This window comes from Colobus angolensis, unplaced genomic scaffold, assembly GCF_000951035.1.
Source record: "Colobus angolensis palliatus isolate OR3802 unplaced genomic scaffold, Cang.pa_1.0 Scaffold14, whole genome shotgun sequence".
NCBI lineage: Eukaryota > Metazoa > Chordata > Mammalia > Primates > Cercopithecidae > Colobus > Colobus angolensis.
Window position 1 is genome coordinate 3,136,201 of NW_012114488.1, and position 72,089 is coordinate 3,208,289.

General features: G+C 38.2%; 1 pseudogene; it reads left to right on the forward strand.

Moving 5' to 3' along the window:
- The first annotated feature begins 9,165 nt into the window (after positions 1–9,165).
- LOC105506797 lies at positions 9,166–48,865 on the forward strand (annotated as a pseudogene).
- Positions 48,866–72,089: the final 23,224 nt, after the last annotated feature.

Genomic DNA, 72,089 nt, shown 5'->3' on the forward strand with positions numbered 1-72,089 from the left:
CAGGCATGCAAACAAAACCAGTGCACAATACGAGAAGCACACACTGAGCAGGGCACTGTCGATGTGAAGAATACACAGGATAGAGGGGCTCCTTCCTCCCGTGTTAGGGGTGAGGACATTGGAGAAAATTCTACCTTTGTAAAATCCTGTTTTGTTATTTTGTCTTTGGCATCTCATTCTAGCTGCCTTCTAATGTGAGAGCACTTCGTTAAAGTCAAATTACTACAAAGATATGCTAGATATAATTAATTGAAAGTTACCATATTCTATGAACAGTGTTTAGATCTCTGGGGGTTTTTGAGATAATTGCTGCAGTTTTCCCCAAAGTTCTTATACCAACAAATACTATGACTGGCTAATTCCTCAAGCCTTCTGGATTTTATTAGGTGTTCTAATCATCAGTGAGCAGGGCAGCTCTACACAAAGCTGCTCAGTAGGGAGGGCTGAGATCTGCTAAGAGCACTGCCCAGAGCATGCTGAAATGTGCCAGTTGTAGCCAGAAGGGAGGTTTTTCAATGCAGTGACTTTCATCACAGATGCAGCTTTCTCCTGACCATCAGAAAACTGGAAAGAAGTGTGACAGAAACAGACACTGCATATACGTCGTCAGTTTTAAACCCCATGGCGTCTATGTAAATGCGCTATTACCTTTCACAGCGCTACAGTGAGGGAAGCATGTTCTAAGCATAAAAATAATTTGAAAGTGACAGAGATTAAATAAATGGCAAGGGCATAACTAGAATTGAAAGCACGGAATTCTGACTGAAAGCCTCTTCCCAGGACCTTGGCACCGTATTGTCTCCAAAGCAACAGTGAAATCCACGTGTGAAGAGACCAAGACTGCAGTGAATCTGTGAAATCTGATGATAAATAAATTGTCCTTTGTCAGTTCCATCATCAGCCTTCTAAGTTTCTATGTACTCTTCTAAAAAAAAAAAAAAAAAAAAAAACTCTGCTGAATAGACTTTATTCCAGTGGCACACATTTGTCACAATAAAACCAAAGGACCATGCATGAATATATAAAAATCAATACCACCTTGAGTGTCTGAAGCCAATATACCTTTGTCATCTAATGAGGAGCAATGTGTTGCTATATGGTTTCAGGTGATTTAGATAAGGATCAGAAAGATTAAGCACCTTGTTCAAGATTATATAGCTACTGGTAGCTACTAAACAACAGAACCCAGAAAATACTAGATTTCAAAGTATTTTCTTTCCACTATATTACACTCCTCACTACAGCAAAAACTCTACAAATCCACACTCAAGGCAGTTATCAAAAATAATAGAACTGCTAATGGCAAATACATTTGCAAGTTGTTTTGAACAATCCTTTAATTGTTTTCTTTCTTAATAATGATTTTTAGTTTATCGTGAAGGGAATATTGGTTTGGTTTTGTTTTAATCCCTGACTTAGGCAGAAACCACAGATTCAAAGCTCACAAAGCACCTTTAAAGGTTAAAAGTCTGGGATTCAGAGAGATAGACGAAAGGGACATTCTGATCCATGAAGCAGCTTATTCAAATTCAAGGACATTTGGTAGGAGCAATTGTTTCCTATGTTTACTGATGAAGTAGCCTGTCAAGGAAAAGAATGTGAGCTTCCCTTGCACCTGGTTGTTCTCTGGCTTGCAGCCTGCTTGGAAGTCCTCTTCAAGTCGAAGCAGGAAAATAAATCTCGCACATAAATCAATTTGTGGACCCTGCTGAACAATTTTTGCCTTTGGGTTCTCATATAACATTAGGGAAACTGAAGCTGTTAAATAGCATCAATCCTTTTCAAATAATGTATAAACTAATTCAGAAGGATTTCCTTGAGCCAGTTCTATTCAGGGGGATCCAAGAAGCAAGGATGAGAGTGTTGGGTACATCTTTTCTCATGGACCAAGGCTGGGGGGCAGGCAGGACTTTTCCATCACAAATTCACCCCGCCACTCCGTGAATGCAGACCACGTAGAGAGTCAGTGTAAGGTCAGTGTAAATACCAGATTACTTTTTCTTCTGATCCATTTAAAAATGCCACAGAACTTTGTATTAGACCATGTGAAACCAAGAAGAATGCACAAAGTGTTCCCATGTTGACATTTAAAACTATCTCATTTATTCTAAGGTGATATTTGTGCAATCCTTACATAATTATAATGGTGTGATTACTTTAAATGAAGATCATGTGTAGCAATAAATGGAAAAATATGACTGTGTATATTATTATTTGCCTTTTTTATGCATTGGGAAAATTTGTGCTAAATTTGTCCATGTCCATTTCTCTTTATAAAGATAACATTAATCTGATCTATTACTGTATTAATGGGGGACATTTTGTTCAGGAGTAGAACTGCATTATACATCTTTTCTTTTGCTTGTGCAAATTCCAAGAAAAGTAATTTGCTGTTTTCTCATTCTCACTGTTACATTTATGGAAAAGTAATCATTCCAGCAGCTATGAATGTGTATGAATAAAAGTGTTTTTCCTTTCTAAAATATAGGAATGGCTACATTAGTGTTTGTTTCAAGGTCCTTCATTGCATCTTTTTATTTTCTTACTAAAACATTTGTTTTTAGATTACTATTTAATCGTTTGTTAACTACTTGAGCAAAAGGTCGTGAAAATAGTTTAAATTTTTACTTTTATATCCTAAAATAAAGGGGTGCTCAATTAGAGCTGTGCAAAGAGAAAGCTGGTTTTTACTTGTTCTTTTGTTCTTCTTCCATTTTTCCTGCCCAACAGGGCAGTCTCATTTAGTCTCGAACACTAAATGAAAGTCTTAGGCACTAAACGAAAGGAGACTAGACTAGATCAGCTTGAGTGAAACCTCACCCATAAGGAGTGTTTTCTGTGCAGCAGCTTGAGGAAGAATTCACAATCTCAAATACACATATTTATTGTTCGTCTTTCTTGGGATGGTGAGAGCAGCCTCCCTCTTGACTCCTTAGTAAGTGGTGGCATCTGTTTGTGAAATGGTGGTCAGGGTAAGGGGGCAGAGGAAAGTGAACTTAAATCACGAGGTAACTCCCAGTTGAATCCAGCAGGCAGCCAGCAAGGTTCTCCCAACATCTGCTATGTTTAGAGTTATGTAATGGGATGGAAGAAGCATAGGCATTGCTGACTTTATCTTTTAAACGTTTGGTTAGAATGCAAAGGAATTTTCCATAGACTTGTAACAAACCAATACATTTTGTTGGTTCAATAATTACCTGAAATAAAGTGTGTAGACAAAAAGTCCTGGAAACACAATCTATCATGGGTAACACATGGGGGCATTTAAAGAAACTTTTTTGATTTTTTAATTGTTTTAGAGTCAGGGTCTTTCTCCATCTCCCTGGCTGAATTGCAGTGCCATGATCATAGCTCACTGCATCCTCAAACTCCTGGGCTTAAGCAATTCTCCCACTTCAGCCTCCTCAGTAGCTCAGAGTACAGGTATCTGCCACCATGCCCAGCTAATTTTTTTAACTTTTTTTTTTTTTTTTTTTTTTGGAGTGACATGGTCTCTCTTTGTTACTCAGGCTGGTCTTGAACTCCTGGCCTCAGATGATCCTCCTGCCTCATTCTCCCAAAGTGTGGGAATTATAAGAAGGAGCCACCATGCCTGGCTAGAGAGCACTTTTTTCAACACAGAAGGGCTAACTATCTCCTGCCTAGCTCTGAAGATAACTCTTCTGGCCTGAGGCAAGGACTCCAGCAGCATGAGCAGCAAAGATGAACTCCTCAGAAAGTCAGAGGGCAAAATGTTATATAAACACCTGGGGTCATTGCTTGTCATAGACAGACTCCTAGATACATCATTTCTTTACTCATAAAGTTCTAGGGAACTTTTGCTTCCTTCCTTTCTGTTGGAAGTTGTAGCACATAAAGCCATAACACAGAGCATAGGAGAACTGACTTTGGGGCCAGATCATCTGATATTTTATCCTGTTGCTTAATATTTATATACTTTGGGACAAGATTGTTAATTCTATGCCTCAGGTTCTACATCTATAAAATAGAAATAATTACAACACCCATTTCATCAGATTATAGTGAGTATTGAGCTAATGCCTATACAATGCCTAAAGTGTTGCTTGGCATGTCGTTAGCATTTAGTGCACATTATCACCTTTCCATCTCACCATTTCAATCAATACCAAAACAAATGTTGATCTCTCCATTGACACAGTAGATAAAAACAAGGTTACACGAGGATTCTTAAAGACAAATTTTCACTGTTCTCTTAAATGACAAAAAAAAAAAGTAAAATTCAGGTTGAGTACTGTCAAGTTTGGTATGGTAAACCACAGTGCATTATTGAGCCTTGGGTCAGGAGAAAGAGTGAAAGCAGACAGGGCAAGACTGAGGTCATTCCTGGAAATAGAGAATCAATGACAGAAGTGTAGGATAAGGAAGAGCTAGATAAAGGCTTGGATTTTCCACTTCCTTATCCCTTATCACCACCTGCACTGCCAGAGCACAGCTTCCTTGGACCAGTGCTGGAGCGAGATGAGAAATGAGAACATTAGGTAGTCAGAGCCAAGGGAAAGTAAGGCAGAGAGGAAGTGGAAGCATAAATTATTACATATGTAAAGGAAAATGGAGGTAAGAGAGCACTGTCAAGAAATCTGAAGAGTGGTTGTGCTGATGAGCAAAGAGGGCAACCCTGTGGCTATCTGCTATTCAGGCTGGCCTTGCATACATGCACGTTGTGCCTAAAATTTTAAAAAGCTTTGGTAATTATTATTCCTGACATAAAATTTTGGAAATTAGTATTCTTAAAATGATATCTTGCAAAACACGTCACAATATAAAATGAGTTACATGATAAACTTCAGGACAATAGACACTGCAAAGTCAACGTCAGAACAGTGAAAAATATTCTTATGGAGTGATGGTAAACTAGGTTTTAAATAAGGAATTCTATCTATGCAAAACAGACCCAAGAGGTAGGATTTTCATGCTCTATTTGAGAGGATTGAAAATGGTAAATTTTGAATGAAAATTCTGAATTGGTGATTTTTAAAGATGAGATTGGAAAAGTAGATTGAAGTGACATTGAAGAGACCTTTGAATGCCAAGATGAAGGCTTCAAAAGACAATGTGTGTACAGTGGAAAGTTAACGAAATCTTCATAAATTATAAATTTCTCTCATTGTATTCTCAAAGAGAATATCACTTCTCATTGTAATAAAGTGACTACATCAGATGCAGGAAATGCTAGAAACGCATGTGTGTTCATCCATTTTCATGTTGCTGATAAAGACGTATCCGAGACTGGGTGATTTGTAATGAAAAAGAGGTTGAATGGACTCACAGTTCCACATGACTGGGGAGGCCTCATAATCATGGTGGAAGGCAAAAGGCACACCTCACATGGCAGCAGAGAAGAGAGAAAATGAGAGCCAAGCAAAAGGGGTTTCCTCTTATAAAACCATCAGGTCTCAGGAGACTGACTCGCTACCACGCGAACAGTATAGGGGAAACCACCCCAGTGATTCAGTTATCTCCCACTGGGTCCGTCCTGCAACATGTGGGAATTATGGGAGTTACAATTCGAAATGAGGTTTGGGTGAGGACACAGTCAAACCACATCAGCATGCAGCAAGGAAGCAACCAGAAAACTTATACTGGAATGCTAACGGCAAAATGAGGAAGAGCCAATACAGCATGTCAGAGAAATGTAGAAATGAAGAAGTCATTAACCTTGATCTGAGGAGCGGTGGAGTACCATCGTTACAATCTCAGGATTTGAAGTCAGAGCAATCAAGGTTCAATCCCTCGCCATGCTGCTCACGTGTCCCAAGTCTTGGTCAAGTTATTTAAACCTCTCTAATCAGAGTTTCTTCGTCTGTAAAAAGAGAATAACAATTCACTCTTTGCAGTTTTCTCTACAGGTGTGAGGATTAAACAATGTGATGCATATAAATAATTCACCATAGTTTTAGCATAGTAAATTGCTCAATAAATATTTGTTATCATCGCATCATTATAATTTGCATAAAATAATTACCTATCGTACATTGCCCCTTCTTCTCTGGAATGTAAAATCCCTAAGACCAGGGACTTTTGTCTGCTTTTTTTATTGATGTATCCCTGGCACCTATAAAAGATGCTCAATAAATGACGCATTGAATAAATTATTGTTATTATTTTCACAGTGGGAACTGGAAAAGTAACAAGGCTTTGGTCAAAATAGAGAAGTCAAAAGTGAAAGTATTTTGAAGGCCAGATGATGAAACGTATTTTTAGATGATTAATGTTGCGCTCCCATTAAGGTGTTACCTTCCGGCAAGCATCATCCATTGACTTAGACACGTTACACCTGTTCACTAGAACCAGTCAGCAAACCTACCATCCCCACTAAAATGAAGACCTAGAGTGTAGTGAAGAATATGCTTCCCAGCTCTCAGTGCTCAGAAAGGAAAGAGCTTCCTCGGTGTAGGGGAGCAGTATTTGATAATAATAGAAACACAGAGAACAGGAATTCCAAGGAGGTTTCTATTCATAGAAGCTAGAAATGAAACTGATCTTCCAAAGATTATGTGGCCTTGTGTATATAGTGTATATATAGATGACATATATAATATATATTATATTTATATAATATACAATATATTTCATATATAATATATTATATGTAATTATAATTTATATATAATTATATATAATATCTTTAATTATAAAATTTATATATAATTATATATTTATATATGTCATATGTAAATATATAAGAAATTCTTTTTTGGTTTCAATATCTTATTAAGAGTTTTGTTTAAAATTCTTTTTATGGTATCTTTGCGTTAAAATTAGTTGGGCATCACCTCGCCCATTCCTTTCTAAATTGTTTCATTTTATTATTTGAATTAATGTTGGTTGGCAATTGAGGGTGGACAAACAGAACATTTAAAAAGCCAACAGTAACTTCTAGTTATTGCAGAGAAACAGGGGACAGAGTTGAGATGAGAAAATATTTCCCAAAGTGATAGGGCTGAATATATGAGAAGCAAATCCGAACAGTATTTCAGCAATAAATATGTTAGTAGGAAAATAGTACTTGTGAGTTAAATAACCAGAAAATAATTATATAAATGTCAGCAAGTAAAATTTATTGTATAGTGAATAATATAACTAAATTGGAATAGCCATTTATGCAATCAACTATGGGAGAACAAACCTAAAATGGAAAGATTGACTGAGAGCAAATACTCATTTTGACGTTAAAGATGCTGCCACCACATTTCTGAATGAAATAACACCTTTTACATGGATAGTAATGTTACATAATACTAAATTATTTAGTATCTATGTTCATAGTCTTAGAGCACCATAAACCTTATCAGAAAAGGCAAGTTAAATTGGACATTTCAAAGATTTAATGTTTGAAAAACAAGCTATGGCAAAAAAAAAAAAAAAAGGATAAACAAGATCTAAGAGTTTGATAAATCACTGTCAGAGCTACAATTGGACCAAGATAGCAGGTGTAGAAATAGAGGCCCCGAGGAGACAGAGGAAGTTGAAGACGAATGGTATCAAATGTTACCTTTAATGGAAAACAACTTGGACAGAATGCTTAAGCACTCAGGTTCTTTATTGCAACTTCTCTTGTCTTATTTTCCTTCACCACTTTGAGAGTGATGCTCCGGATCTCGGGAGCTCAGCACTGGAGTGAGCCACACAAAGTCTCATTTCAAGACGCTTTGCTATTTTTTTGTAGGCTTCAACCTAAGAGAAGGCCATAAAATTGGAACAATTTATTGTGCTGGGGCAGAAAGCATTGTCATTGAGCTGATAGGCACTACCCTGGTCTCTGCAAAGCGCAGCTTCATCACAGACAGCTTTATTTTTTACCCTGCATAGGATTTGCTATTATGAAAGAGAGGCTGAAACATGTCGACTTTGCCCAAGGATGTCCAGTTTAAATCACACAGGGGAGATTGTAACTCCTGGTGGCTTTGAGTTGGGCTTTATATTTCTTTTATTTTGTTTCGGTTTATCTTCTACAGATTTTACACAATACTTTTCCCCAGAGCTTAACTTTCAGTTTCACCATGTGGAAACTTTGTTGCTGGAAAACTGATAGATCTTTATAAGAAAGGCATATGTCTTTCAGAAAATGAATTCCAGGGTGATCAACTTTGTGCCTGTGCAGATCTCCACTGGGAAGTAAATGGAATTCTTAATGTTTGATTTTAGGTATAAAATGACATATATATAATATAATTACCTCTAAATATTTTGACAGAAGTGGAATACATTACATTATAATGTTTTAAATGCCCCAAATGGAATGTTTGAATCTTGATCAAATGCAGTATCTTTGATGTTTTAAGCCCTACAGGGTATTACATAAATCTGAAAAATTCTTATTCATTTTGTTAATGAATGAATAAGGATTAGGGCTCTTACTTTATTAAAAGTATTCTGGGCATGTGAGAGATATAGAAATATCTGTCCAAATTTCTTCCTATAGAAGTTTTCCATTGAGATAAAGAAATAATACTTGCAATAAAAGCAAATACTATAAAGGTAGTCTATGAGGTGAAGCACTAGATTCGTTCCATAATGTAAAAGAGGAAGCACCTGAGAAATCAACTAATCCAACCTCCTTGTTTTAAGGAATGTAAAAGTTTGTCCCGAAGAAGTTATTTTCATAGAATCACAGAAACCAACTCAAACCAATGTGCCCTGACTCCAAGTTGAAGTGTGGACTCCAGTCTCACTGTTGCATTGCTGTAACAGCAGCAGGTGTGAAGCTGGTTGACTGTCACTGGACAGTGGTTACCGCTTTGTCTAAGTCCATGAGACAGATCACCCCCACATGAGTTATATGAAGTGGGTTTATTCCTGACAGGCAGCAGGGAACAGTTCCCCAGCTCAGGAAAACTGTCTGGGATAGATGGAGTCTCTTCTGTACATGCTCCACTTGTACCACAGCTGAGGCATCTCACAAAGCAGCCTGCCCTGGGTTTTGTACCCCAGAGCCACAGGACACCCTGGGCTAAAGCATGGGAAGACATCCTGTTCCCTGGCTGTTCCAAGCACCTCCTTTCTTACCACAGGATGCTGCATTCTCAGCACATTCCACAGTTATTCTTGGGAGCTACAAGTGAGAAACAGGGGAGAATTGGATCGGTCCAAGGCCACCTGGGGAACTGTCCTGCACAGGGAAGGATGAAAGCAGGTCCTTGATCCATGACAGCTGAGGTGCCAGGTAAGCACAGTTCTTGCGGTTGACCACAGACAAATGATATGTGCTTACTTCCCTCGGGGGGAAGGAAGGGAGCAGTCTGATAGGCCAGTATTGGCATGAGGAAGGAAGAGGATGCATCCAGTACCCTCCTATCGTGTGTCTTGGAAAGGAGAAAGAAAGGAAAAAGAGAATAAATATGTATTGCATGTCCACTGTATCCTAGGCCTACTGATTTATATGCAGCAATTAATATTTGCTGAAAGAAAGAATGAATTCATTTATTTCTCACAACAACCTCACAGGCATGATTATTCCTAGCTTCCAAAAAAAAAAAAATAAGGCTTATTCGCTCAGTCAGCAAATGTTCACTCATAGCCTATTGGGTTCTAGGTCTTGTGTTAGATACAGGGGTATAAAGATGCCCCTCATTCCTACCCTATTAGAAAAGTAGACATATTGAAAATTGAGCTCCAGAATTGATATATATACTCTGCCTTGGAGTTTTATTACCATGAACTCAGGGTAGTTATAAAATATTTTGAAGATCACGAAGCTTAAAAATGGAAGAATTAGCTTTCCAAACCAGAGCTTTTAAAATGTATTTTAGAATCCCTAGCCTTTCCATTATAACTCACAGCCTGCCATTTGAGAGGGCAGCAGAGAAAATGATGTCATCTAGGTAGAACGTATTTGAGTGAGGAAATAAGAGTAAGAAGAACAGGAGCCCACTCGCAAGCACAGGGGAAGAAGCTACAGGAGACAGATATTTAAATGGATTCAAACCCAAACATCTTGAGTCAATGAGAGATTTTGCACCCAGAGAGAAGTTTGCAAAATCAGAAGATGCTGGGAGAGAAATGTACTGTGTCTGGCAGACCAAAAGGAGTTAAAGAGAAATTAACCAAGTGCAGCAAAGATAATTTTTCTTGAATGCAGAATTCATACAAAAATACATTCTCTTCTCTGTTCTTTCCTGTGCCTCACATACACCCTCACATATGTGCTACAACCCAGTAGTTCAAAATCCTCCCCCTGCCTCTCCCTGCCTCCAATGCCTGCAATACGTGCAAACCTGCCCAGAAGTCTCTTTGAAATCCATGGGACAGAGTAGAGGACTGAGGACGTATCTAATTTCAAAAGTAATGGCCCTGTTCTGTGCTGGTATAGACTAGGGGCTTATACTGAAGTAGCCCAGAGACTGCTTTTGAAATCAGGATACTTGTGAGTCTGAGAGTTGGGCATGCATGTGGAGTGTGGAAAACAAGAAACACCTATTATGGAATCATTTTTCCCCCTTTGGCTTAAGTTGTGTTTTTTTCAAATTAGCATTATACTTTAAGTTCTGGGATACATGTGCAGAACGTGCAGGTTTGTTATGTAGGTATACACATGCTCTTGTGGTTTGCTGCACCCATCAACCCATCATCTACATTAGATAGTTCTCCTAATGCTATCCCTCCCCTAGCCCTTCACCCCACAACAGGCCCCAGTGTGTGATGTTCCCCTCCCTGTGTCTATGTGTTCTCATTGTTCAACACCCACTTATGAGTAAGAACATGTTGTGTTTGGTTTTCTGTTCCTGTGTTAGTTTGCTGAGAATGATGGTTTCCAGATTCATCCATGTCCCTGCAAAGGACATGAACTCATCCTTTTTATGGTTGCATAGTATTCCATGGTATATATGTGCCACATTTTCTTCATGCAGTCTATCATTGATGGGTATTTGGGTTGGTTCTGAGTCTTTGCTATTGTGAATAGTGCTTCCATAAACATATGTGTGCATGTGTCTTTATATTGGAATGATTTATAATCCTTTGGTATATAGCCAGTAATGGGTTCTACTATAATTCCGTTACTGGTGTTTACCATTTTTAAAAGCGAGGCAGCCTTTTGAAAAACTGAGGAATGTGAACTTGTGTTGGATACGTAAATGTAAGAAGTGTTTATATCTAAAACAACTGTAATGAAAAAGTAGAATTGTCCTCAGAGCAGTTGATATGGTTTGTCCCTGTCCCCATTCAAATCTCGACTTGCATTATATCTCCCAGAATTTCCACATGTTGTGCGAAGGACCCAGAGGGAGGTAACTGAATCATGAGGGCCGGACTTTCCCATGCTATTCTTGTGATAGTGAATAAGTCTCTTGAGATCTGATGGGTTTATCTGGGATTTCTGCTTTTGCTTCTTCCTCATTTTCTCTTGCTGCCACGATGTAAGAAGTGCCTTTCACCTCCTGCCATGATTCCGAGGCCTCCCCAGTCATGTGGAACTGTAAGTCCAATTAAACCTCTTTTTCTTTCCAGTCTCAGGTATGTCTTTATGAGCAGCGTAAAATGGACTGGTACAGCAGTTTTGTAACTCTCTTATAGATGAGTACTAACAACACTGGCCTATGATTTTTGAACATACACGTAACTATCGTGAAATCGGCACAGTGGAAATGAGTAAAGGGCTTGTGGCTATTGTGTTCACTTTTCCAAACTCCTAGAGCAGAACAAAATACCGAATACTGCCCCCACCCTGCAAATAAATGACAACTCAGGGCTGGAAGAGGGTCAGTGGTTTCAGCGGACCCAGTTCACTCCATATATTTTCTATACCCTGAGAAAATGTGACCAAAATATTACACTGTAAAAATCACAGAACCTTAAAATGTTATAGACTCAAGGCAGTGCTAGAGATCATGTGGTTCAGTGATTGTTAATCTTTTGGCAAATGGAAATAATCTAATGTAATTTGGTGACTCCCTGAAAAATATGCACATGTGTATGTTAATATGAATTTTCATACAATTTTTGGGAGTTCAGGATTTTCTTAAACTCCTTGTTGCCAGATTAAAAATTCCAGAGCTAGTGAAACCCTCAATTAAATCAAAGCTCCTCACTTTGCCCAGTTCAAGTGCCCTGCCCAGGGTCACATGGCTACCTGCTTGGAGCAGAACAGGGATCACATAAGCCAATCTGATTGACTGCCCACATCTGATTAGACTTACCACCCAAACTATAGCAGCCCTTTATCCAAGGGACTTAAAATCACCTCCTAAAGTTAACCATCAGGTTTCTTCTTGTTCTAACTTACAATTATGCTTATCTAGCTCCATTAGTAACTTTCTAGATAGGCTTGAACTAAAAGATACTTTTTAATTAGGTGGTATTATTTCCTTTTGATTAACTGCATTTTCTGTTCTGCTGTTCCTATTTGTGTGTGTGTGTGTGTGTTTAAAGTTTTCTTGTTATTTTGAAATGCCAAGGTAATACATCTCTTTAAGAGGTGGTAGAAAACATTTTAAGACCATTCATGATCATCCCAGGGATAGTCCTCAGCATATCATATATTCATGCTGCCACATTAAATTGCCTGAATGTAAATTGAGATTCTAGAGTAAATAGGCTTTAAAATATCGGAGGCGTTATCACTTCTATTGAAAGTCATAGGATGATAATCTAAAGTAGATGTTGTCAGGTTTTCTGATGAGGTAGGCATGCTAATCTTAAAACACAGATTTAAAGAATGACATTCCTAGGACCAGCAGGTGACTGGAGGTTACAGTGCTATGTACCATTGAAATAATGGAGATGATTTATATACTAATATGGACCCATTGTCTTTTCATTTTAGCAACAGCAATGGGCAGGAAAAAAGTAACGTAGGTCTGAGTTATGGACACGTGATGTTTTACTAACCTCATTTTTCTCTTCTCAGCCAGCAGTAGGGTTCATTGTGACTCCTTTGTTCTCCGTTTGTGCCTTGAAAATAGTCCTATCATTGATTTATTAGGCCACATATTGTTTGTTTATTTTTTTGTCTCCTCAAATAGACTCTCAGCTTATTAAGCCCTGAGACTCTGTCCTTTTATACTATGAAAGCAGAGTAATTAGCACAGTGCCCAACACCTACTAAATGCTCAATAAATAACTGTTGAATTAATAACTAAGGGAAGCAAATTATATTAATTTTCTGCATACTCCATTAACTGAGAACATAAACAATCACAGAAAAACTTTAATAAAAACTACAACAAAGAGAAATTTTTTGCCATCCCTTCATTAAAATTGTTTGTCATGGTGCATTCTGCTACACCAGAAAAAAAAAAAAAAAAAAGAAAAAATGGAACAAGGGGACAGGACCATTGCTCCTTCAGAGGTAGAAGAGATTGAGAAGGTCATAAACTTACAGATTTGCTGAAATTTATTAGGATATTTGAGAAGGGATTTCTAAAGTATTTGGTAGAAATTAGATTTTCCTTCTATCCCCCAATAAAACAAAGAGACTGAGTTTCTAAACACAAATGTTAAAAATACAGCTTAAGATAGAATTGTCCTGAGACTTCATCGTTATCTATAGAGGTTAGATTAACATTTCAGGACAGATCTTATTGACACATTAGATATTCAAGGGCAAAGCTGTGTTTCATAAGACATCTTTGTATCCCCATATTGTATGCCCAATACTAACTATATAATCTGGAACACAGGTGTTTTATATACATCATACACACACACACATATATATACATCTTAGATATAGATACACACCATATAGATATAGATAATTATATACATCATGTAGATATAGATGTATATATAAGTATATATATTGTTGCAGGAAGTCAGGGACCCCAAATGGAGGGACCGGATAAGGCTGCAGCAGAGGAACATAAATTGTGAAGATTTCATGGACATTTATCAGTTCCCAAATAATACTTTTATAATTTCTTATGCCTGTCTTACTTGAATCTATTAATCCTGTTATCATTGTGAGCTGAGGATATACGTCACCTCAGGACCACTGTGATAATTGTGTTAACTGTACAAATTAATGGTAAAACATGTGTGTTTGAACAGTATGAAATCAGTGCACCTTGAAAAAGAACAGAATAACAGCAATTTTTAGGGAACAAGGGAAGACAACCATAAGTTGTCTGACTGCGGGTGGGCAAAAAGAGCCATATTTTTCTTCTTGCAGACAGCCTGTAAATGGACATGTAAGTAGGGAAGATATCACTAAATTCTTTTCCTAGCAAGGAATATTAATATTAATACTCTGGGAAAGGAATGCATTCCTGCGGGGAGGTCTATAAACAACCGCTCTGGGAGTATCTATCTTATGTGGTTGAGATAAGGACTGAGATACACCCTGGTCTCCTGCAGAACCCTCAGGCTTATTAGGGTAGGGAAAAACTCTGCCCTGGTAAATTGGTGGTCAGACCAGTTCTCTGCTCTCAAACCCTGTTTTCTGTTGTTTAAGATATTTATTAATACAATACGTGCACCGCTGAACATAGACTCTTATCAGTCATTCTGCTTTTGCCCTTTGCCTTGTGATCTTTCTTGGACTCCTTGTCAGTAGTTCTCCTTTTTTGCTCTTTGAAGCATGTGATCTACTCCCTGTTCTTACACTCCCTCCCCTTTTGAACCCTTAATAAAAAACTAGCTAGTTTGAGGCTCAGGTGGGCATCACAGTCATACCAATATGTGATGTCACCCCCGGGAGCCCAGCTGTAAAATTCCTCTCTTTGTACTCTTTATTTCTCAGCCAGCCGATACTTATGGAACATAGAAATAACCTACACTGAAATATTGGAGGGTGGTCCCCCAATAATATATAATATATATATACATCAAGTTTTGTTATATTGGTGTTCATCTATGTCAAGTCATTTTTGAGAGATGCTTAGAAAACCCTATCATCAACTTTATTTCTTCTATCCAACTGCCTAAGAATCTGAGACACCCATCGCTATAAATTCATCTCTTTAAGTTGTTCTTCTAGTACTTGGAGTTTTTAAAAAGAAAGAGTTAAATAACATTCTGCAGAATTTCTTAAAACATGTAGCATGGTATTGTGTCTTGTGACTATCCAAGAGGGGAGATATATTCTACCAGCTTTTCCAAACGTATCTGACCCAAAAACTTTTTTCAAAAAACATATTTTTTGACTACTATTGCACAGAACACCCATTAGCAATGAATACAGTGAACTAATTCAAACAAATGTATTATAGTTTGCTTGCCATAAATAAAGTTTAAGGAGCCTTACTGTGCAGAGAAACTCTTGAGAAGGTACTTAAAGTGAAAGGAAAGAAAAGGAAGAGATCCTAAGAGTAAATGCCATTATTTTGCAATGAATGTGTTATTTCCCCAAAGCCCTCACTCCTCTTCCTTTCCTTGGGAGAGTGGGGCATGAAATATACTCATGTTCTCAGGCTGTGGTTGCTACAAATAACGATAACAACAGTAATCATTCATGGTTATTGAGTAGTGTCAAAAAACGATGTGAACGTTTTTATGTTTCTGCATGGTCATGACTTTCTGAGCAAAAATAATTGGCAACCTGACTGAAAGGATAAGTGAATGGTGAAAGCCCTGAAAGCTACAACCAGTGAAATATCTAGGGTCGATGTACAGGTTTTTCTCTTTCAGAGCCATGTGTTCATGTTTCAAAGAATTGTAAACACCTAAGGACCTTCTCGTATTTGTCTCAGAGAAGACTTGTTTACATCCCAGACCGAAAATTTTTCTGTTTTTCTTAGGAAGCAGAAGGGGTAGCTGTTTAGCTCCTTTATAAGCTCTGAGGTTCATAATTGCAAGGCTTCTTTCTCCCCTGTGTACAAATCCTGATTTGCATTCTCAGGAAATATCTACCCTCATCATTTTGCTCTATGGAGGACTGGGGATGGGAAACTGATGATAAGATCACCAGTAAGTAATCAGTCTGCTTCCAATTCAGAAACCTTTGTTAACTGTCAGGATAAAATAAATCAATACGGACATGAAGAACATGGCATGCCCTTAATATGTTCCAGGTACTGTGCTAAGAGCCCTGTGTACAATATCAAATTTAATCTTCACGTACCTTTACAGTGTGAGCATATGAGGTAAGTATTAAGATTGATTTATAGATGATGAGGCTGAGGGTCAGAACTGCTAAGTGACCAGTCAGCCCAGGTTCACACTGCCCATAATCAGTTGGGGTGCACTTCTTACCCAAGTCAGAAGGATTCATAGTCATTCCCTTAGGATGTAGCTTCTTACGAGGAGAGACTCTTTCTGTTTTGTTCATTGATGTATCCCTAATGCCAAGAAGAATGTTTTGTATTCAATAAGTGCTCAAAAAACATATGTTGACTGATTATTGTACTATTTTAATAGAATAGTACAATAATTCTAATAGGAATTAGAAATGTGGGTAACATTCTTGGGAACTAAATTCCAGTTAGCAAGTCACTAAAAGTGCCATTATATAGGTTACATTTCATTCAACCATGGATTCTTCTAAAATTTTTAACGAACACATCACGAAAATGTTTAGAACCTTAAAATAAGTCATAGATAGAAAGCACTTAGATTTGGTATATATGGCTTGTATTTAAACTGAATTCATTCTAAATAGAGTGAAAGAAACACATTTGTAGTTACACATTAAACAAATAACATTTTTTAGGCCCGGCATGCTGGCTCACACCTGTAATCCCAGCACTTTGGGAGGCCAAGGCAGGCAGATCACCTGAGGTCAGGAGTTCAAGACCAGCCTTGCCAACATGGCGAAACCCCATCTCTGCTAAAAATACAAACATTAGCTGGGTATAGGGGCACATGCCTGTAATCCTAGCTACTCAGGATGCTGGAGTAGGAGAATCACTTGAACCCGGGAGGCGGGGGTTGCAGTGAGCCGAGATCATGCCACTGCATGCTAGCCTGGGAGACAAAGTGAGACTCCATCTAAAAATAAAAAATAAAAATTTGTCTCGTAACAGAGTAAAGATTAATTATTTGCATTATGATTAGTATAACAGATTTCTAAGAAAGTAATAAAATGTAGTTCAGTTTGGCTAATTTTATTAGAATAAAATGTACATGAATAAAATCTGCATACAAATAGAAAGGAGGGAGGACTTGACCTTAGGTAGTAAATTTATTTACTTCATATTTCCATGAAATGTATTAATTACCACAATGAATTGTGTTAAAATATATAATCCAATTCCTAGTCTACTCAACCTGTAGAATATAGTTAGAACTATATATCTGGACATACAGAAACTGAAGCAAATTGATGTGTGTATATATATATATTTTATACATATTATAAAACATATTTCTATATGCAATTTTAAGATACAGCAACTAAAGAATATATCAACAATAAATTTGGATACTGGCTACATGGCTGTGATAATTAATGCCAAACTGGGGAACAACTTCAGCTAATGGAAAATATAAACACAGGTTTTAATTGGACTAAAGGGACTCCTAGTGCCATTAATAACAGATTTTGAAACACATAAAATAAATTTCCTCTGGCAACCACTTTCAATACAACAGTGGACCAAAAAGAATTTTTTACTTCAACCTTAATTCCTATATGAGAACTGCATGTGCCATTAAATCACTGACTTTACTTCTTGTTTATGTCATTAACTTAGGCTTAGGGACTACGTACATTTTAAATTCTCACTTTGGCATTGGCATCCAAGTGGATATATGATAAATTTAGAAAGAGCCATTATTGTTTCTTTCAAACCATAAAAATTACGAGCACAGTGGAACTTTCTCTAGAAAAACAGGTTAAAATTATTTTTGTATTTATTCTGAGTCTTTCTGAGCAAGACCCATTTTTTCATACCAGATTATAAAACTATTGATTTTTAACTAGGAATTAAGAAACTTCAGAAATTGGAAACAACATACCAATCTTTTTTCTCCTCCATGCCCTAATAGCATCTTATTCTTTTGCTAAATTGACATGTTAAAGTAATTTCATCTATGGACTTTCTAGGCTCTTTATTCCTAGACTTGGAGTTTCTTTCTTGCTATATCTGTCTAAGACTTTTCATTCTTTGCTTCTGCTCCTGAGTTTTTTAAAGTAAAGGTTTCCATTGAAAGACAGGTCAACTTCCTGGAGCCGAAACTGGGCCAACATTTGGATTTGAAGGTGGAGACTTTATCACTCAAAACTCTGAAAAGAGGGGTGATGGTCAAAGGTGGTTCACAGTTATGATATATGGCCGAGTCTGGAACCTGAGGTATCCTTGCATTATAGTTATGACTTTATTAAAATATAAACCATCTAACACTCTGAATGTGAAAGGATTTGGAATGGTTTCCAAGCATTGGTATTCTAAATGGGGTGCAAATTGAATCAGAGAAAGTTCACATTGGGTGATTATCCCTATAAATGCAAAATATAAGTCTCAAAGGTAAATGACACATCTAGAGCTGCTAAACCAAAATTTCTTGTTTGTAGTAATAAAATCTGTGCACAAGCTAGGAAGATAGTTTCAGGGCACAGACAAAGGCTCTTTCAAACAAGTGATATTTGCAGGAGGTGGTCTATTGATGAAACAAGAGGCAGAGAGAGACTTTACATTATGAACAAGTATAGAATTGGCTATCTTCATCCACTAGCGAAGAAGTAAAGCATAAAAGAATAAATAGTAGGTCATGATTACAGTTCCTGCCAGTCTGCAATACAACCTTAGACTCTTCTTTCATGCAAACTCCTGGTGAAGATTTGTTTAAAGAAAAGCTGATTTTAAAAACTGATGAATAATTTTAAAAGAAGCTAAAATGAGATCTAAACCAAGATACTACAGGAAGAGAAGGGGTTTGGAAAAGCAAAAATAAGAGGCAGGCAAAGAATACTCACCAGCAAATGGTTGTTACAGACCAGACAAAAGTTATTATAAAATGCCTTCCATGATTTAAAAAAATTTAGTCAATCTGACTCTGAAGCTAGAACACTAAACAAAAACAGAGAAAGTCAGGTGAGTGGTAACAAGACAACGGAAGAAGATTAAATGTGAGGTGGGCTGGCAGATCTCAGAAAATGGAAGGGGAAAAATCACAGAACTTAGGGAGAAATTAGAAGCAACACAAATGATCATTGATACTGCTAAACAGGATGGAACATGGGGGAAAGATGAAAACCAGGAAAGCGAAATGGAATTCGATAAAGAATTTAAAAGAATAAAAGAAAACGATAGATACAGAAGAAAGGCAGATGAGATCCAATGTACATATAATCAGTCTGACAAAAAGAAACAATGACAATAAAAAATAACATATAATACAATACATTTAAATGTATAATACAATAAAGCTCTTCAGAAATAAATCCTTCAATTTACAGTTTGGAAAAGCGCACATGCCATCAGAAAAAAATGAATGATTTCAGTTATCTGAATAAGTTACTTGATTTTTTTTAAAAAAAGACATAATCCCTTTTTGAATCTGAGAAAAAAAATCAAATTATCATTTGATTTAAAATAATTACTTTCAGCCTCAGATTTATCCACTACAGCATACATTGCCAGCAGACAGTAGAATAATAGCTTTTAAACATTTCTCAAGAAAATAAGCAATGACTTAAAAATCTTATACTCAGTGATAAAAGAATGAAAAATCAGACCTACATTATTGAACATACAAAAAAAAACTAGTTGTTATTAAATTCAGTGTTAAGATTTAAATAAATGTGGGAATTGCAGTTATGTGACAGTATTCATATCTTATAAACCTTTATAATCAAGAAATGATGTAGCCCAAAAAAGTGAGGTAGGGAAGGGAGAGGAAAAGTAGAAGTATAAAACTGCAAGTTTATCCATTTTTAACAGCTAAAATTAAAAACATATCATTTAAAGTTAGAAATTAAGTGACAGAGGTGAAAGTATATGTGACAATAAAAATGTATATAATTGGCAATATAAATGAACTAAAATTTGATTATTTAAATGGTATAAGTGGAAGGACAATAGATAGATTAATATATAATAGGAAGTCAAGTAAAAGAATTGTAAAGGTTTACAGTCCTAAGAAGTCAACCAAAACAGTATTTAAATTTTTAAAGAAGGTATTTGGACTAGAGGGAGTGGAAAAGAGTAAGACAGAGAAACATGCATTTTATTTATGTCTAGTACTGATCTTATATTACTTTTTCCTTTCTTTTTTTTTTTTTCCTGAGATGGAGTCTCGCTCTGTTGCCCAGGCTGGAGTGGAGTGGCATGATCTTAGCTCACTGGAACCTCTGCCACCCAGGTTCAAAGGATTCTGCTGCCTCAGCCTCCGAGTAGCTAGGATTACAGGTGCCCACCAGCATGCCCAACTAATTTTTTTTTTTTGTATTTTTAGTAGAGACAGGGTTTCACCACGTTGGTCAAGCTTGTCTTGAATTCCTGACGGGCAAGCAATCCACCTGCCTTAGCCTCCCAAAGTGCTGGGATTACAGGCATGAGCCACCATGCCCAGCTGTATTACTTTTAAATTTTGTGATTATACCATTTTGAAAACAAAAAAATAATTTTATAATGAAATTAAGCAATAGTAATAGAATAAATCAAGCAAATGCAAACAAAAAGAAAACAAAGCTTTTGATCGTAATATAGGACCAAGTTAAGTTCAAGTCAGAAAAAAACTGAAACAAAGTTACTTTATATAGCTAAAGAGTGGAATTTGCAATGACTATATAACAGTTTGGAACTTATATGCACTAAATAAATACACTGTCAACCATCAAAAAACAAAATCTTTGTAAGAAGAAATATTCAAAAATACATCAATATCAGAAAATTATAATTTATTTCTTTCAGTTCATGATAGATTAAGTAAACAAAAAATAAGTGATTTATAAAACCTAAACACATAATCAATAAAGTAGAACACATTGACACTCTTCTCCAAACCCCACAATGCACACATACATATCCCAAACACACTCAAAGTAGAGACTATATCTTCTCTCCTAGCTGCACAGAGCATTCCAAAAATATTTTACCATATTAGGTACAAAAATTTATAATTTCCATAAATTATAACTATTTAAAACAACATTGTCTGGTTACAATAAAATAAAAGTTGAAATTATCAACAAGGTACAAGGGGAATGTATAAAACCATGCTCAGAAAAACTTAGAATCTTTGAAGAAATTAAAATAACTAGAAAACCCACTCAATAAGTTAGTAACAGGTTTAAAAAAACCAAACTAGCAAATAAACGTAAAGGCAGGAATCAATAAAATAGAAAAGAGAAAAAGTGTGAACTAATGATGTATTCCAGTTATTCCACTTAAAAATAAGTATAACATTTGAATCCTCATATAAATTAATAAAAGGAGAAAAAGCATACACTCTAAAATAATAAATGCTACAGGAAAAATAATGGAGACATAGAAGATATTCTAAGAATCATAGAAAATGACGTTTTCAAGTCGATGCAAATAAGTTTGAAAACCTAAACGTGAAGGATAATTTTCTTTAAAAATATCATTTATAAAAGTGATTTCAAAAAGGATAAGTCTGAAAAGATGGGCTACCATAAAAGAAAAATTAAAAGTTACTAAAGAGTAGCATGAAAGATGAAAATTATCCCCCAAAAATTGTTTGTGAAAGGAAAGTAACAATGTTGTGAATGACACATGAAGTCATGCTTACTGTCATGCTTCCCTATACTTGGGCAATTGGTTACATGACCCTTGCCTATACGTAAACCTGCACATTCTTAAGTCCCACAACCAGTCCTGGGGAACCTGTGTGCATGAAAAGTCTGTTCTCTGTATATGCAAGTTTAGCATCCCATGAATACTGTATAAAAATCTCATAAATAAACCTTACTGTAAAATCCCTTGTTGTTCAAGGGTAAACTGTACTATGTAATGGTAGCACACAAAGAAAAGGAAACTACCTTAACATTAAAGTAGGCTGTATTAATAAATTACAAGAAAAACAGGCCAACAGAATATTGAATGAATTAACTCAATAAGACTAGGAATGAAAAGTTGTTTCAATGATAGGTAATATATGAAATACATCATATTCATAGAAAAAAGAAAATTCAATGATTACTCAGCTGCTAAAAAGGCATATGATGAAATGTATTGTTATTCTTGATTAAAACTCCTTTAAAAAGAATAAATGGGCACTTACCTTGCAATAGATAACGTTGAAACATACCTATTTCAATCTAAAAAAACAACATTGTTCTTAACTGAGAAATGAAAGACATCTTCCCACCAAGGCAAAAACAAAACAAAGGTATTTACTATGGTCACTATAGATTTATTCTGGCAGTACTATTCAGCACAACGAGACAAGAGAAAGAAATTGATGACATACTAACTCAAAAGAAAGAATTTACTGATCACTATTTTTGTTTGTAAAACCTAGGAATAAACTTAATATGAAAGCGCAAGGTCAATAAGAAGAAAGCAAAAATTCTATTAATAAATAAAAGTGAACAATTGACAAAATGAAAAGCTATATAATGTGCTCTGATAAGAAGTTTTAATATCATAAAGATTTCAACTTTTACTTGGAATTAGACTACCTGAAAAGGAAAGTAATGAGAAGAGTTGGAAAGAGTACTATAAGAAAAATATAAAACCATAAACATTAATTCGGTGTGATACTCATAAATAGTATGATAGACAAATCAACTGAAAAGCACTGAAATTGCTAGGTCAAATGGTATCTCTGCCTTTAGGTCTTTGAGGAATTGCCACATTGTTTTCCACAATGGTTGAACTAATTTACACTCCCATCAATAGTGTATAAGCATTCCTTTTTCTCCACAACCTTGCTGGCACCTGTTATGTTTTTTTTTACTTTTTACTAAGAGCCATTCTGACTGGTGTGAGATGGTAGCTCATTGTAGTTTTGATTTGCATTTCTCTAATGATCAGTGATGTGTAAAAATAAATTCAAATGCACATAGATATACTTTGATAAATACGACTTTTTAGACTAACATGGAAAAACTGAACTGATCAATAAACATTCTTTATATTAATGGTAGTCATATAGGAAAAAAATGGGTTTATACCTCACAGTTTAAAACAACTTCTTTTTAAAAATTGTTTTGACTTTTAAGTTCAGGGGTATATAGGTGAAATTGTATCAAGGGGGTTTGTTGTATGGATTATTTTGTCACTCAGGTATTAAACGTAGTACACATTAGTTATTTTTTCTGATCTCTTCTCTGCTCCCACCCTCTACCCTTTGTTAGGCCCCAGTGTCTGTTGTTCCCCCTCTATGTGTCCATGTGTTCTCATAATTTAGCTCCCATTTGTAAGTGAGAACGTGTGGTATTTGGTTTTCTATTTCTGCATTAATTGGCTAAGGATAAAGGCCTCCAGCTCTATCCATCTTCCTGCAAAGGACATGATCTTATTATTTTTTATGGCTGCATAGTATTCCACATTTTCTTCATCCAGTCTACCATTGATGGGCGTTTAGGTTAATTCCATGTGTTTGCTAATGTGAATAGTGATGGAATAAATGTATGTGTGTATGTATCTTCATGATAGAATGATTTATATTCCTTTGGGTATATACTCAGTACTGAAATTGCTAGGTCAAATGGTATTTCTGCCTTTAGGTCTTTGAGGAATTGCCACATTGTTTTCCACAATGGTCGAACTAATTTACACTCCCATCAGCAGTATGTAAGCATTCCTTTTTCTCCACAACCTTGCTAGTACCTGTTATTTTTTTTTTTACTTTTTACTAAGAGCCATTCTGACTGGTGTGAGATAGTATCTCATTATAGTTTTGATTTGCATTTCTCTAACGATCAGTGATGTTGAGTTTTTATATGCTTGTTGGTCACATGTATATCTTCTTTGGACAAGTGTCTGTTCATGTCCATTGCCCACTTTTTTACTTCCAACTATGTGATCAATTTTAGAGTAAGTGCCATGTGGTGATGAGAAGAATGTATAGTTGACTGTTTTTGAATGGAGACTTTTGTAAATATCTGTCAGGTCCATTTAATCCAGTGATAAGTTCAGATCTGGGATATCTTTGTGAATTTTCAGTTCGATGATCTATCTAATACTGTCGTGAGGGTGTTGAAGTCTCCCAGTATTATTGTGTGGGGGTAAATGTCTCTTTAAATGTCCCTAAGAGCTTGCTTTAGGAATCTGGGTGCTCCTGTGTTAGGTGCATATATATTTAGAATAGCTAGGTCTTCTTGTTGAATTGAACCCTTTACCCTTATGTAAGGTCCTTCTTTGTCTTCTTTGATCTTTGTTGCTTTAAAGTCTGTTTTGTCTGAAATTAGGATTGCAACCTTTTCTTTTTTCTGTTTTCCATTTGCTTGGTAGATTTTCCTCCAGCTCTTTATTTTGAGCCTATGGGTGTCACTGCATGTGAGATGGGTCTCTTGAAGACAGCATGCCAGTGGGTCATAGTTTTTTATCCAGCTTGCCACTCCATGTCTTTTGATTGGGGCATTTAGCCCATTTACATTCAAGGTTAGTATTGATATATGTGGATTTGATCCTGTCATCATGATGTTAGCTGTTTATATGCAGACTTGTTTGTGTGGGTGATGTGTAGTGTCACAGGTCTGTGTACTTCAGTGTGTTTCTGTTGTTTTTGGTAACACTCTTTCTTTCCATATTCAGTGTTTCCTTCAGGTGGGTAAGGCAGGTCTTGTGGGAATGAATTCCCTCAGTATTTGCTTGCCTAGAAAGGATCTTGTTCCTTCTTTGCTTATAAAACTTAATTTGGCCAGATAAGAATTCTTGGTTGGAACTTATTTTATTTAAGAATGTTCAATGTTGGCCCTCAACCTCTTCTGCCTTGTGGGTTTTCTGCTGAACAGTCTGCTATTAGTCTGATGGGCTTCCGTTTGTGATCAAGGTGACTTGACCTTTCTCTCTAGCTGCCTTCAACATACTGTTTTCTCATTTTGATCTTAGAGAATCTGATGACTATATGTCTTGGGCATACTCTTCTTTGAAGTATCTTACTGGGGTTCTCTCCATTTCCTGAATGTGAATGTTGGCTTGTCTATTTAGGTTGGGGAAGTTCTCATGGATGATATCCTGAAATACGTTTTCCAAGTAGCTCACACTTTCTCCATCTTGTTCAGAGACACCAATGAATCATAGATTTGATCTCTTTACATAATTCCACATTTCTTGTAGATTTCGTTTGTCCCTTTTCTTTTTTTTTTTTTCTCTATTCTCTTGTCTGAGTCTTTCAGAAAGCTGAAATTCTTTCCTGAGCTTGGTCTATTCTGATATTAACACTTGTGATTATATTATGAAATTTGTATAGTGTGTTTTTCAGCTCTATCAGGTTGTTAAGTTCTTTTCTATACTGGCTATTTTGTCTGTCTGTTCCCATATCATTTTGTTCTCATTCTTTGCTTTCTCGATTGGGTTTCATGTACTCCTGCATCTCAATTATCTTTTTTTCTATCCATATTCTTAATTCTATTTCTGTCCTTTCAGCCATCTCAGCCCAGTTCAGAACCTTTTTGGAAATCTAGTATGGTTGTTTGGAGGAAAGAAGGTACTCTGGCTTTTTCAGTTGTTAGAGTTCTTGCAGTGGTTCTTTCTCATCTTTGTGGGCTTATGTTACTTCAATCCTTGAAGTTCCCAACCTTTGGATGTTTCTTGTTTTCTTTTATTCTATTTGTTGACCTTGAGGGTTTGATTGTAGTATAAGGGTGGGTTTAGTTGACTGGCTTCACTTCTGGAAGATTTTAGGGGATCAACCCTCAGCTCCCAGCTTCTGGACTACATGCCCTCATTCTGGGGGACTTGTTTTGGACTCCAACTTTGTTCTCTAACTCCTCATGGTTAGGAATACAATGTGCTGGGTTGGGGCTGAGGTAATCCTGGACTGCTGGTTTCTACACTCTGATGCGTGATGACAGCAAAGTGTTTCATAGTGCGATAGCAGCGGAATCCACCCTTGCTTGCACATGCCAGCAGTGGTGGCAGTGACAAAGTGGCAAGGTGCACACTTGGCTTCTTTTTAAATTTTTAATTGTTTTAATTTTTATAAATTGAGATGGTACATGCACAGGTTTGTTATTTGGCTATATTGCCTAATGATGAGGTTTAAGCTTCTAGTGTACCCATCACCTGAATAGTGAATATTATACTCAATAATTTTTCAACACTGATCCCCCTTCCACCTTCTTCCCTTTGGAGTCCCCCTTGTGTATTATTTCCCTCTGGGTGTCTTGTGTACCCATTGTTTAGCTCTCATTTATGAAGAGTATGCGGTATTTAATTTTCTGTTTTTAAGTTATTTCACTTAGGATAAGGGCTTCCAGCTCCATCTGTGTTGCTACATAAGACATAATTTCATTCTTTTCTGTGGCTGCATAGTATTCCATGGTATATACACATCATATTTTTTAATGCAGTCATCCATCGATAGACACCTAGATTTGCTACTGTGAATAGTGCTGTGATAAATATACAAGTGCAGGTGTCTTTTTGGATTAAAGACGTAAATGTAAGATCTGAAACTGTAAAAATTCCCAGAAGAAAACCTAGGAAATTCTCTTCTGGACATTGGCTGATGCAAAAGATTTATGACTAAGACCTCAAAAGTTAATGCAGCACAAACAAACATAGAAAAAATGGGACTTAAAGAGATAATGTGGAGCAAAGAAATGATCAAGAGAGTAAGCAGACAACCTACAGAATGGGGAAAAATATTTACAAACTATGCATTTAACAAAGGACTAATATCCAGAATCTACAAAGAACTCAAACAAGGGGAAAAAAAAAAAACCTAACAACCTCATTACAAAGTGGGCAGAGGACATGAACAGACATTTTTTAAAAGAAGACATACAAGCATCCAACAAACATTAAAAAATGCTCCATATCACTAATCATCTGAGCAATGCAAATTAAAACCACAATGAGACACTATCTCACACCAGCCAGAATGGCAATTATGAAAAAGTCAGAAAAAAATAGATATTGGTTGGGGGTGCAGAGAAAAAGGAATACTTACACACTGCTGGTGGGAATATAAATTAATATAATATCTGGAAAACAATATTGAGATTTCTCAAAGAACTGAAAAGAAAACTACCATTAGACCAAGCAACTCCACTACTGGGTATCTAGCCAAAGGGAAAGAAATAATTATATCTAAAACAACTTCTCAATTAATTAAATATTAAATAGTTTTAAGAAAACAGAACTAGAGAAATATTAGAAAAACTCATTGGAAAATGTTTCATAATCTCAGGATTAAAGATATTTTAAATATGACACATAACTCAGGAGTATAAAAGAAAAGATTGATAAACTAATAAAAAATTAAAATTTTGCCTAGCAAATTCTATTATAGTCAAAAATAGAGGAAATGGAAAACTGAGAAAGATCTTTGCAACTCATATTACAAAGGACTCATTTATATTGAACTGTACCTAATAAGAGTAATGCAACGAAACTACTCTGAGATAAATTAAGCCTTATCAGATTGGCAAAGATTGAAAAGTTTGATAATACATGTTTATGTAAGGAAAGGTAAAAAAACAGCCCCTCTCACTTAGCCCCTTTGCAAGGCAATTTGACAGCATGTTTCAAAACTGAAAGTATACATAATCGCAGTCTGGCACTTTCTCTTCAAAAACTTTATCAAACTTATATGCTCAAAAAGGTATATTGACATGAGTGAAGTTGATTCTTTGCAACATTTTTTTCTAATAGCAAATGATTAGAAACAACTCAAATGCAGTTTAATGAGGAACTGGTTGAATAAGTTGCAGTACATACACAATGGAATTGTAGTGCACATTACCATAGAACAACAAAGAATAATAAAATATGAGCCGGGCGTGGTGGCTCAAGCCTGTAATCCCAGCACTTTGGGAGGCCGAGACGGGTGGATCACGAGGTCAGGAGATCGAGACCATCCTGGCTAACACCATGAAACCCCGTCTCTACTAAAAATACAAATATGAGCCGGGCGTGGTGGCGGGCACCTGTAGTCCCAGCTACTCGGGAGGCTGAGGCAGGAGAATGGCGTAAACCTGGGAGGCGGAGCTTGCAGTGAGCTGAGATCCGGCCACTGCACTCCAGCCTGGGCGATAGAGCGAGACTCCGTCTCAAAAAAAATAAATAAATAAAATAAAATATGAAAAAAGAAAAAGAGAAATGGTAAGTATGAGAAGAATACATAAGTGAAAATTTGGCGAAAATAGATAAAACAGCAGCACGAGTGGGGAGATTGGCAGGAACTCTGCTAGAATTGGATACTTTTTCCAATTCATGTTTTTTGTCAACAGAGGAAAGTGCCATTTAAATATTTAATGGATTCATGTATTTTCTTTCACTCCAACATTTGTTTGCTTGGCTTGCCTTCCTCCTCCAGTGACAAAACAAATGGCACAATAAGATTTAATACACGAAGAAAGAAAAACAGACTGTTTTCAGCCTTAGAGAGTTTGGTAGGTAGCGAGCTTACAGCATGGATTCCACCAAGATATAAATATGTGGCAAAGGATTGTTTCAGCTGTCTGTGGTATCACAGAAAAGTCCAATATTAGATATTATTTACAATGTGTTTTACTGTATTTTTCTAAGGAAAATATCATTTCTTGTTTGCTAACACCTTATTCTTTCTTGATCCAAAAGCAATAGATGCATGCCTTTGTAATTCAGTTTATCTGGTAAATATATGAACAAAACAAATTTCCCATTTGTTTACTACTTTCTAAAATAAACAATTGGTAGCACACTTTCAGCTACTAGAGAAGTTGCAAGAGTGGCTTGTAGAAAATAAAGTAGACCAAGCTGGCATCTCTTAAATAGTATTCTGTTCAATGGTAACAGAAACTAAGACAGTAGATAAAATGTCTAAGAGTTTATGGTCACCTACGGATGTTGATATAAAACTAGGTTAAATGCATGGGTTTATAAACCTAGTTTTACATCAACATTCCAATCTACAATCTACAAACTGTAGATTTAAAAAATGATATTGGTTGGGTGTGGTGGCTCACTCCTATAATCCTAGCACTTTGGGAGGCCAAGTTGGGTGGATCACGTGAGGTCGGGAGTTTGAGACCAGCCTGACTAACATGGAGAAACCCCGTCTCTACTAAAAATACAAAAATTATCCTGGTGTGGTGGTGCATGCCTGTAATCCCAGCTACTTGGGTGGCTGAGGCAGGAGAATCGCTTGAACCCAGGAAGTGAAGGTTGCAGTGAATCAAGATTGTGCCAATGTACTGTAGCCTAGGCAACAAGTGTGAAACTATGTGTCAAAAAAAAAAAAAAAAAAAAAGATACCAGTTTCTGTATTAGTTTTCTGAGGTGTTAGGACTTCAGTATATATTTTGAGATATACACAATTGAATCCATAACAGTTCAAAATTTGTGTATTGCATATATTTACCCCATCCTCATCTAAATATCATCAACTTGAAGTTCTAAATCTCATCATCTAAATTATCCAAATCAGTTATCAGTAAGACTCAGCGTATGGCTTTTTCTGGGGCAAATGGTTAAGTTTACCAATAAAATTTACAAGGATAATCTGGTTTATAAAAGATCTATGTCCAAAGATCAAATCTACACATTAGCAAAATCCGAGGGTAAATATTATTCTTAAAATCGTGAGTCCATAGGAACAATTTCAAGCCTAAAATCTAGAATTGAAAGCCTATCATCTTAGAGTTTTCTGAAGCCATTTTTACTTCTATTAAGCTAACTGTAAGGTTTTATTTGTATAATAATGAGAAATTTTAAATCTGTCTATCACACAGCCAAACCCAATTCAAACTGAACACTACCCATTGAATCCCATTAAAGATTACTTACACAGAAAACACTCCACCTTTTAAAACAATATCCATAAATACCATGTATGACACCAGTGTTTGGTAGAACATAATTTGAGAAATATTTTTTAATGTCTTAAGCCATTATTGCCCCATAACTGGTTTGTTTTCAGTCTTACATGGGTTAGAATCAAAGAATGTTAGTGCTACATAATAGATCACATGCTCCTTGTTACAAATACTTATGCTGAAATCCAGGGTACTCCATCAGTTATGTAGGATAATGGAGAGGGATGTACTTACAGTCTCTAAATTGCCTCCATATCGGTAAGAAAAGCTTCAGAGTCAAGAGACTAAAAATAGGATGCTAATGTCAGAAATGTGGCAGGGAATTCAAAGGGAGAGATTGAATATACAGCTGGACAATGAGCAGACCATATATTATAACAGAATTCTGACCTGCAACCTCTGCAGCAGTCAACCCAGAATGGTCAGAATTTAGTTGAGGATTGAGATCTTCCCTATTTTTATCCCTGTTCCCAACCCAGGCCTAATCAGATAAGACTGGATATACTCCTCACACCAAACACGTAAGATGCCCCCTCCTAGTTGTCATCTCCAGCACCTCCATATCAACACATTTCAATAAAAGGATATGTAAAAATTTCTTTTTTCCCCTTACAATAAAGCCTCCCCATTCCTCTTCCTGCCTTTGAATCTCTGTGCTATGCAGGTGATGGTGGCTGACTCCTACGCGACAGCAGGCTTGCAATAAATAGCATTCGCTTCTTCTCATTTGGGTTATCTTCATTTATTTCCAGAAAAGGTAGCAACATTTTACCTTAAAAGCAGGAGAAAATAGCTCAGATAAAAATCCAAGCCTGGAACTATTTACTCTTGAGTGCAGCAAAACACAGCTCCCCTATATAGGTGAGTAGTGTTTTTTCTAAGCAGTTGCAATATATTAATATAATGTGTGACATCACTAAACCAGAGGAATCTTATTTTTCTATGTGTTCCACAAAGAACACACTGAAAAGGCAATTAAAACTATTGAAGGCATAGAGGGTGCTAATTAATCTTTACTTGTTATTTATTTGCTGTCTGGAAGATGAAGGATGATTATAGTGGAGGTGTATTTGGCCAAATCTCATTCGTACTTAAATAAACCAAATGACCCAGAATAGTATCATAAATATCAGAATCCCCACTGCAGCCAAATATGCCATCTCCTAGAATTACATTTTTAAGTAAGCCCTAAAATTTTAGAAAGAATGCATGAACTGTATATTTAAACTACTCAGAGTCATGCATCATGTTTATGCACTGGAAACTCTGAGCTCAGTTCAGACACAACATACCTCAAGCTAGAAATACAAAGTAACGTGGAAAATGACACACTGATAGCACCTTAGTAGCAGCTAAAAACTAGCTCACATCAGCACATTTGTATTTTAATGTGTTCAAGTTTGTGCATGAATTTCCCTAGGCAAATTTCTTTAGGTGTATTGCTTCTTGTTTGACGTGTTAAAAAAAAAAAAAAACAACTGTTGATTCCATAATTGGTCACTATCAATCATTTCACCAGAATTACTATACAGTTAAGAGAATGAACTTAAGGTAAAACAATCAAGGCCTTAACAACAAAATAACTGGGCAGAAAATGGAGAGGAGTTTATCTCTGGTTTGTAATCTCAATGTGCATATCTTTCACATTATATATAATACTTCAAGGCACTTATTTGTATGTATGTTCTGTTTTCCTCTTATGGACCTTAATTTCCTTAAGAATAAGAGCAGTGTCTTTAATAGAGTCTTAGCCTGAGTGTCTCAGCACCTTGTTGCAGCCTGATATAGTTTGGTTCTTCCCTACCCAAATCTTATCTTGAATTGTAGCTCCCATAATTCCCTCATGTGGGAGGGACCTGGTGGGAGGTAATTTAATCATTGGGATGGGTCTTTCCACAATGCTGTTCTTGTGATTATGAATAAGTCTTACAAAAATATGATGGCTTTATAAAGGGGAGTTCCCCTGCACACATCCTCTTGCCTGCCACCATGTAAGACGTGCCTTCCTCCTCCTTTGCCTTCCACCATGATTGTGAGGTCTCCCAAGCCATGTGGAACTGTGAGTTCATTAAACCTCTTTTTCTTTATAAATTACCCAGCCTCAGGTATGTCTTTATCAGGAGCATGAGAACTAACACACAGCCTAAAACATAGTAGGTACTTAATGAATGCAGAATGGGTGAATAAAATTGTCATTGGCCATTATTTCCCTCCCTTGGCACTGACGGTCATTTCTGGCAGTAAATATCAGGAGCTCCTGAAAGGACACAATAGCATGTTCATAGGAGATGGTTAAAAGCTGAGTTACTACTCTAATATACATTACCTATGATAATTTAAATGAATCACAAAAAAGAGGTTGACTCTTGTCTCAAGAGTCTAGTTTATATAGAGAGTCAGTCTTATGGTCAAGCAAGGGAGGAATAGCATTGTAACAGAACTTCATCAACAGATACTAAAACTTTTCAGTCCAATTAAAAAAGGGTAGGAAATGCTATCCCTTAGCAGAACTTATAGGTTGGCTTAAATTTGTGATGGAAATTCTGTGATAGTTACATAAAAAAGACATAGGACAGTGAACATCTTTATAGACTTTTAAGAGTCCCAGCACCAAGTTTGTATATATGAAGCCCATCTGTTAGTATTCATACCTTGCCAACGGAGTTGCCTGTTTTAGGAAAAAGTTGCTGAATGTTTAGTTTATTTGCATTATGTGTATGAATAGACATTTGTAAGTACCTTACTGGAAAGACTGTGGAGTGATTGATGCATCAGGTAGTAATTGGATATTAATAATAAATAACAAGGTATCTTCCACTTCTGTGACTATTTTGTTCTATGAGACAATGCAGTGATTCTCAGTTTAGCTCTGTCATGAGTGAGGGCCACTCTGCACTTCCTAGGCCTCATCTTCTTCCTCCCTCTAAAATGCAGCTTAGCTGTAGTTGATTCCTAAAACATTTTCTTACTTAAAAATTTAGAATTCTTTTTTTTTTCAAGAACCAAAACCTTTTTAAATGATAAAAAACACTGCTTCTTGCATATGTTTTCATAGTGCTTTAGTCAATATAGGAAAGGCATCATATTCCATTTCAGATCATACTATCCCTTAATGAAAACTACAATAATAAATAATGCTTTACAGAAGAGATTTCTGGCAGAAAAATTCTTGTTATTTACTGCTCATATACCAATAACAGAGGTGGTAATCCTTAACTTACTGAACTTCCCAGTCTCAGTTTGATTTAGTTGCAGAATTAAGAACATGATTTCAACACTGACATTTTAGATCCAATTGGTAACTCCTTTCTAAATAACAGAGGTGTTTATATCACGATTGCAATTATGTACGAACATTTTATATGGAGAAACTTTGTCAAAGACTTATTTTATACTCTAGATAATTTCTTAAAAATTACTTAAACTCAGATTTTTATAAATCAAATACTTCAAATATATTATGGTATCTTTTGTTTGGAAGAATCTACAACCATGAATAAATAAGACATTCCTAAATACTGACTACAATCTCTTGGAGGAAATTTAGGGAACCTTAGAGAAAGAAATGTTGCTTGACTGCTTTACCATTTTTATCTTAATGTAAAGTCATAGAATCATGGAAGTTTAAAGATGAGTGTGAGTTTTGAAATGAGGTGGTCCACAGTCTGTAATTCACATAAGACAAAACTGAGGTTATTGCTGCTTAAAAAAAAAAATAATGGAAAAGACAGATTTGGACTTTACCAGGCAAATGGGACTATGATAGAGCCTCCACTATTCAGGCTTTTGGGTGGAGTTCCAGAAAACTCATTCTGTTGACAGAGCTAGAATTAAACAGGATCAGAGGAACTGGCACAGGTTAAACTAACTTTTAAAAGACTGATACCATAAGCAAAAAGTCAGTATGTTAATTTGAATTAAATATTTTTAACTTTAAGGCAAACAGGAAAATCACACTGGTTGATCTGCTTGTCGTCTTCCTTTAGAAAAAAAAAATCTATGATGGACACTATTGTTAAGAGGATTTTAGTGGCTGGTATTATTGAGTTATGAGGGCCAATGAACCTGTCTGTGAACTTGACTGTGTTATACAGATATGACTTCAATCCACTACAAACAAGCTTTTGCCCCCAAATCTCTAACAAAACGGGTACTGTGAAGGTCACTAAGAATCTTCTTACTGGTGTAAACAATGGTCAGTTCTCAGTTCTTATTTTATTACGTGATGTATCAACAGCAGATGACAGCTGATAATCCTTCCTCCTTGAAAATCTTTTCCAGGTCACCATTTTCCTGCTTTTCATACCTCACAGGATGCTTCTTCTCTGTCCCCTTTGCTGGTTCCTTATCTTTTTTAGGACATCTTAACATGAATTTCCCAAAGCTCAATCCTTGGCAGCTTTCTCTTCTGTATCTTCATTCACACCTTAGGGCAGTAATTCTCAAAGTGTGGTCCCCAGACCAGCAGCATCAGCAAGACCTGGAAACTTGTAAGGAAAGCAAATTTTCACATCCCTCCAAAGACCTAATTAATCAGAAACTCTGGGATTAGGGCCTAACAATTAGTTGTAACAAGCACTGCAGGTAATTCTCTCGAATATTGAAGTTTGGAAACCATCTCCCTAGGGGACCTTATGGAGTCTAAACTATTAATCATACCATCTGTAAAGTGGAAACTCTATTTCTAAAAATCTGTAGCCTAGTCTCTTCCTTATGAAGTCTGCATTTATATATCTTCTGCTAATTTGATCTCTCCACTTGAATAGTTAATAAGCATTTCACCCATTACATGTCAGAGCTAAAGTTTTGACAGTTCACCCATATTTTCTATTTGTAGTGTTTTCAATTTCAATTAATGACTAAACCTGCCTTCCTATTGCTCAAGCCAAAATCTTAGCATTGTCATGGATATCTCACTTTCTTTCCTACTCAGTATCTGATTCACCAGAAAATTCTGCTGGATTTTAAGAGGCATCTAGAAAATGGATACATCATATTACTTGCAGTGCTACCAGCCTTATCAAATCACCATCATCTTTCACCCGGAGATCTGCAATGGCATCCCAAGAGGTCACCCTCTTACCTGTTTATAGTCTAATTTCACCAGAGCAACTAGAACGATGCCTTTAAAACAGAATTTGGGAATTTAGTTGCACTTTGATGGTGTTAGTCCACAAAATCCAATCCTTTTGCTAATTACAATAAAAATTTGTGAATGAAATACAAAGATACAAGTAAATAAAAGGAAAACACCAATATCTGTGGTCTCTCAAAGGCAAACAAAAGGGGGCAGATTGTGAAGGAAAGTCAACACGTAGAGAAGGAACCTGGCTTAGGGTGTTTGCTTTTGACTCAATGAGAGGTTTTAGTCCCAGAGGAGAACATCAGCATTGGTAGATACAACTCCTAAAAAAAACACCTCATCCTTTTGGGAGAGTACAGGGGAAATCTTACAGTGGGAGAAAAAAGCAGAAGAAAGGCTAGCTTAATTCTGTGTAGGAATCACTATAAGGCTGAGATTGGAAAGAAAATAATCTTGAAGAAATCATAGCAGTAAACTTCCAAATTGTCTCAAACACATAAGTTTATAGATCAGGAAACCACAAACAGACTACCCTACCCCAAAAAAAAAGAAAGAAAGAAAAAGGAAACACTTGCCTAGGTACATTAAAATCAATCTGCTAAAATCCAGGGATAAAATAATCTCAAATGCTACCAGCAAATGAGACATATTACAAACAGGGGAACAATGATTTAAATGACTAAAATTTCTCATCTGCAATCATGAAGACCAGAGAACAGTGAACACCTTTAAAATACTGTAAGAAAGTAACTATCAACCCAGAATTATATAGACATTATACACAATTTTCAGATATGAATGCAAAATAAAGTTATTTTAAGGTGAGGGAAAACTAACAGACTTCTTCACTAGCAGATTTACTCTACAAAAAAATGTTAAAGAACATTTTCAAGTTGAATAGAAATAATGTTAGAGAGAAATCTGGAGACAGAAATCTGTCTCGGTAAGAGTAACAAAAGCGACAAATAGCTGAGCACATCTAAAACTCAATTTTTACCTCTTTATATTATACTTACATTATCTATTACATCTACATACATTGCAACCTCACAAGGTAATGTTATGATTTTGATTTTAAAGAACATATTTTAAAGAACATAAAAGGGAAACGTTGAATTTGTTATCTAATGCCTTTCCAAAATAATATTCCAAGGTAGGTAGTTTCAATAATCAAGGAAGAAATAACACTAATCTCACAGAAAGGTTTTCAGAAAATAGAAAGGGTGCAATTACTGCTTAACTCCTTTTGAAAGGCCAGCATAACACTAATACCAAAATCAGAAAGTGATGTTAAGATAAAATAATTACAGAGGCTGGGTGCGGTGGCTCACGCCTGTAATCCCAGCATATTGGGAGGCTGAGGTGGGCGGATCATGAGGTCAAGGGATCGCGACCATCCTGGCCAACATGATGAAACCCCATCTCTACGAAGAGTACAAAAACTAGCTGGGTGTGGTGGTGTGCACCTGTAGTCCCAGCTTCTCGGGAGGCTGAAGCAGGAAAATCGCTTGATCACTTGAACCTGGGAAGTGGAGGTTGCAGTGAGCAAATATCGCGCCACTGCACTCCAGCCTGGTGACAGAACAATAATCCATGTCAAAAAAAGAAAAATTACAGATCAATATCTTTGATTTCACATAATCTTTCACTTAATTATGATTGTCCTTCATTTGTAAAAATTTAAAAAGTGAAATAGTGTCATTTATACCATTATGCTTAAAAGTCTTCTTTTGATCCTCCATGTCAGTCACAGAGGATTTGAGAAATAAAAGATTTCTTTACTCTTTAGAACTGCATTTTTTGATCACCTGTCTAATGCATTGGCTGAGTGGAATGAGTGAAATGACAAAATTCAAGCTATACAATCAACAGATCTAAGAACATTCAATTTTGCCAATTCTGTGAAAATTAAAAATAGAGTACATTTAAAGGCGTCTTAAAAGAGGCAAATGAAAGTACAATAATAATTTATACAGAAAAGTCAGCTCTAAGGAAAAAGCTGAAAAGCTGTTTGTAAAGGATTTCTATTGAAGTCCCACAATGATATATGAAATCTTTACATGGTATTTGCTTCTGAATACATGCTCTCTCCATCACTAAAAAAGAACAATGACTATCATGTGTCAATTTTTTTCTTAATGTATCAACTGAGACTGGAAAACTTTTACAAAGTTTGTCCTGACATCATCCTCTAACAGAATATCCTAATAATCTCAGTATTTGCACTTCAGATTCAACTTGTCTAATCTTACCTCTGCTCTTCTCCAAGGTCCTAGAATTTAAATCTGAAATTTTATTTTCACCTTGACTGCTAGTTGTTCTTCCTTTCTCTCCTTCATCACAGTCTCCCCACCTTCCACCTTTTATCCATTCCTATAGTCACCGGTATAAGTCAGGGGCTTTTGACCTGACTCTGGGACCATTGAAGTCTGTGGGGTTTCTCTTCCTCTTATCTTTCCCCAATTCACTTTAGCACTATAGGTGCAGTTCCTTAGAAGAATATCGTGACACATAGTTTGGGGACAAGATCTTTAGTAGGATCAACACTTGTGTATTAGTCTGTTCTCACACTGCTAATAAAGACATACCCAAGACTGGGTAATTTATAAAAGAAAGAGGTTTAATTGACTCACAGTTCTGCAGGGCTTGGGAGGCCTCAGGAAACTTACAATCATGATGCAAGGGGAAGCAAACATGTCCTTCTTCACATCATGGTAGCAAGAAGTGCAGAGCAGAGGTGGAGGGGAAACCCCCTTATAAAACCAGCGGATCTCATGAGAATTCACTATCACGAGAACAACATGGAGGTAACCACCCCACGATTCAATTACCTCCCACCAGGTCCCTCCTACAATACATGGGGATTACAGGAACTACAATTCAAGATGAGATTTAGGTGGAGATGGAACCAAACCACATTTATTTTATATGTTTGCTTAAGGGTACCACATAGTTACCCTTTGGGTACGTGCATTTCAAGTCTTGATTTCTTTCTTCTCTGGTTGTTCAGAAATAAAAGTTCTAAGGTGGTGGAGAGAGTAACTGGGACAGTCACCACATACCATGAAGAACCTAAATATGGATTGACAGATTCACAGCTGTGCTTACTTCACTACCTCAGGCTTTCAAATCACAGAGAAAAGCCTACCTGAGTTTTTAGAAAAGAGAAACATCATTGGTGACTTTATTAATAGGAGTAGTCTGCAGTGACTGAGAGTCCCTTTTAGATAATGGCAAGATTGTACAGAAATTATTGCTGGAGTTAACATGATTGTTTTAAAAGCAAGTTCCAAATTACTAATCAGTAATTTCAGTTTCTGGCCTTCACGTCTTATATTTTATTCTGCAACAAAATAAAGGAAGGACATTTTGGAGTGGCAAAAATAGAAATAATGAACTGACTTTTTCTCTTTGATGTGAAACATTGGAGAGCTGGTTCTGCTAGGCGCTATAAACTCCAATGCTGCTATCAACACATACTTGGTCTAAACTGTGATTGTAAGTTACTTACATCATATCATTTGAATGACACTGAATTACGTGGTGGGTGTCAAAACATGCCGCTTCTCTGTGAGGGCTTTTTGATTATTGGGAAAGCTCTAATTTGAGGGCATGTGAATGTCTTATGTTCCCGGTATTAAAAACAAAAATGTAGTTAAAAACCTTTCCCCAAAAGCTTGTACTGAATGAACTGGTGGTTTGGGCAAAATCATCATGTGAATTAAATCTTCGAACAGGTTGACCCAATAAAGTCCAAAAAATCCCAGGGATAGAAGAGCCAGCAATCCTCATTGCTGGTAGTCACCTACACCAGGATGCTTCAGGTATCTTTCTTGTCCCATAATATCTTTTTTCTTAATATATTGTCAAGCATTTTACTATCAGAATGATTAATAAATGGCCTAAATTTGGAATTTGTTCTCAGAAGATTAGTGAAAATGCATACATTGCCACCCCTTCCATTGTTTTCTCAGTATTCTAATATTCACAGCTTATATTTGTGCAATGGATGGCCCAAATCAAAGAACGAGCCTTTCCACTATCCCCTCTGAAAACTCATCTCCAGTTCTCTTCACTGTCTAAATCTCTTGAGATAATTTAGAAATCTGACTCATTAACAAAGGCACAGCCAAAGACGAGAGCCTTAGAGAAGCTCCTAAACCTCCCTCCAGGTTCCATTTATCCAAAGACTCGCTAACTGGGGAAAGAGGGTCATCCATCTTAACTGCCATCCATGTTGAATGCTCATACACTACACTGGGTAAACTGCCTCACTGAAATTTGGATTCAATATATCTAGTACCTCTTCCTCCTTCTGACAACCCTGCCAGAGAAGGCAATTAGGTGTGTCCCATGAATTGCTATTTATGGGCCCATGTTGGCAATTAAAGAGAACTTCTACTGTATTAATTGCTTTATATGATAATTTATTCTGGAATTTTCCCTGGAAACAATGCCAACTTTGAAATTCTGTTATTTGTAGCACTCACCTTTAGAAAACATTTAGTGATACTGTCTGCAAGTTCTTTAATAAGGGACTAAAATGTAATTTATCTGAATCAAGAGATTTGAACCCATTGTTCAAAGGACAAGAAAATGAGAGACAGAATGCCATAAGAGATGGTATTTGCGGAACGTTAGAAAGTCAGAGCTCTGTCTAACATTTGCCCTGGGAATAGGTAAAGATTGCCCTGCAGAGATCGCCGACAGATGCTTCTGTTTTCAGGTCTAATTACTCTTCCTGTGTCTCTCCTTTATCTGCATGAATTTCTCTGACATATTGTTTTCGCTTGAGCTTTATCCTATTCCTGACCCATTGAAGAATTTTTAATAACTCCTGATAGTCTACTGTATGCAATGAAAGCACATCTACTTCTTAAAAGTCTGCAAATCTGACTCCGTTTTTAAGACTAAATATCACTTATTATGTTCCCCAGGGACTCCATCTGACTCAGGATGCTGATTTCCTGCATCTTTCTGTATGCACCACCCAAGAACCTTCCATGATTATGTCTCTAGATTTGCTCCTGCTCTTACCATTAGAATTCCATTCCTCTATCTCTATTAATAGTCTATCTTGCAGATCCACCTCGTGCAATACCTTCCTTGAAGTCTTGCAGTCACTTGCCTTCTAACATTTTTATGTACTATTTACTAGCAGTTTATTCTTCAGTTAATACATTTTATTACACTACGTTGTCTCATTACTGGTATTTCATTACTTGTTTACTACATTGTCTCATTACTTACATCTCATTACTTATAACTTTAAAAGCATTTAATTTGTGTCTCTGTGTATCTTGCTTCATGTATTTTCCTATCAACTAAACGATAAACAATTTGTTGTAACCAATATGTTTCATATTTCTCTCGTACTCAGCAACATTTAGCATGCATGTAACTTTACTATGAAGTATACAGTAGGCAATCAATGTATATATACTTGAATCCTGGATCACCTGGTTTTCAGCCTATGGCAAGATATTCATGAATATTTTTGTGCAATAGGTTATTTGACAAGATTCCACACTTTTAAAATATTTAATGTTGATAAATCTCTAAGTCCACAGGTCAGCTGAAATTTTTCATTTGCACAAAAGAAAGACTCTGGGTAAGGCAACTCTTTAGATAATAGAAACAAACACAAAAGACTAATATTATGTGGATACTTGTGTGTGAACATGAATGTATATTTTTCATTCAACTCCTGAGCAAAGAGATATTTGTGAACTTAAGCAAATTCAATCACCTAAAGTGCAGTAGCACAAAATTCCTAGAAAATCAACTAATTGTTGAAGCAAATGTATACATATTGACAATGCATTGCATTGGAGTAGCTTAAAATGAGGCATCTACATTTACATCTCAGTAGGTTGAAAACTGCATCTCCCTCACTTCTCTATTAGCTACTCATATTCAAATATGATTGTCTTCCTGCAACGAGTCAGGTAATACAAAAATATACATTTGTTTTGGTGGGCTTATGTCTTCCTCCTTCTAGAAAAAAAGATACTGTTACTGTTTTTATCATGGAACTTAGTAGGAAGACCACACACACACATACACTCAATCACAGAAAGACTGAATATAACTACAGGTAAGCCAAACATTAAATTGAGTTCTTACTCTCTTTATTCTGGTGGGAGACACCTGCTGATGCTATGTGAGACTACATCACAACAATGTCTAAACTCTTTAAACGAAGTTCTCAAGATACAGATAAATAATATAGAAGAACTCTCCATCCAGGCGCTGTTCTAAGTATTTAACGGGTATTAGCTTGTTTAGTCCTCACAATTACCCAGTGAGGTAGATACTGTCATTTTGAAGAAACAGACACACAGAGGTGAACTGACTTGCTCAATGTCACAAAGTTAGTAATGGTGGAGCTCGATTTTAGACTCAGGCAGACTGGCTGTGAAGACTGTGATCTTCACTTCATCCTACTGCCTCAACATAATACTCTGATGGTTAGCACTAAGACTGAATGATTGAAGAATAACACTGGCTAAAAAAACTCTCTTTCACATGAGGGTTAATAAGCTATCTTGATCTATCCCAAGAGTGTAAAGACAGAAGGAGCTCAGTGCAAACTTGTTGAGTTAAAATGATTCCATTTTCCCACATTATATTTTATAGATTAAAACATAAAAATGATACATTTCTTAGAATCATATACAGTCTTAACATTTCATATCATTTTTATTCTAAAATAAAATGTGCCTTAAAATTTGCGTATCTTCCCATTGCTGCCAGCAAGTTGTAAGGCGGTTACGATTGCCTCAGACTTTCTAGTAAACTCAGGAAAGATCCAGTATCAGAACTTACAGGATGGGGTTAGAAGCTTTGAAGAAAACCCCAGAGACAGCAGAGACAGGTGCGCCTTTTTTTTTTTTTTTTTTTAGGAAATGCTACATCACCAATACTCCTAATGGTACAGAGGACTCAGCTGCCTTGAGTTGAAAGTCATTTCAGGGGAGTCAGACTTCCAATTGGGAGAAATTTCAGAAAGATTTTAATCAATCTAGTTCCACTGTATTTTATTTGGCTGATTACACAGTGTCTACATCTAAGTGAAATCCTCCAGCAAATGTAAATTGTAAATCCCCAGTGATAAAAGAGCATTGTGTCCTGGATCAATGGCAGCATTTTTGTCTTTTTTATTTTTTTTATCTTTTTTGACACACGGTCTCACTCTGTTGTCCAGGCTGGAGTGCAGTGGTGCAATCTCAGCTCACTGCAACCTCTACCTCCCAGGTTCAAGCGATACTTGTGCCTCAGCCTCCTGAGTAGCTGGGACTACAGTCACGTGCCACCACAACCAGCTAATTTTTATATTTTTAGTAGAGATGGGGTTTCGCCATATTGGCCAGGCTGGTCTTGAACTCTTGACCTTGTGATCTGCCCTCCTTGGCCTCCCAAAGTGCTGTAATTACAGGTGTGAACCACCACACCCAGCCCGTTTTTTCCTTAGTGTTATATAAAATCATTCTATATGTTACATTCCGTGAGCTAATGGAATCAATGGAATAAGGCATATCATGTTGCAAAGGTCTACACTTATGTACTATTCGCAATAGGTTTCTGTCCATTTTCCACTATTGGGAGTTATCCAAACACCCACTGTCCTCCACCCTCAATAGGCTGCCTTTTTTGGGACCAGTGGCAGCCATTGAGTGCAGAAGGCCAGGAGTACAAGTATTTGCTCAGTGAGAAATTAATTAAGGTGGGTGAAACCTGTGACATAATTGGTTGCAACCACGGCCATATTTTTACAGCAGTAACAAGTGTATATCTACCTATTGCTATCTCTGTGACTATTTCTTTCATAGGAACATAGATATATTCAAATCAAAACTATTTTTTCAAAATTTTGCTCCTAGTAGTTGTATCGATGTGTACACTTTCATATTTTGACTCCCATAGAAACAGTTAGAACTTACACAGACAACGTCCTGAATGTCACCTGTAACACCTTCTAAATGTTTTCTGTTTGTGATTCTTTTGAACCTTTCAGTCTACAATCCTCTAGCTGTAGAAACAGATAATTTTACATTGAGTACTTGTTTGTTTCTAGGATTTATATTCATGACAGCAAATACATTTCAACTTAAGATGCACTTTAATGCCTGCTGACAATACAATTAAAACTTCTCATCTAAGTTGGATGTCCCCAAAACCTTGACAAGAAAACCAATAAAAGTAGTCTTGCATCGTGTGTCCTATTTCTTTGGAGAATAAAAGAATGCAAATTAAGTCAATGAGAAACCATGGGCAAAATATTTTAATTGATCATCATCAAAGAGAACATAAAATCCTCTGTTCTTCAAATACCTATTACTGTTTTTTTTTTTCTTTTCTATTTTTAATCTTGCAAGAATCAGTGACTGGAGAACTGGCTCGGCTATTTTGTACAGGCTTTTGCTACTCAGACAAATGTGACAGCCCTCAAGGAAACTTAAAAACATAATTTAGCCCCAGAGGGTTCTTTTAACCTTTACTATATTATCAAGGCACTATAAGCTTTAAAATTTAAAAAGTCAATTTATCCCGCCACCTATTCACTTCTTTCACCCCTCTCCTCATTTGCCTTTTCCAAATTGAATTAATAGGTCAATTTTTATATTCACCTGGTCGCTCATATCCACTACTTCCATGCCTTTCACTTGCTTCTGTGTGCCTGTTCTGCAGACCCCCAGTTCTGGTTGGATCTAACTCTCTGCAAATAAAGCTTGACTCCTTTTTCCAGTCTCCTTGACAGCTGGCTGAAGCCCTGGGACTGATTTCTGGTCAGTGAAATGTCGGCAGAAATGATGGCAACTACACACGGGCTTGACTCCTAAACGTCTGTGGAATTGTCTGGTTCTTTCTTTTATGATTGTGAAGGAATTTTGGTGGACTTCGAAGTTAAGAGTAGGGTGTGGAGGGGATGTCGTTAGTTATAGACACTTGATGTAGACTCTTGACTATGTGAAGAGCAACTGTTTCCCCTAAACCTCTTTGGAATGCGACAACAGAGAGGAAAACAAAAAGCCTCCACCTTGTTACGTCTCTGAGATTTGGGAGCTGTTTGTTTGCTTACCGTAATCAATAGCATTAACACCAACAATGGGTCCTTAAATGCTACAAGACAACCATGTGACATTTTCCAAGCATGTTCACACTTCTTGTCTCCTAAATGATTTTCTCATACCCGTTTTTTTCCTTTCCTCACTCTCTGCTGATGATCTTGCTTCTTATTTAGCTGAGAAACTGGAAGTAATCAAAGGAGAATGTCTATAAGCTCCAGGTGATCACATCTCCCTACTCACCCAGCATTGCGTGGATGTGCCCTGCTTCCCTGGTGTCAGTGGTCCTGTCTAAGATGACTCTGTAGGTGTATATACTGGTAAATGTGTCCGATCTTTATGTCAGACTCTCAGCTCATCTTTCCTATATTTGGACAATGGGAGACCTGGTGGTCTTAATGGAGATTCTCTACAGATGCAAATTTCCCTCACAAAAGACAGCTTTGCAGGACAACTTCAGTCTGCTGGCCATGTGGCAGCCATCTCAAAATATGTCAAAGATGTATATTTGGGGATAAAATATTTTGATTTCTGCCTCCTCCCCGGCCCCCCACCAAGATAGGATCTTGCTCTGTTACCCAGCCTGGAGTGCAGTAGTGCCATCATGGCTCATTGCAGTCTTGATCTCCTGGGCTCAAGTGATCCTCCCACCTCAGCCTCCCAAGTAGCTGGGACCACAGGCAACTACACCCAGCTAAGTTTTTTATTATTTGTAGAGACAACATCTACCTATGTTGCCCAGGCTGCTCTCAAACTCCTGGGCTCAAGTGATCCTCCTACCTTAGCTTCCCAAAGTGCAGAGATTATAGACGTAAGCCACCATTCCCAGCCTTGATTTTCTTCACCACAGTATTCAACATCTTGTGTATAATGAATTGGCAAGGAGGAAATATTTTAACATGTAATACTCTAAGCCAGGGGTTCTTTAGCTACAAAGGGCAGCAGAATCACCTGAATGACCTATTACAACATGGATTTCTGAGCCCCACCCCCAAAATTTCTGATTCTATGAGAACCATTGTTTAAGGCTTGCTACCAAAAGTGTGATTCCTGAACCAACAGCATAGAATTATATAGCATGTAAGAAAGTCAGAATCTCTGTCTATCCCAGAACTATTTAATTGGAATTTGCATTTTAACTAGGAGGTTTAACAAGGTGTATTCTCCAGATAATTAGTATGCATATTAGAGTTTGAAAAGCATTAGGATTTTAAAAAATGGGAGGGATATAGGATTGAATGTTTTCCTTAAGGCAAGGAGAAGTCTGGCATTGCCAAGTGAGAAGAAAGCCAAATGTTGAGAATTGTTAAGTAATATAGTTACAGTAGTTCTTCTTATCCATGGTTGCATTTGCTATGGTTTGGGTTACCCTTGGTCACTGAAAATAGGTGAATACAGTACAATCAGATATTTTGAGAGAGAGAAAATACATTCATAAAACTTTTATTACAGCATATAGTTACAATTCTGTTTTATTATTGTTGCTGCTAATCTCTTACTGTATCTAATTTATAAATTAGACATTCTTATAAGTATGTATGTATAGGAAAAACAGCATATATAGGACTAGATACAATCTACAGTTTCAGGCATCTATGGGGCGGGGGGCCTTGGAATGTATCCACCTCAAATAGGTATAACACCAAAGCAGCAAAAACCAACATAACTAACTTCATTTTTGTTTAAGAGACCTTTACCTATTCCCACACATAGGCAAGGATAATTATAGAGCACTGAGATCATATACAAAAACAGCAATCATGTAGTTTTTGAGAAAGAACACTGAGTTTAAAGGAAAAGTACACAAGCAACTATGTTTTGTTAAAGATTTATGGAAACACTGTGACCTGACCAGGAAAAGAAATTCCCAACATCCTCTCACCCTTGCTGCTGCTCAGATACCTACAGTCATCAGTTACCTCTTGCCCCAAGCCCTCCATCTTCCTCCTGCCCTTGACATAAAAAGAGGCAAAAATTCAGAATGACTTAAGATGGTACTTTAGCATGATAGTCTGCCATCATCTGGGTTGGCTAGCTTTCTAAATAAACCTGCTTTTCCTTCCACCAACCCTTGTCTTTTGAGTTTTGCCTTTCAAGCAGTAAGCAGCCAAACTTGGGTTTTGCTACAGGGGCACTATTGTGTATATTATACAAAATAGCTATAATTATATATGTCTTAATTATATGTGTATATATGTATAATTTGTTTGTAGTCTATAAATACATGTTATCTTTTTTAAAAAAAAGACAACTGGTATAGGTTGAGAAGCTTTAGAATCCCTGAAAGCACAATTAGTAACCTGGGTAAGAAAGAGCTCAGAATGAGGCAGAATTTCTTGGGTGGCAGCAGGCCAAAGCTAACACTGACTGACACCTGAGCCTAGAAATTGTCAAAAACGGAGAAGCCATTGGGCAAGTTCCCAGCTACATCTCTGGCACTCTTACTCCTGGGAACTATAATAGACTTACTCTTGGGCTACTTCTGTCTTCCATGTTCTTAGCTTCATGTAAGATGTAATGATGGCAGGCCTGAGAGTAGGGAAAGACGTTCAGTAAGAGAATAATTCTCAACAGTCTCATTAAAAGGCTAGAAGCAGAATTAGCCAACGAGAGGTATATGTTGAGAGAACTTTTCTAACCCCTTAAGCTTTTTTTGTCCAGTTCAAAAACTGTTACTGATAGTAATAAAATACAAAGGAATATTAAGAAAGGGTTACATAAGTAAATGTATCATTTTATCCCCTAGTGCTCTGGAAATAGCATTTTTAAAAACAGTTATATTCTTTTTATGTTTAATATTTTAGAATAAAATTTAGTATTGAAATAATAACCAATATTTGAAACAAAAAGTCTTTGAAATGTTCTTAAGTTTCTTAAGGAACATATACCAGGTGAAAGAAGTTTGCATAAAGATCATAGGTAATTGTTACTCAAATCTTTTCTAATACTGGTCAGAAAATAAAGCTTCCCTAATCTCTACAATAAAATGATATGAGTATTTTAATCATGTGTTCAAAAGCTAGTATATGTAGGATGCTTTAAAATTATGCTAGTATAAAGTTTATAAAAATAATTTCAACTTTCATTTTAGATTCAATAGATACATATGCAGGTATGTTACATGGTTATATCACATGATGTTAAGGTTGGGGATGCAAATGCTCTGTCCCCCAGATATAGAACGTAGTATCCAAAAGTTAGGTTTGCCACTCTTGCTTTCCTTCCTCCGTCCACATTCTGTTAGTCCCCAATATCTATTGTTGCCATATTATGTTCATGAGTTCTCAATGTTTAGCTCCCACTTACACGTGAGAACATGCAGTATTTGTTTTTCTCTTTCTGTGTTAATTTGCTTGGACTAATGGCCTCCAGCTGCATCCAAATTGCTGCAAAGGACATACTTTCGTTCCTTTATATGGTGTTTAGCAGACCACCATGTATGTGTACCACATTTTCTTTATCCGGTGCACCAAGGATGGGCATCTACGTTGATGATGGTGCTATAGTAAACAGCACTGTTATGAATATAAAAGTATATGTCTTTTTGGTAGAATGATTTATTCTCTTTTGGATACATACTCAGTAGTGGGATTTCTGGGTTGAATGGTAGTTCTGTTTTATGTTCTTTGAGACATTAAAAGTTTTAATTTCTTTGTTTTCCACAGTGGCTGAATCAATTTACATTCCCACCAACAGTGTATAAGCATTCCCTGCCTCCACAGCCTTGTTTTTGTTGTTGTGTTTTACTTTTGGGGGTTTTGTTGTTGTTTTTGGACTTTTTAATACAGTCCTAGAGGATTATGACATAATGGGAGCATTTTTAGACGAACAAAGATGGAAGAGCATAATGCCCAGGGGCGGGGTAATGAGTTGCAATATGAGCTAAGCAGCATGCAAGGTTGGCATATTGAAATGGAGGATGCACATATGGCTGTGATTGCTTTGCCAACTAGACTTGAAACATGGTCATTCTTTGCTGTGTATGACGGGCATCCTGGTTCTTAGGTTGCCAAATACTGCTGTGAGCATTTGTTAGATCACATCGCCAATAACCAGAGTTAAAGGGTCTGCAGGAGCCCCTTCTGTAGAAAATGTAAAGAATGGAATCAGAACAGGTTTCCTGGAGATTGATGAGCACATGAGAGTTTTGTCAGAGAAGAAAGATGGTGCAGATAGAAGAGGGTCAACAGCTGTAAGTGTCTTACTTTCTCCCCAACATACTTATTTCATTAACTGTGAAGACTCTAGAGGTTTACTTTGTAGGAACAGAAAGTTCATTTCTTCACAAATTGCAAATCCGCTGGAAAAAGAATGAATTTGAATGCAGGTGGCTCTGTAATGACTCAGCATGTGAAAGGCTCTCTGGCTGTATCGATAGCCCTTGGGGATTTTGATTACAAATGTATCCATGGGAAAGGTCCTACTGAGCAGCTTGTCTCAACAGAGCCTGAAGTCCATGATATTGAAAGACCTGAAGAAGATGATCAGTTCACTATCCTTGCATGTGATGGTATCTGGGACGTTATAAGAAATGAAGAGCTCTGTGATTTTGTAAGATCCAGACTTGAAGTAACTGATGACCCTGAGAAAGTTTGCAATGAAGTAGTTGACACTTGTTTATACAAGGGAAGTCGAGACAACATGAGTGTGATTTTGATCTGTTTTCCAAATGCACCCAAAGTATCAGCAGAAGCAGTGAAGAAGGAGGCAGAGTTGGACAAGTACCTGGAATGCAGAGTAGAAGAAATCATAAAGAAGCAGGGGGAAGGTGTCCCTGACTTAGTCCATGTGATGTACACATTAGCCAATGAGAAAATCCCCAGCCTGCCACCGGGAAATGAAATGGCCAACAAGCAGAATGTTATTGAAGCCATTTATAAAAGACTGAATCATTATAAAAATGATGACACTGACTCCACATCAAATGATGCTATGTGCTAAAACTGCTCCTCTAGCCATGGAGTTTACCTTCACCTCCAAAGTTGAGTACAGCTCAGCTTTGTTGAACTTCTAATATCCGTCCTCAACTTTAAGGAAGAGGATATGACGTGGGTGAGAATGATTACACCAGAGAACTTCAGTAGTACAACTTCTGGCTCAGAACTGAATTTTTTTTTTTTTTTTTTTTTTTTTTTGTAAATTTGACATGTAAACGTGATTTCAAACCATAATTCAAACATACCTTGATCATCTAGGTAGTACCAGCTGGTACTAATTCTACTGAAACTATTCCAAAAAAATCTAGGAGGACGGAGTCCTCCCTAACTCATTCTATCAAGCCAGCTTCACCCTGAAACAAAAACCTCGCAGGACACAACAAAAAAGGAAAACCACAGGCCAATATCCATGATGAAAATAGATGTAAAAATCCTAGCAAACTGAATCCAGTGGCACATCAGAAAGTTAATTCACTGTGATCAAGTAGGCTTCATTCCTGGGATGCAAAGTTGGTTCAACACATGCAAATCAATAAATTTGTCACATAAACAGAATTGAAAACAAAAGTCATGTGATCATCTCAGGTATAGAAAGGGCTTTTGATAAAATCCACCTCCTTTCATAATAAACCATCAACAAACTAGGAATCAAAGAAACATACATCAAAATAATAAGATCCATTTATGACAAACTCAGAGCCAACATCATACCAAACAGGCAAAATCTGAATGCATTTTCCTAAGAATTGCAGCAAGACAAATATACTCACTCTCAACCACTCTTATTCAACATAGTACTGAAAGTCTTTGCCAGAATAATCAGGCAAGATAAAGAAATAAAAGGCACCCTAATAGGAAAGAAGAAGTCAAATTATCTCTCTTTGCAGACTTAATGATTATATACCTAGAAAACCCTGAAGACTCCACCAAAAGGCTCCTGGAACCTGATAAACAATTTCAGTAAAGTTTCAGATACAAAACAGTGTACGAAAATCAGAGCATTTCCATACACCAATAACGTTTAAGCTCAGAGCCAAATCAAGAACACACTCTCATTTGCAATTGCCACACACACAAAAACAAAATACCTAGGAATACATCAAACCAAGGCGGTGAAAGATTTCTACAAGTAGAACTACAAAACACTGTCAAAAGAAACTACAGATGACACAAAGAAATAAAAAACATTCCATGCTCATGACTGGAAGAATCAATATTATTAAAATGGCCATACTGCCCAAAGCAATCTACAAATTCAATGCCATTCCTATCAAACTACCAATGTCATTCTTCACAGAATTAGAAGAAAACAAAACTATTCTAAAATTCACATAGAACCAAAGAAGAATCAACATAGCTGAAGCAATCCTAAGCAAAAAGAGCAAAGTTGGAGGCATCACACTATCCAACTTCAAAGCATACTATTAGGCTATCGTAATCAAAACCGCATGGTACTGGTACAAAGGAAGACACATAGATAAATGGAACAGAATAGAGAACCCAGTAATAAAGCTGTGTACCTATAGCCATCTGATCTTTGACAGAATCAGCAAAAACAAGCAGTGAGGAAAGTACTCTCTCTATTCAACAAATGGTGTTGGAATAGATGGCTAGCCATATGCAGAAGAATAACCCCAACCTCTCACCACATACAAAACTTATCTCAAGATGAATGAAAAATTTAGATATAAGACCTCAAACTATAACAATCCTAGACGAAAACCTAAAAAAACACCAGTCAGGACATCAGCCTTAAGAAATAATTTATGACTCAGTTCTCAAAAGCAATTGTAAATAAAACAAAAATTGACAAGTAGGATATAATGAAACTAAAGAGCTTCTGCACAGCAAAAGAAACTATAAACAGAGTAAACAGTGTAAACATTTTTAAAAATCTATTTAGCCATCTCATACCAGTTAGAATGGCGATCATTAAAAAGTTAGGAAACAACAGATGCTGGAGAGGATGTGGAGAAACAGAAATACTTTTACACTGTTGGTGGGAGTATAAATTAGTTCAACCATTGTGGAAGATAGTGTGGTAATTCCTCAGGGATCTAGAATGAGAAATACCATTTGACCCAGCAATCCCATTACTGAATATATACCCAAAGGATTATAAATCATGCTACTAAGACACATGCACACTTACGTTTATTGCAGCACTATTTACAATAGCAAAGACTTGGAACCAACTCAAATGCCCATCAATGATAGACTGGATAAAGAAAATGTGGCACATATACACCATGGAATACCATACAGCCATAAAAAAGAATGAGTTCATGTCCTTTGCAGGGATTTGGATGAAACTGGAAGCCATCATTCTCAGCAAACTAACACAGGAACAGAAAACCAAACAACGCATGTTCTCACTCATAAGTAGGAGCTGAACAACATAGACACAGGGAGGGGAACATCACTAGGGCCTGTCAGAGGGTGGGGGAAAAGGGGGAGGGAGAGCATTAGGACAAATATCTAATGTATGCCGGGCTTAAAACCTAGATGACAGATTGATAGGTACAGCAAACCACCATGGCACATGTATACCCATGTAACAAACCTGTACGTTCAGCAATGTATCCCAGAACTTAAGGTAAAATATAACATAAAAATTAAAAATCTATTTAACCTTTTATGCTACTGAAGTGTCCTGCTTGTTTGTATTTCACCCTTACATAAGAAAAATATATTTTGTTGTCATATTAAATTCTTTAGATCTCCTTGCTTACTGTGACCTTTCTCATCTTCAACTGGAAATGTTTTGATTTCAGAAATTCTAGTGCATGTTGAAAGAAGTTATTGATTTTTGTCACATGTATGCTTGTCTGTCTAATTAGGATGATAGTACTACATTTACTAAGATATATTTGTGCATTTCAATGCAATATTAGGCTTTACTTTTTTTTCCTTGGAAAGTATGATGAAAAATTACCACAAAATTGCATTGCCTGAAAGATAAATTCTATTTGTTTTAATAAAGCACGTTTTAGGAAATTTGGAAATGACTCACCCCTCACTGTTAACTTAGTGCACTGGTTATGATGACCAACCTTAAGAAGGTAACCAACCTTAAGAAGGTAACTACCCTTAAGAAGGTAACTAACCTTAAGAAGGTAAACTTTTAGAGGATAGGAGCGAACATCAACACTGACCTTGGTCTTATATTTAATTCTCTGTCTTCTTTCAGCCAGTATTACCGTAAGTTGTTTACTGAATCACACTTTACCTAAAATAAGTCCTTTTTATGCAGCAATTATTGCAGGTGACGTAGTATACAACTACTAATTGCATATGCTTCTTGATTTTTTTAAGAAAACTTTTCTGCTGGAATGACCACTGGGTATGAATGCAATTAGTGATTTTCTGCTACATTTAGCCACATTCTGGGTACTTGATTACATAAATGGCTTTTCTTTTCAGAAGGTAAGCTTCATTTGAGTTACATACGAATTTTGTCTTTTATCTGATTAATGATCCTTAGACTGCCCAAAAATGGACTATATGACCAGTAGGGGCATATTTCTGGACAAAAAAAAAGTAATTAACCCTGTGTTTGTTTATTCAATAGATGAATTATAGCCATGTCCAGCATGAGGAAAAATGAGGATACAAAAAATTAGTTGGGCTTGGTGACGTGCACCTGTAATACTAGCTAGTCGGGAAGCCAAGGCAGGAGAATTGCTTGAACCCAGGGGGCAGAGGTTGCAGTGAGCCAGGATCACACTGCTGCACTGCAGCCCGGTGACAGTGCAAGACTCTGTCTCAAAAAAGAAAAGAAATTTTGCAATTATTTATATTTCTTCCTATATACAATTTTTATAATTAATCTTTCAGGAGTAGCTCAATCTCAGTGTAATTTACTTAAGCACCATGGACAAGCAAAACATTTATTAAGATCTCATGTTTTGACAAGAAAGGAGGCGTGTTAATTACCTGATAATTATTTAGGGCTCTTCATGCCCATAATGGGGTGAGATTTCACCCAGTGACTCTTACAGCACCACTTTCTATTGTGGATTAAAACGTGTTTAATGAATCATCTTCCAAAACCAAAGTCTCGGTCATCCGTCCTTCTACTCTTATGTGGTGTGTCTTCAAAAGCGCATGAACGGAACAAGAGTCACGTTTAACAGCACTGCAGCTTCCCAGCTCCACACTCTCTCCCATGCAAGTATTGCCCGAGATTCTTCTCGAAGAACAGCTGATCAGAAGTGAAGCCTTTGGGACCTGATAGAAAGAGCTAAGAGACTAAAAGCAAATCTAATGGCAGCTGTTCATGTCTTTTCCCCATGATTTCTGAGTCCTCTTTCCCATTTCAAAATCCCCACTATAGCCTTCAGGATCCTTGCTTACTCAATTTCTTGAAGAGCGTTGCCTATTTATATCCGGCAACAAGAGCATCTAAATGAGAAAAACCTCATCCCATGGTGTCAGGAGGTTCTCTTGTGGCTCTAGAACCCCTCTGAGCACAGCGAGGGTACGTTCTGCATGGACTGCCACACCCAGCCCCGCACAGCTCTCTCACAACCCTCACGGTGCTTTTATCCTTATGCTTCTCTGGGTGTTTGATCAAGTTGCCTGCCATATACTGCCTCCAATTTACCCAGCCATCTATAGACGCTGAGCCATCATATTTACGAAAAAACGCAAGATACCAAAATGGACATGTCATTTTGTATTTCTCTCTTTTTTTTTTCTCAAGGCTACTAATGAAAAGGTTTTAACAAAAATAGCAACGGAGCCCAGTGACTTCTCCAAGATAATTTGTGAAACTCCTTTATCACACAAATATGACAGCTTCAACAGACATGCTCTCAGCCACCCCACACATTGATGCAGTCTTTAAACTGTTCGTGTTACAGCCCTTCAACTCCATACCACCAATCTCCCAAAAACGCTTTCAGGATTTAAGCTCCAAGCAAAATAGTAAAAATGTATCCATGAAAAGTTTAGAAATCCAGCGGGTCTCAGAAATACTGAAGGGTTTGAGATAATGAGATTGATTGAATATCTTCACCAAATGCCTGTCTTTGTGGTCAGCTGGGAGTTGGACACCGTCTTGTGAACTGTCAGGAATAACTGTAGTTACGATTTTTATTCGTCTCTGGGGGATACAGTTATATTTTTCTCCCATCTTCATTTTCAGGCAACTTTGCGGTGGACTTTCCTGCATCTTAGTTTAGGAAATTGTGTATTAATGAGTATATATCAATCTGCCAGGCGGTATTTACAGGAAATAAATGATCCCTATTCCATATTTTTGAGATCTCATGAGCTAGACTTAATATGACTTTTTAAATCATGCACTTCAATGTGAATATTTATATTTATTTGAGTCTCTTATTCCCCTCACATCAGGAACAAAACTCGAACAGGCAAAAGTATTTAAAATGAACCCTTGCAAAATTGTGTGTTTCAGACTTGTGAATGTGGTGAGCGCTTTTGATGTTGCGAACTTCCTTTGTCTGGCCTCTCTTCTCAGCTGTGAGTTTTCCTTCTCCATTCCTGGGCCCTTCAGGTTAGATTCTGAACATGTGAATAATGTATTTTAAATATCGCTCAAGCACTGGGTGTTTAAAAGACACCAACACCTCAAGTGGCATTGGAGGTAATTTTCATCAAAGGAAAGGGATTTCCTAGCAGAACAGAAGCAGACTATGTCCTTTTTTGTACCATGTTAGAATACTTCTAACTTTACTATCAGGAACACCTGACTGTGACCCATGAAAATTAGAACAGTTGTTCATTTTCACTCTATTAGGAGAGTGAGAAACCCTAGAGTTAGATGCCCCACCGGAGGTCTGGATCCCACCCCTCTCACCTTTCCAGGACACTGCCCCAGAAATTCTACCTCCCTCCCTGCATTATTACATGACACCTGTCTTGTATCATTTTTAACAGCAAAAATATGTAACTATATATATATATATTTTAAATCCCTTGACCCCTTGTAATCGTCCAGTTACTATCTCATTCCTTTGCTTTTTTTTTTTTTTTTTTTTTTTGAGACAGGGTCTTGCTCTCACCTAGGCTGGAGTGCAGTGGCACAATCTTGACTCACTGCAGCCTCCACCTTCTGGTCCCCAGTAATCCTCGTACCTCAGCCTCCTGAGTAGCTGGGACTACAGTAGCACAGCACCACACCTGGCTAATTTTTACATTTTTTTGTAGAGATGGGGTTTTGCCACATTGCCCTGATCCGCCCACCTCGGCCTCCCAAAGTGCTGGCATTATAGGCGTGAGCCACCGTGCCCAGCCCCTTTGCATCTTAACTGAACATTTTTTTTCAATTTTTTCCGGAGTTGTGTAAGTTCCCTACTTCCAAATACTCTTGCGTTGTTTCTCGAACTAACTCCAGCCAAGCCACTTTACTGCACTTGCTCTTGATAAGGTGGCTAAGAATCTTCACAGTCCCAGATCCAATGAGCAGCACTCAGCCCTCATGTTACTGGACTTAGGAGCAGCATCTGATTTAGCTGATGATCCTCTCCTTTTCAAAACATTTATTTCACTTGGCTTCGGACGCCATTGCCTTTTAGTTCTCGGGCTTCATCGCCGAGCCTCTTAATCTCGGCAGCTGGCGGCTCCTCATGTGCCAAGTGCTCAGAGTTAAATGCCCTCTGAGTCAGGTCTGTCTGTCAATAACTGTACCTACACAATTTTCTGAGGTGATCTCATCTACTTTCCATGGCTTTTAATACATAGACTGACAATTCCCAAATTTCTGTCTCCTGCCTGGACCTCTCCTCTGATCTCCAGATTCCCATATACACTGTGTACTGGATAGTCCCACTCGAGTATCAACTAGACATTTCAAAATTAGCATGTCTAAAACTAAATTCCTGGCCGGGTGCGGTGGCTCACTCCTGTAGTCCCAGCACTTTGGGAGGCTGAGGTGGGTGGATCACCTGAGGTCAGGAGTTCGAGGCCATCCTGGCCAACATGGTGAAATTTCATATCTAGTAAAATAACAGAAATTAGCCAGGCATGGTGTTGTGCCTGTAGCCCCAACTACTCAGGAGGCTGAGGCACGAAAATCGCTGGAGCCCTGGAGGCGGAGGTTGCTGTGAAGCGAGATCACATCACTGCACTCCAACCTGGGCGACAAAGGCAAACATCTGTCTCAAAAAAATAAACCAAATTCCTGTTTCCTCGTCCCACTCTACCTCATTTCTGGCAATCATCTCGAGGTCAGTTTAAGTTATGTGAAAACTCTTTTTAAGTAGTTGCTCAGAAAGAAAAACAAACAAACCTTGCCGTCATCCAGGATTCCTCTTTTTTTCCTCATATCCAAACCCTCTACTTTTCTATCTATTTTGAGTGCCGCTCTGCCTCCTTCCCCATTCAAGCCACCCTCACATGTCACCTGGTTTAATAAAATCCCTCTTGATTTCCTGCTTCCATGTTTTGTCTCCTGTTCCACTGCCATACCTATGCCATGTTTATCACCTTACAACTGTCAGAATAATCCTTTTAAAATATTAGTCTGAGCTGTGTTTTGTCTGCTCAAAACCCTCAACTGACTTTACTTTTTACTCAGAATAAGATTCAAGAATCTTGACAATGGCTTAGAATCTTATTAATGACACCGCCTGCCACCTCTCTGATTACATTTTTTTTAATTTTTATTTTTTTTGAGACTGAGTCTCGCTCTGTCACCCAAACTGGAGGGCAGTGGTGCGATCTCAACTCACTGCAAGCTCCGCCTCCTGGGTTCATGCCATTCTCCTCCCTCAGCCTCCCAAGTAGCTGGGACTACAGGCATAAGCCACCATGCCCAGCTAATTTTTAAAATTTTTATACAGATTGGGTTTCACCGTGTTGGCCAGGATAGTGTCAATCTCCTGACCTCATGATCCACCCGCCTCGGCCTCCCATAATGCTGGGATTACATGTGTGAGCCACCGTGCCTGACCCCTGATTGCATTTCTTATTAGCACACGACACAGTCCTTACTCTGCTCCAGCCACACAATCTCTATGTGTGACTCAAAAATGCCCAGGAAGCTCAGGCCCTAAGGTCTTTCACTTGCTGTTCTCTCTTCCCGGGCTAACCAGTGACATGAGTCACTCTCAGCTACCTTAGGTCTTGCTCAAACATCACCCTATCTTAGGTAGCATCCCTGACCATCTTGCAAAATAGCAACAGGACCCCAATTAAGTTCCTCTATTTTCCTTACCTTATTTTTCTCCGTTACACTTAGCTCTTTATTTATTTATTTAGTTACTTGTTTATCTCAGTCTTCTCCCGGCCCCATAAAATGCATGCTCCATGAAAGTAAGACTTTTGCCAGTTTTCACAGGTTTTTTGTTTTGTTTTGTTTTGTTTTTTCTCAATGGCTGTTACAGGTGTTTGAATCAGAGTAACTCCATCTTGAATAGCAACTGAGTAAAATGAGGCTGAGAGCTACTGGGCTGCATTCCCAGACAGGTAAGGCATCCAAAGTCACAGGATAAGAGGTTGGCACGAAATACAGGTCACAAAGACCTTCCCGATAAAACAGGTTGCAGTAAAGAAGTCGGCCAAAACCCACCAAAACCAAGATGGCAATGAGAGTGACTTCTAGTCGTCCCTACTGCTACACTCCCACCAGCGCCAGAACAATTTACAAATGCCATGGCAACGTCAGGAAGTTAAAGTATATGGTCTAAAAAGGAGAGGCGTGCATAATCCACCCCTTGTTTAGCATATAATCAAGAAATAACTGTAAAAATGGGCAGCCAGCAGCCCTTGGGGGTGCTCTGTCTATTGAGTAGCCATTCTTTTATTCTTTTACTTTCTTAATAAAGTTGTTTTCACTTTACAAACTCACCCTGAATTATTTCTTGTGTGTGTTCCAGAGCCCTCTCTGGGGGTCTGGATCGGGACCCCTTTCCTGTAACAGCTGAAACAGTGCAGGCATGTAATACGGGCTCAATAAATGTTTGTTGTATAGACGATTGAGTGACCAGAAAAGTCTCTAGCCGTACTGCTTGGCATTTTCGGCAGAAGCATGCTGTAGAATCTTAGGGTGTGGAGGGAGACCAACAGAAGACAATGAAAACTGTAGCAGGTGAAGAACAGGTTGTATGTTTCTTGTATTTGAAAAAGGGGGTTACTATAGCTGTCCCATGAATGTCTCAGTGTGCATAAAATACTAAGAAGGCGTCTGTTATATTTCTACATTCTGCAGAGCAGGCTGACAGGTAAGCAGATAGTACAGGCCAGGGATAAGTAGTCATAAAATCAGTATTGCTGTGAAATCTGTTCATCCCTAGGAGAAAATGTCTTCCTTCCCTCCCCTCCCCCCCCCTCCCCTCTCTTACCCTCCCTTCCCCTCCTCTCCCTTTCCTTTCTTTTCCTTCCTTCCTTCCAGACATGGTCTCACTCCTGTCATCCAGGCTGGAGTGTAGTGGCATGATCTCAGCTCACTGCAGCCTCAGCATCCCAGGCTCGAGTGATCCTCCCACCTCAGCCCCCCTCGTAGCTGAGACTACAAGCATGAGCCACCACGCCTGGCTAATTTTTGTATTTTTTGTGGATATGGTTTTTGCTATGTTGCCCAGGCTGGTCTCAAACTCCTGGGCTGAAGCGACCTGCCCACCTTGGCCTCCCAAAGTGCTAGGATTACAGGCAAGAGCTACTGTGCCCACCCTAAGAGAAAATGCCTTCTACGATGTTGTCAAGTGGTAGTGTCAGAAGAAAGCTACAAAGAGCTAATTTGCCATGAATCTTTTATGTTTCTCTAAGTTTTGGGAGCATGGCACTGATTTCTCTGTGTTTGGGACTGTCCATTCAAGGAGCAGCTATGGACATAGAGGTAGTGTCTCCTCTGTAGCAAAGGATAAGTTTGCTTACAACCTTGGAGGATAGAGGAGTATATCCCTTTGGACGTGCTTGCTGCCCGTTATAAACAATTGGGGTTCCCAAAACTCTCAGGGTCCTCTCCTGTAGTGCAACCTACTGAATGTGCAGGGGCCATCTGACCCTCTTTGTGTTGACCTGTTGTACAAGGAGCTCAGGAAACTGGCACAAACATGCACATGTTATGGCTGCTGCTGTTGTTCAATGAACTGTTTTTCATCTGTGATCTGGGGTCTTATGAGGTCTATCAACATCCATGAAACTGGGGCAGCCACACTTGTTAGCTTGCAATGAGAGTAAGATTTCAGACCCTTCGTAGTTCTCGACAGTTCTGGCATTAAGTGTGGGATGCTGAAAAAGGTATGCCTTTCTAGAAGGGAAAGAATGAGGACCTTATGGGCTGATGAACAAGACTTGAGAAAAGTCCATGGGAATTGGTAGTAAATATGTTGACCAAATTGTATGGTTAGCTGGACAATAAATAGAACTTCACCACTGCCCACTGATGAGGAGGAACTGGGAAGGTAGTCACAGCTGACAATACCAGGAAGCAGGTTCAAAAAATCTAACAAATACTATCATTGTTGTCAACTCTTCTCCAGGCAGAGGAACTTCCTTGAGAAACTGATGGTTAATCGGGTGTACTAAATTATAGCAACTTGTACTAAGATTTATTTTAGGTCAGCAAAAATTTCCACCTCTTTCTAACAACAGTTGCATAGCTGAGTGTGTATACTGAGTGTGAAAGGAGGAATCTTTGGGACCATGATTAGGGGCTGAACTAGGCTAATTGTTAGAGCGCTGGCTGGTTCCCTTGAGACATGTGCTAAGGAGGAATGGTAGCAGCTGGGCCATCTTCCAGTTCAGTCCCTCCTGCAGTTCATCAGGCCAATTGTGGATCTGCCTAAGACAACTGTACACGGACTTAGAGGTGGTTGGTTTTTGTTTGGGTTTTGTTGTTGTTTGTTTGTTTTGCAGTGCATCCTGGCTGCTATAAGGGATCATTAGCCTTGTCAAGGAGATTTCTTGATATAGTTAAACTCTTGGAGAAACCATAGAAGAGACATTGACTAGTATTCTGGCTCTTACTGCTCCTGATTGGATTTACAATGTTGATAAAGGAGACCCAATGGAGAAGGAGATATTGACCCAATGAAATCTACATGAATTCTTGTGGGCAGCCTCACCACCATGGAAAATTTCTGTAGTCTTTATATTGAAATAAGGCAAGAGCTTAAGTGATATTAGCATGAAAATAGTTTCAGGTGTCCCTTATTAAAGTGAACGCCTTTAAAATGTTGCCCCTGTAAGAGCCAGTCAAGCGTTAGTTGGCCGGAGGATGCAAACCTAGTGGTCCCAGCTGGAAAACGACTGACAAGTTATGGGGTTCTCATGGTGTAAACAAGAGGACCCCTCCACCCAGGAGAGTACTGGCTGGGATGAACATATTTGAAGTTCCTTCGGTTGAACCAAAGCTGCCGCTACACGGCTCAAAACTGAAGGTAAATGTGAAGCCGTTTGCACAGAGCTTCCCTCTTTGTCTGTATTATCCTTCACTCTTTCTCTACCCTGATCTCAGCCACTTGAAGGAGACAGAAGATTAGAGGTGGAGTTGAGGTCTGTTTCCAAGGTGGAATCAAAGGTTATATCTGCCTATTGGAATATGTTTGGGTATTTTGAACAGGGGAAGGATTCAAACTTTTATGGCTTTTTGGGTATGGGCACCTAGGGAACTATGCTATGCAGACCCATGAAAGAAAATGGGTCTAGATTCAGCTCATGAGGTTGGGGAAGGGTTCACGGTGTGAAAAGAAGGTTAACGTGACCTTATGGGCCTATTCAATGTTCTGTTGTTGATGCTTGTACATATGAATGTATAGTAGACATGGGTGTGTCATATGATTGTACTTCTTTGTTCCATACTGCCAGAGACAATTTTTTTTGACTGAGAAGAGCCACACGTAGAGAACTCCTAGTGGGATACAGAAATAGCTCCATACCTTATATTTTTTTCCTCTCCTAGGTGTTCTATCAGAAATCATACAGCATCTTGGGGAAAGGAAGATCATAGCCTTGTTGAAGGACTTAGAGGTAGAAAGAATAGCAAGAGATACATTAGCCCAATACAACAGCCTTATACAGTCAGTGGAAAAAAACTTAAGAGGACTGGAGTTTCACAGGAGTAATCAACTTGAATTCAGTTATTGCTCCAAACGTGTAAGCAGTTGCAGACATTGTAAAGGTGATTGAATTCATTACACAGATTGATAGCACTTGGTGTGTTGTCTTAGACACTGCTGAAACCTATTTTGCCATAGGCCCAGCACCAAGGCATCCGGCTCAGTTCTCATTCACGTGGTAAGGTCTCCAATGTATGGTTGCCTTACTCCCTGAGTGTTGCTTAAACTTCCCTGCAATTTGTCACCAAGGAGCAGGTGAGGATTTAGCACAAGTGTTTCTGTTCTTTAATTTCCAAAGTTTTTCTTATGTGCATGTTACCAAGTCAGAATATTCATCCTCAATGGCCCCGACTGGTTTTATCACACTTTCTCTAGCGGGAGTAACTGATAAATTCTGAAAAACTGCAAAAGAACTGTTTGCCAAGTAAAGTTTCTTACGGAACATGTGAGTGGATTCACAATGCTGAATCCCTCTGGCAGTCAAGGAACACTGCTGTCTCATCAGACCTCAAAGCCAAAAAAAAAAAAGAAAACCAAAAAGATGCCACATTTTTGGGCTCTTTAAGAACTGGAGATAGAATGTACCTCTCTTAGGCGATCTACTTATCCTTTATATTGGCTTATCCAAAAATCATAATTTGAATAGGGCCCAAACAGTCTCCACTGAAAGGTGTTCAGTAAACTGAAATATGCTTTCCATTTTGGGAACCCACAGCTTTAACATTCATCTTGAGTGACCAATGATTTGCTATTTTGTGCCTCTGATAAAGAGAAGCTGCCTCCATTCAGAGGTGCCCATTAGGGTCTGGACTTGTCCACTCCTTGAGACAGACAATGCAGGCAGGGAGGGGATAAGTCCTGACCCTAGTGGGTATGCTGAATGGAGACTGCTTCTCTACCAGAGGCTGAAAGTAGCAAATTATAACGCCCTTTGTAAAGCAGCTTCTGGTTCTTGTTGACATAAAAAACATGACCTACAGAGGTCTTGTGACTTGCTTAACTGATACTGTCATTTGGTGGTGGGTGGGCCAATTCAGAATGACAAGTTGGGAAGGGCCCAACAAGCCTTGGCTGGCAAAAGGAAACAGCATATTTATGAATGCAACCAGCTTGGCCTCAGCACTTTCTTAGCATCCTGGCAGCAACGTTACGTAAAACACGGTAACTATCTTTTTGGTAGATGCTTTACCTCCTTTTCTGTCACCTGAGGCTAAGCTGCTATCTCAGTGGAGCCTTCAGTCCACAGTGGCCCCCTAAATGCCTACGGCTGGTTCACTAATGGTTTGGCTGAGTTGAATTACAACAATATCAGCAAGGCTGCTGGGGCTGTTGAATCTCAGTGGCAGCTATGCAGAAAATGAACGTGGTTGTCTCGAGTAAGTGGGCACAGCTCAAGGCCATTCTCTTTGATCTGGCAAGTGTAGTCCTTGGTGAACTTTGTTACATTTTTACTGACTCTTAGGCTGTTCCCAGTGGCCCAGCTGTTTGGCATGCCACTTGGAAAACCACAGACTGACAGATTCAGTATGTCTTCTTTGGGATCAAGAACTGTGAAAATACTTCACAGCTGTTAATCAAAACATGTAGATACACCACATAAGTCTGTTTTCTGGTAAGACCACCTGGTAGTGAGCAGCTGATTGAGCTTGCACCACCAGGATGTCACCTTGGCTGCCTGAATCCATCATGGTATCAGGCATGCTAACATATCTACCAACATAGACTGGATACAAAGGAAAGGACCCTGTATTTCTCATGCAGAGGCCACCATGCAAGCCAGACCTGGGACTCCTGCCAGAAGCTGAACAAACAGCTTACCTGAAGGTGAGGCCACATTGTTTGGGGTACTGCACAAACCCATTGGAAGCCTACACTGAGCAGTCAGGTGGTGGTGCTTCACCACTCTTGATTTAATTTAGGTTCCACTGTGGCTGTTTGAGTTTGATCATCTGACCCTGTGGCATTCTTGGGGAGGGGGGGTAGACAAATGCCCCCCATGAACATAAAGGGCATATTGGACTGGCTGGCGTCATGCAGTCCCTCCAGAATAAGGATTGACTGCATTATGCAAACTGATCTGGAAATGCCAGGGCTCACCGGCCGTTCGGGCAGCCACACTGGAGGCCCTGGGACCTTTGCCCAAAAACTGATGTGGGTGCTACTTTGGCCACTCCAACAAATGTATACAGTGCCTTCTTTCCAGGGACTCTGTGTCCTCACAAGAACTGTGCTTCTTGTGTGAAGCCACGCATTTGTTACTCCCTCCTTGAAAACATGGTGACTCATACCTTAGGGTGGTCATAAGAAACCTCTCAGGTGACCTCAAGGATTCCTCCAAAATGAGGCTGCCCTTGGTTTATCCAAAGAGCTTCCTGGAGGGGTAACTGACACATTTTTTTATGTGCAACCTGTGGGCAGTTATCTGCATTGGAAGTCCTTCAATTAGAAATGGTGATACAAAATGTGTCCCTGATTTTAGCTCAAGTGATCAGTGGTGCCAACTTTGCCCTGGAAGACAAATCAGTTTCAGCTCACTGGCCAGGGTTGTTATGGATGATACCATTGCCCTATATTTTCTGCTTTCAAGCCAAGGCAGGGTCTGTGCAAATGCTAATACATCCTGCTATACATGGATTAATGCCTTGGGTCAAGTGAAAAGGTCGATACAGAAAGTGATGGTTTATGGGATTTGTTTAGCTGGTTAGGCCCGGGATCCCAGGAGCCATGACTGAGGTCCCTGCTGCTGCTTGGAGTCTTGTTGGTAATAGCCTCAATTAAATACTACCTAAGATAAATTGAAAGCATGTGTTCCAACCTCTTTCCGTCAGATTAATTAGAGTGGTTATTAGAGTGGCATACTCAAGGAGAATTCTTCAGAATCCAGGATGGTAGCGAAACAAGGGGTAGATGTTGGGAGATAACCCATCATAGGATTCTTAGATTTATCCGTATCTTGTGAGTTTCTTTGTTTTGGATTGTCTTTTAGAGGATGTTTGTCCAGAAACCAGCCATGGAAGATAGTTTCTCTCTAGAGCAAAGGACAGACATACTTGCTGTCTGGTATAATAAAGGTATTTTCGCCCCTGTGGATCAAAGGGCAAACGTGCTTACTGTCAATTATAAAAAATTTGGGTTCCCAAAGCTTAGGTTTCCTCTCCTATAATGCAGCACACTCGCATGCAGGTGTCCTTGGGCCCTCTTGGTGTTGCTGCCTAAGAATTGGCATTTATGAAACCAGAAAAAAATTCCTGTTATTCTGGCTATGCTATTGCTTTGAGTGATAAACCATTCTTTATCTCTAACAAGGAACCTAATGCCTTCTACCTACCTTCATGAAATGGTGGCCAGCTAAGTTGTCGGATTGCAAGAAGGAAAGAATCTCAAACCATTTATAGTTCTTGACAATAATTTCCAGTGAATTCAAATTATGTTCGACTTATCCCTCTATTTGGGAGGAATCATCAATTTTGTATATAAAAATGCAGTCTGATTTTGCAGTTAGAAAGATGGAAGGCCCAACAGTCATCTCTGTAGGGTAAAGTTTACTAAAGAAAATAAGCGTGGCTGTGTTATTGTGGAAAGACTTATCCTCAAAAAAAGATGGATCCTCAAAAAAATGGTATGAGGCAGAGAGAGTCAAAAACGACCAAGGAGACAGTGTTTCTCAAGGGCCTAAATGATGCTGAGGTCTTGAGCAGGTTCCATACGTTTAATTCTATCCTGCATGATGTAGTAGAATGTATTGTGTTTCAGAAGTGCTGTAATTGAAATGTGCAGTTCATTCAATAATGAATAACGGGAGGTCCCATCCAGCAGAGGGAGAAAGCATCAGGATATAGCAGGCAACGCTCCGGGCAAGGAAAGGTAGTTGTCAACTGACTTTCTTCTTTAGGAGGCAGAATCTTGGACCACTCTTCTCTTTTCCCACTTTGCTCTAGCCACACTGACCTTCAATTTCTTCAAACACACAAAGCTTTTCCTCTTTATTGGGATATTTTATGAGTTATGACGTCTGCCTGAAACGTTCCTTCCCATGATTCTAACAAGACTAGCTATGTCTTGCATGCATTCAGTTCATTCAGCAGTTAATGAGACCCTGTATGTGCCAGATTTTGCTCCACATTTTGGTGATAAGACCCCCAAAGAAGCTGTGCATTAATACAAAATCCTGCCCTCATGGAGCTTACATTCTAGTAGGGTGTAGGAGCACAGACTGTACATTATGTAAATAAACAAACCAAGTGCTGTTTCAAATAATGGCAAATGCTGTAGAGAAAAACCAGCTGGCAAGAGAGATCGTGAATGGCAGAATAACAGTGGGCATTTTACACAGGTGTAGGGAACATCGCACTAGCAACATGGGAACAAAGAAGAGAGGTCGGGGGTGAGTTATGTAGATACCTGGGGGAAGATACGTCAGAGCAGAAGAAATAAGTACAAAGGCCCTGAGGTGGAAGTGTGCTATGCTGTGTGCACGGCTGGAGTATAGGGGAAAAGGAGTGAAGATGGAGGAGGAGCTAAGGTCATGCAAGTACTGTGGCTGAATCATGTCGAGTCTTGTAGTCACTGTAGGGACTTGGATGCTGCTGTGTGAGAAGAAACAGAGTTTCCATAGTCTGGTGGGCTGAAGTGATGGATGATTAGATTGACTGAGGAGAGAAGGAACTATCGGAGAGACAGGAGAGCATATCTCAGGGTAAGTCAGAGCAAAAGATCTAGTGCAAAAGTGGAAAGAGGCACCTTACATAGAAGCACAGGAAGTTCTTCCTCCAGATCAGCAGGAAAAGGCAGCAAAAATGGGTAGGGTTGGTTGTTAGGAGCTTAGGAAACATCTCTTCTCATTCCTTTTATTTTTGTTTTCCCCCAGAGAAACAGGAGTCAGGTGCCTTAGAGGGTGAGAAAAGGAGATATTGGGGCTATGCAGAAATAGTAGGTGGCCAGGCATGGCGACTCACACCTGTAATCCCATCACTTTGGGAAGCTGAGGCAGGTGGATCACTTGAGACAAGGAAATCGAGACCAGCTTGGGCAACATGGCAAAACCCCATTTCTACTAAAACTACAAAAATTACCTGGATGTGGTGGTGTGCACCTGTAATCCCAGCTACTTGGGAGGCTGAGGCGCAAGAATCACTTCAACCTTGGAGGGAGAGGTTGCAGTGAGTTGAGATCACACCACTGCACTCCAGCCTGGGTGACAGAACAAGGCTCTGTCTCAAAAAAAAAAAAAAAAAGAAAAGAAAAAATAGGTATACAATGGACTAGAAAAATGCAATATGATTTTCAGCAGTGTCAAGTATCCTCTAGAGGTCCCCGATCATGAATTTCCTATGAGACTTCTCATTATGGCTGTATGTTTTTACTCTAGGCTAAATTCAACTGTCAGTACAGGTGAGAAGTAAGCTAGTCACTATTAGTATCTAAAAACTGTTCTATTGAGATAAATACCTTTCCCACTCGAAAGTGGCCACTCAGTAACATCAGCCTGATTTAATTCTTTGCCTTGAATACACCACTATGCATGTTTCTTGTTGACTTAGATGTCTTGATGTTACTTGTTTCTTACACGGAAATATGAGAACCAACCTATTTGTACCTCATTCAATGTTAAGTTTGAAAACATTGCTTGGTACATAGCAGGTGTTCATATTATTAAATAAATGATGACTTCCATTAAAGGTGGGTAGAGGGTGTGTGTGTGTGTGTGTGTGTATTACAGGTTGGCTAATCAGATTCATTTGTTTTCCAAGTACAAATCCAACTGGCAAACAGACATCCAACCTGTGAACCATGACACTCTCCTACGCATCTATGGCTTTTTTTTATGTTAGAAAGAAAAAGGAATGTCTTAGATACTCCTTTAAATACTAAGAAACAGTTCAGTAATTTCTTTGTCTCCGGTTGAGTTTTCACACTGGAAGAGATGATGCAGGTTGGCCTCATGGATGACCTAAGAGATCACTGCTTGTTTGAAGCCCAGTTGATGGGCTGAAATGGTGAAAGAGCATGTACTTACTTTATGAAGATACAAAAACAAAATCAACAGAAGACCTATGACCTTACCAATAGGTCAAAGCAGTAAATTATTTACAATGTAAAAGGCAGAGCTTAAGTGAACTTACTCAGTTTCTCACTTTCAATTATTTTTTTCCTATGTGTAAGACAAGAAGAAAGGGAATGGTTTTGTATTTGAGCATTGGCAATGATGTGAAACTTACCGGGAGAAAATCAGGCCTAATATAAAAGACAAATTCTAACAGAGCTGGCCAATGGTGGAGCAGTATCTCTCGAAACAGTGGTCTCCAAGCAGAAACTGGATTCTCCAAGCAGAAACTGGTCATCCAAGCAGAAACTGGATCAGATGATTTCTAATCCAGTTTACAAACCACACATTCAGATGAGCAGGCCTATGCATATAAATTAACATTGTGAAAACAACTCATAGGACCTCTACTAATTTTGTGCATAATGATAGGATTACTGCTTTTTACCACTATGGATAATCATATTCCACTACGGATAATCATATTTCAAGATGCCTACGTGTGTGTGTCTGTGTGCGCACGTGGGGGTGTGAGCGGGTGCTAAAAGGCTGGTTACCCAGTTAGCATGTTATGTTTGCCTTTGGTTCTTTCTCATCATTACATCAGCAACTATAATAGCAAATAGGTAAACAGTAGGGCAGACAGACTGGCAAAGGTAATTCAGCTGGCAACTCCCATAAACTATTTGCATGGGGGAATATTGTGAATTTTTTTCTAAGATAAAATCTCTATTCTCTCCATCCCCATTTCTATTCCCCTGGGTTTAGTTCATTCACCTTCTGGCCTTGACTATTGCAATCTCGTCTATACTTGCCCCCATCCAATCTGTTCTCCATGTGGTAGTGTAAGTGCCACTTTTGAAATGCAAATTGAACCACGCCTCTCCCGTGCTTAAAAACCTCAGTGGCTTGTCGATGGGCTCAGTGTCTATTCCTCAAGTTTTCAGGCTCCTTCAGGATATGAACCTCACAGTTGTTTCCAGTCACCTCTCCGGCCCCTCCTCTCCTCACTTGTGACATCTCCGCCATGTTGAACTAAATTCATATCCTCAAATATACCTTGATTCTCAAGTTTGAGTTTTTACCAGTTCTCCTATAATTTGTGTGCTTTTCCTGGCAAATGCCTACCATCCTTCAACTATCACTAAACATTGCTCCGGTACCTCTACCCTTCGAGGTAGAGGTTGTGAGGTAGGAGACTGGCAGGGCTTACTTCCTGGGTCAGACAGGATGAAGTGAAGAAACTGGCCAGAAACAATAGGTGCTACTGAAGGCAACCTCTAGTTACCCTCACTGCTCATTAGTATAAGACACTCCCATCAGCACTATGACAGTTTACAAATGCCATGTCAAGGCCAGGCATGGTGGCTCATGCCTGTAATCCCAGCACTTTGGGAGGCCGAGGCAGGAGGATCACAAGGTCAAGACATGGAGACCGTCCTTTCCAAAACGGTGAAACCCCATCTCTACTGAAAATACAAAAATTAACTGGAGTGGTGGCATGTGCCTGTAGTCTCAGCTACCTGGGAGGCTGAGGCAGGAGAATCACTTGAACCTACGAGACAGAAGTTGCAGTGGCACCACTGCACTCCAGCCTGGGTAGGGCCAGACTCCCTCTTGAGGGGGGGAAAAAAAGGCCATAACAACGACCTGTTAGTTACCACTCCTTATTCATAGCAACAACCCCACGGTTACTACCCCTTTTCTAGAGATTTCTGAATAACCTGCCCCTTAACTTGCATATAATTAAAAGTGGGTATAAATACGGCTGTCCACAACCCATAGGCTTCTGGCTCTGGGTGCACTGCCTAGGAGTTAGCACTGGTCTGCAAGGAGCAGCTCTGGTTCAATCAACGTTGCTGTCTACCACCACCAGCTCACTTTTAATTCTTTCCTGGGTAGAGTCAAGAACCCTGACAGGGTAAGCCCCAATCTGGGGGCGTGTCTGCCCTGTATCAGTTGCGTGTCTTCTTTCCATACCGTTTTTCATTGTCATCTGCTTTTTTTTTTCCTTGTTATTTTTAAGGGCATTGAGAGCAGGGACTCTATATGTCCTGTTTCTTATCGCAGCCCCAGTGCATTTCATAGTTCTCGGCTCCTGGCAAATGTTTGATAGATCTTTTAAATTTTGTTCAGTGCAATAGATTTAGAATTGTAGTTTAATTTTATATATATATATATATGTCTGCATATACAACTATGTAATTGGCACAGTCACAGGTTATATGATTTTATTTTTGTTAGAATGATTTGAACGTTCAGAATGCTATTAATTCACAAAATTTCATGGCTTCATTATGTTAATAGCCTTAATTAGGCATCTGTATGAGATCCTCTGTCAAACTTGTGAGCTGTCTCTGAAGACTGGCTGATAAATGAACGTACAGTTAAAAAAACAAAAATAATGTTACCAAAGTCGACTGGGTTGAGATGATATGAAACACCATTCTTGAAAATGCTATTTTCTATGATTTCATTGTGTAGAGACTGGAGTCTTGGCTGCTCTTGATCATGTGATGACGTAGGATATCAGATCCATATTACGGTACACTGAACATTGCAAACAACTGCTGAGATACACTCACTTTGCTCCTCTGAGTCAGTGACATAAGCTGCCTCGGTGGAATGCACTGTGGCAGGTTTTGGGTGACACACAGAAAACAGAAAAGTGTTTGCTTAACACTCTGGGAAAATGTGGATAATGCTGTTGGTTCATAGTCACGGACATGCTTGAATGATGACACGGATTCTGTTTCCTTGAAATGGCAAGAGCTTTTAAACAAGCATATGTGAAGCTAAGCCTGAGGGTAAGAATTCCTGGCAGCTGAGGAAAGGGGAGGTGTAGCTTGCCAGTGCCATCTGCTTAATTTTCCTAATAATCTAACACCTGCCAATGAGACTCATCTTGTATCCCAAAATGGCTGAGAATTGTAGAAACACCAATAATAACTTATTCCAAGCCCCTCGCCCTCATTACTAAGAGAGTGGCTTTCCAACTTACCTACTTAGTCTAAAACGATGAGGATGTTAGCATCTCTTAGTGCCATCATCAGATCATCAGTGCCATTAAGCTCTGTTTCCTAAGAACCTACAGCGTTCTTGGCACACTGTTTGAACTAAGAGAATGATTAAATAAAAGGCTGCAGAGAGAAATTAACCTTTCATCTGATAGTACGCTTCCTTGATGCTTCCATCAGCCCTCAGGTAGGCAGTCTGGACTAGGATCCGATTTTCTTTAGTTTTCTTGTAACCAGTTTTGAAATTTAACTTTTTTTGTTGTTTGTTTTTATTTGCTTGTTTGTTTGTTTTTGAGATGGGGTTTCACTCTGTCACCCAGACCGGAGTGCAGTGGCGCGATCTCGGCTCACTGCAACCTCCGCCTCCTGGGTTCAAGAGATTCTCCTGCCTCAGCCTCCCAAGTAGCTGGGACCACAGGTGCCTGCCACCATGACCGGCTAATTTGTTTATTTTTAGTAGAGACAGGGTTTCCCAATGTTGGCCAGGCTGGTCTCAAACTCCTGACCTTAAGCGATCCTCCTGCCTTGTCCTCTTAATGTGCTGGGATTACAGGTAAAATTTAACTCTTAAATAAGCACTTACCTCCACCACAAGAATGGAAGAATGCTTGTATTCTAATGTAAAGCAACCAGAATTTAGTTTAATTAGTGTTCAAGGTCTAAACATGTCTTTGAAGTCAGAATTTTCTCCCAAATATTCTTGTCTGGTTTTCAAAAGTCCTTACAGCCATAGTCTGTTAAAGCCCTCATCAACCCTGTGAAAGGAAGGACTACAGAGGGACAGGGGGCAGGTCAGACCATTCAGGGAGTTTGAAAATGTTCCCCTGAAAGTTACGTACTTCTTCAGAATTATCCTTTGTAAATGAGAGAGAATAGGAATATTTGAGGAATAATAATTTACCTGGTATGACTACATAATGTCATTCATCTCTCCAAGTAGTAAATAATTATATTTCTTAACAAATATTGGGCTTGTGACTAAAGTTCAACCTGGCACATGTTAATTCTTTGAAGAATGGGAAGAAATTATGTGAATGGTCTTAATATCACCTCTGGGAAGCAGATTATATTTTCATGGACACTTCCAGTCTAGAATAAAGAGGAATAAGTTGTGTAACAGTAGATACCCTGTGGTCAATTGACTTCTGTTGCATATTAAGATTCGATCTAGGAAACAGCTCCTATGAGGGTGAAAGGATCAAATTCTCATCTTTGGGAACCACATATCATAGAAATAAGAACTGATCGGTTTTTGTGACAAAATATACAGAAGTCACTGGTAGTGGTCTTACTATTCTAAGGTTTTCATTGACATCATAAAATCCCTCAAATAATGTGTTTTCCTGACAAATTTTTTAATAGACTGATACACAGATACTCTAGGAAATACAATAATCAACAATAAATATATAATCTGTTGACAAGATTTCACGCAGACCAGATCATCATGTACTTTGTATTTTCATTGCATTTTATATTCCATGCCTAGTTTTATTGTCAAGGATTGATTCTAATCCAACATTAATCAGCACATTAATATTTTCATTATTTAATTAGTGCGCATGATGCTGATTGTAAAAATAGCTTGCTTACGTGTAAGAATTATTTTTGAAACTAAAAGAACTCTAAGAATTTAACACTCTGTATAAAACAACACAATGAAATAATATTTTTCTGAAAATGATGTAATTGGTAGCCTGATTTTACCCAGAGGAAATTTATAAATTAACTCACAGAAGGATGAAGTGAAAATACAGCTACCTGCATGTTTGATATCCTGGAGAATGCCAAAGTTCTCAATCTTGCGATGCGGTGTGGTAGGGTGGGTAAAATTTAAAAGGACATAAAAAGCATTAAGTATAGCAAACCACAGACCCAATGTTATTAAGTTCACAACTTCCCTACTACTTTCGAATCCCATCTTAATCCACTCTAGTCTTTTTGTTTTTTTTTACGGAATCTCTCTCTGTTGCCCAGGCTGGAGTGCAGTGGTGCGATCTCGGCTCACTGCAACCTCCACCTCCTGGATTCACACTATTCTCCTATCTCAGTCTCCCAAGGAGCTAGGATTACAGGTACCCACCACCACGCCTGGCTAATTTTTTTTTATGTTTAGTAGAGATGGAGTTTCACCCTCTTGGC